This window comes from Jaculus jaculus, chromosome 19 (assembly GCF_020740685.1).
Source record: "Jaculus jaculus isolate mJacJac1 chromosome 19, mJacJac1.mat.Y.cur, whole genome shotgun sequence".
Classification (NCBI taxonomy): domain Eukaryota; kingdom Metazoa; phylum Chordata; class Mammalia; order Rodentia; family Dipodidae; genus Jaculus; species Jaculus jaculus.
The window spans coordinates 53,474,431-53,535,378 of record NC_059120.1 but is presented as its reverse complement, the minus strand read 5'-3'; the positions used below and the strand labels follow the sequence as shown (position 1 = coordinate 53,535,378).

General features: G+C 50.6%; 3 protein-coding genes and 1 non-coding gene across 7 annotated transcripts; 3 read left to right on the top strand and 1 right to left on the bottom strand.

The window, feature by feature from the left end:
• The first annotated feature begins 215 nt into the window (after window positions 1–215).
• On the top strand, window positions 216–321 carry LOC123456117. Its single transcript, XR_006634337.1, has one exon. It is a non-coding gene; the product is annotated as a U6 spliceosomal RNA (small nuclear RNA).
• A 1,640-nt stretch (window positions 322–1,961) lies between these two features.
• Window positions 1,962–33,932, top strand: Ankrd35 (ankyrin repeat domain 35). The gene is made up of 14 exons (XM_045138577.1): window positions 1,962–2,077; window positions 13,387–13,517; window positions 16,708–16,796; window positions 17,098–17,162; window positions 18,832–18,889; window positions 19,124–19,194; window positions 19,637–19,743; window positions 21,672–21,856; window positions 23,813–23,850; window positions 24,196–26,076; window positions 31,236–31,325; window positions 31,562–31,627; window positions 33,362–33,464; window positions 33,899–33,932. Exons 1-13 carry the CDS (start codon window positions 2,039–2,041, stop codon window positions 33,419–33,421), a joined length of 2,880 nt encoding a protein of 959 aa, XP_044994512.1. The 5' UTR covers window positions 1,962–2,038; the 3' UTR covers window positions 33,422–33,464; window positions 33,899–33,932.
• A 9,692-nt stretch (window positions 33,933–43,624) lies between these two features.
• Window positions 43,625–56,679, top strand: Pias3 (protein inhibitor of activated STAT 3). Of its 2 annotated transcripts, none has more exons than XM_045138150.1 (14): window positions 43,625–43,686; window positions 47,896–48,313; window positions 48,435–48,519; window positions 49,383–49,433; window positions 49,653–49,743; window positions 50,813–50,947; window positions 51,140–51,245; window positions 52,032–52,105; window positions 52,223–52,383; window positions 53,888–54,021; window positions 54,101–54,269; window positions 54,433–54,566; window positions 54,876–54,913; window positions 55,378–56,679. In XM_045138150.1, the coding sequence occupies exons 2-14, from the start codon at window positions 47,899–47,901 to the stop codon at window positions 55,642–55,644; spliced, it is 1,860 nt and encodes a 619-aa protein (XP_044994085.1). In that variant the 5' UTR covers window positions 43,625–43,686; window positions 47,896–47,898; the 3' UTR covers window positions 55,645–56,679. The 2 variants fall into 2 exon arrangements, with proteins under 2 accessions (XP_044994085.1, XP_044994084.1); XM_045138149.1 differs by lacking the exon at window positions 43,625–43,686 and adding an exon at window positions 44,359–44,472.
• On the bottom strand, window positions 56,604–59,238 carry Nudt17 (nudix hydrolase 17). Of its 3 annotated transcripts, XM_045138153.1 has the most exons (8): window positions 59,041–59,238; window positions 58,702–58,885; window positions 58,536–58,561; window positions 58,298–58,390; window positions 57,952–58,050; window positions 57,640–57,782; window positions 56,899–57,051; window positions 56,604–56,788 (listed from the first exon to the last, which is right to left on the bottom strand). In XM_045138153.1, exons 1-8 carry the CDS (start codon window positions 59,236–59,238, stop codon window positions 56,785–56,787), a joined length of 900 nt encoding a protein of 299 aa, XP_044994088.1. In that variant the 3' UTR covers window positions 56,604–56,784. The 3 variants fall into 3 exon arrangements, with proteins under 3 accessions (XP_044994088.1, XP_044994086.1, XP_044994087.1); XM_045138151.1 differs by having other exon boundaries at window positions 56,604–57,051; XM_045138152.1 differs by lacking the exon at window positions 58,298–58,390 and having other exon boundaries at window positions 56,604–57,051.
• Between the last annotated feature and the right edge of the window lie 1,710 nt (window positions 59,239–60,948).

The following is a 60,948-nucleotide window of genomic DNA, read 5'->3' as shown; positions in this document are numbered from 1 at the left end:
ATCACTGAGAACCTGGACTTAAAGGGCAGCAAAAACAGGAGAGATGGTTGGTTGGTTTGCTTGTTTATTTTTGGTCTTTAAGGGCAGTAAAAATAGGGGAGATGGGTGGTTTGTTTATTTGTTTTTGGTCCTTTTTTTGTTTTCAGAGAGAAACATACAGGAAAAATTCTCTTTTTGCCCCTTTCGAAAATATGCATTAAGAAGTTGGGTCTGAGGCTCATTTTGGCAGCACATATACTATACATTGGAACTATACAGAAAAGATTAGCATGGCACCTATGCAAGGATGACACGCAAATTTGTGAAACGTTCCATATTCAAAATAAAAAAGGGGGCTGGAGAGATGGCTTAGCAGTTAAGCGCTTGCCTGTGAAGCCTAAAGATCTCGGTTCTGCTGGGGAGGGAGGGAATTACCATGGGATATATTTTATAATCATGGAAAATGTTAATAAAAATTAAAAAAAAAAAAAAAAAGATCTCGGTTCTGAGGCTCAATGCCCCAGGACCCACGTCAGCCAGATGCACAAGGGGGCGCACGCGTCTGGAGTTCGTTTGCAGTGGCTGGAAGCCCTGGCGCGCCTATTCTTTCTTTCTCTCTCTCTGCCTCTTTCTCTCTGTCTGTTGCTCTCAAATAAACAAACAAACAAAATAAAAAAGGGGGGCTGGAGAGATGGCTTCGTGGTTAAGGCACTTGTCTGCAAAGCCAAAGGACCCAGGTTCAATTCCCCAGGACCTATGTAAGCCAGATGTACAAGGAGGCACATGCATCTGAAGTTCGTTTTCGGTGGTTGGAGGCCCTGGTGCACCCATTTCTCTCTCTATCTCTCTCTCTCAAATAAATAAAAATTTTAAGAAAAGAAAAGAAAAAAAGGCCTGGAGAAATGGCTTAGCGGTTAAGTGCTTGCCTGTGAAGCCTAACGACCCCGGTTCGAGGATTGATTCCCCAGGACCCACGTTAGCCAGATGCACAAGGGGGCGCACGCGTCTGGAGTTCGTTTGCAGTGGCTGGAGGCCCTGGCGCGCCCATTCTCTCTCTCTCTGTCTGCCACTTTCAAATAAATAAATAATTTTTTTTAAGAGGTTGGATCTGAGCTGGTGCAGTGACGCACACCTTTAATCTCAGTACTCGGGTGACCGAGGTAGGAGGGTCGCCGTGTGTTCCAGGCCAGCCCGAGACTACATAGTGAAATCCAGGTCAGCCTGAGCTACAGTGAGACCCTACCTCGAAAACAAACAAACAGGGTTGGAGAGATGGGGCTCAGCAGTTAAGGCGCTTGCTTGCAGAGCCTAACAACTAGAGTTCGATTCCCCAGTATCCACAGAAAAGCCAGATGCACAAGGTGGCGCATGCATCCGTATAGTTCGTTTGCAGTGGCTGGAGGCCCTGGCGCGCCCATGCTCTCTGTCACTCTGCTAGCAAATAAATAAATTAAAAACAAAACCCAAAACAGAGGTTGGGTCTGATCCTTTTCTCTCGGGTCCTGTCCCCAGCTTGCTGCCCATCCTCGCTCAGTCCTGGGCTTGGCACTGCCAACCGCCCTCCCGTTTCCCCACTGTGGCCGTTCTGCGCGGTGCACGGGGCTCCGGGGTGGAATGCAGCGTCGCAGCGGTTGGAGGAGACGGTTGGCTGCGGCCGGGGCGTGGGCGTGGCCGGGCCGTGGCCTCAGCCCTGGACCGAGGAGAGGCCGGGCCGGGCCGGGCCTGGGGGGGAGCTTCCTACTGGGTTCGGGGCAGCTGGGCTGGGAGAGCCGAGGTAGCGACTCAGCCGGGGGGCGGCCCGGGGACGGCGGCGGGCTGCGAGCTCACTGCGGACCGGGGCGGGCAGGGCCGGGGGGGCGTGGTCTTGCAGCCCAGCCTCCGGGGTCCAGCTCTCTGATTGGGCGAGGTGGCATTTGGGGGGCGGGGCAGGGGGCGGGGCCGGCTCCGGCCCTTTTTGACAGCTGTCTCTCGCCCGGCAGCATCCAGAGTCCCGTGGGTTTGGGAACCGGTGTCCCGGCTCTCTGCACGTCCCCGTCCCCCCGTGGCCCTAGCCCCAGCCATGAAGCGCATCTTCTCCTGCTCCAGCTCACAAGTAGCGGTAAGGTGCCAAGATGGATGGGAGAAGGGCTGAGGCTGGGGTCCAAGCGCTGTGCGAACACAAGCCCCCCACCCAACCCACCCACCCCCCATTCAGCCCCGGTTTGCACGCACGCAGCCCGGAGACCTTCGTGCGCACTCTCCCCAGGGCTGCTCCTGCAGGGCCCGCGCCCGCTCGACTCGCTGGTGCCGTGCAAAAAAAACCTGTCCCTCCGCCTCCGGCTTGCCCTCCTAACTTCTTCCCCTTGGCCCATTTCTTGTCCTCCAACTTTCACCCCAGCTTCGAGGGTGCTTGCTGAAGACCTGTCCCTTTCCGCAAATCCTGTTGTCCACTTCCGCTCTGGCTCGCAGTACCAAATCGCACCCACCCCCTCCCCCAAGCATCTACGCAGCCCCTGTCTGATCCTTGGCTCCATTACACTGTCACCCCTTCCTTTTCCAGCCTTGCCTTGTCCCCACAAGTCCCCATCCTGGCTGCTTCCTCTCAGTCCAGCAACTCTCCCACTACTGGATCTTCCCCAGACCTTCCTCCCAGGGTCCTCTGGTTGCGCCTTCATCCCACACCAGGTCACTTCCACTGAACCTCGGGCGTCACTCCAAACCTCTCTCAAACGGTTGTCCCCGTACATCAGCCTCTGTTCTCCCCTTACTCTCTGCCTGACTTCCTCGGTCATTCAATTCCACTCCCCACCCCACCCCCCTTTTGCCTGGACCTCCTTCTGCCTGCACACTATGGGTTAATCTTGCCATCTAAGGCTAGCCTGCCAGGCATGGCCAGAGGCCACACAGTAGCCTGGCTGCTCCCCAAGGGACTGGGTGAGCTGCCTGCAGAATCCACCCTTCCCAGTTCACTGCAGCATGTCTGGTCATCACACTGGTTCTTGGGACCCGTGAGTGTTTCTTCCTGTTTCTCCTTCATCCCGAAGGCTCACGGATGGTTTAGGACTTGTGTTCTCTGCTTTCTTTGGGCACGTGACGGTGAGCGGGTGAGCAGGTAGTGTGGTCTCTCCCCGTTCCCAGCAGAAATCACTCTATTCTCGTGTTCCCCCAAAACAAAACACAGAAGGAAAATAGCAGAAGGTGGTGGCTCAGGGAAGGTAGGGGTTCCCCTTTCTCCAAAGGTGTTACTGAGTTACTTCCTGTCTGGGACTGGGATTCTCTGTGGGCATTGGGATTCTGGCTAATCTAGAAGTGGACTGGCCAGCTGCTTATAGCAGTATTGCTTAGCTAACTTGACTTGTTATAAGAAGCAAATGTGAGAAATGCTCAGTTATCTCCCTGTGCACGGGCAGAAACCCGAAGGCACCTATGAGGCAAGAGCGGCAGGAACTCTGTTGAGACCTGTCTTTGTCCCATTTACATTTGCTTCTCTACATAGTTTCTACACATTGACCAACCAGTCACAAAGGTATTTGCTCTTACAGGAAACATAAACCCAAACATCCCCTGTTGTCTTAATTCATAGCTATGTTCTTATTCATGGGAACTCTTTTTTTATTTAATTTTTGTTTTTTCAGGCAGGGTCTTGCTCTAGCCCAGGCTGACCTGGAATTCACTATGTAGTCTCAGGGTGGCCTGGAACTCACGGCGATCCTCCTACCTCTGCCTCTCGAGTGCTGGGATTAAAGGTGTACGCCACCATGCCTGGCTTGGACTCTTTCTAAATAATAAAATTCCCGGCACTATATCTCCCTTTCAGGCTTGTGGAATAAGCTTTCTCCTTAAGGATAGGAATCTAGTTCATTCCATTGGATTCTCTAGTCCTGGGGCAGTGCCTTATTTCCAAGGTGCTGGAAAATGGGCAGGATGTTAGAATTTGAAACTGTCCCTTTGTCCTTTTTGACTCAAGCACTCCAGATATTTGGATATTTGACTGTGAGCAAAGTCCACCCATCCTAAACTACTCTCCTCCTTCTTTTTGGTTTTTCGAGGTAGGGTCTCGCTCTAGCCCAGGCTGACCTTGAATTCATTGTGTAGTCTCAGGGTGGCCTCGAACTCACAGCGATGCTCCTACCTCTGCCTCCCGAGTGTAAACTCTTGTTAATATCACAAGATCTTGGTATAGCAAGAGAGTAGGAAGTAAAGACTGGGTTTAGAACTATGTAGCTGGAAAGAAACCTTTTTCTCCCCCTTAGATCAGTGTTGTAGAAGACTTAAAAGCAAGTTGCATTCAGCTGCAAATTGTTTCCTCATGAAACTGTCCACAATTCCCATGATAATTTCCTCCACTCCTTTGAGTGACTAGCCAGGCTGGACCCACTTGTCAGAGAAGCATCATGACAGCCTTTTTGGACACCCCCAAGCCCAATCGTATCAGCAGATCTCTCCCAACCCATCTCCACTCACATCCCCATCTGAAGCAGAGATCAATGAGCATTTAAAAATGAATCTACAGGGATGGAGAGATGGCTTAGCGGTTAAGACACTTGCCTGCGAAACCTAAGGACCCAGGTTCAATTCCCCAGGCCCCATGTAAGCCAGATGCACAAGGTAGTGCATGTGTCTGGAGTTCGTTTGCAGTGGCTGGAGGCCCTGGCGTGCCTCTTGTCTCTCAAGATCAATAAATAAATAAATAAGAATCTACACTGGAGTTGGGGGATGTAGTTCAGTAGAGTGCTCACTTAACATACATGAAGTCCTGGGTTTGATTCCCAATGCCACATAAATTGGGCATGGTGGCACACACCTATAATGCCAGCACTTTGGAGGTGGAGGAGGAAGGTCAGAAGTTCAGGGTCATCCTGGCTACTTAGGGAGTTCACAGCCAGCCTAGGATACATAATCTGCTGTCTAGTAAGATCAATACCAGCTCCTATAATCTCACTGTATTTTACTCAAAGTAGAGGATTCCTTCATATGAGTGTCTTATATCTGACAAAGAAATGGACCTCAGGTAGTGGTTAAGGCACCTGCTTGTCTGTGAAGTCTAAGGACCCAGGTTCAATTCCCCAGTACCTATGTAACACAAATGCACAAGGTGGTGCATGCATTTGGAGTTTGTTTGCAGTGACTGGAGGCCCTAGCACATCCATTCTCTCTCATAAATAAATAAATAAATAAATAAATAAATAAATAAATAAATAAATAAATAATTTTCTTTTAAGAAATGGGCCTGGGAATCCTTTTAAGTCACTGGAACTACTTCAGCATAGAGGAATTTCTTTTGCCTTTGAAATGCGAGGGCCAGGTCCCAGTCCTCTGGGCAGCTTTCCACTTCCTCTCACTGGTCCTCAGTGGCAGCCACTCTCTCCCTCAGTACCCAGAGGTGTGCTTTCATCTTGATAGGAAGCTTGTGGGTTGATGGGCAGAGATAGGAGAGGGCACAATTACTTCTCAATGGCCCCTAATCTCAGCTGCGGAAACGACAACAAAGCTTGTCCTTGTTACTGAGTCTTCTGCTGGTTAATTTGATGATTGCTCCCCTGGGGCAGCGATGGTAATCCAGTGTCTCCTTTCCAAAGCGCCAAGGTGAGCAATGCACCGACTTGACATTTGGAAGCATCCCTCCTGTCTTCTTCTCCTCCTTCTTCTTCTTCTTCTAATTTTTGAGGGGTTTCGTTCTAGTCCAGGCTGACCTGGAGTTCACTATGTAGTCTCGGGGTGGCCTCGATCTCTCGGTGATCCTCCTACCTCTGCCTCTGAGTGCTGGGATTAAAGGCGTGCGCCACCACGCCCGGCTCTCCTGTCTCCTTTACTACAGCTCTGCTCAGGTTTGCTCATGAAAGCTACCCACCTATTTAAAACACTTCTTGGGGGCTGGAGGGATGGCTTAGCAGTTGAGGCACTTGCCTGCGAAGCCTAAGGACCCAGGTTTGATTCCCCAGGACCCACGTAAGCCAGATGCACAATGTGCAACATGCTTCTGGAGTTCATTTGCAGTGACTAGAGGCCCTGGTGCACCCATTCTCTCTGTGTGTCTCTCTTCTATCTGTCTGTCTGTCTGTCTTTGAAAATCAGTAAATAAATATAAAATTCTTCTTGGTATAATGAGGCTATAGGAAGTCAAGTGTGTGGATTTAGATCTATATAGCTGGAAAGAATGTATCTAAGATGCCACCTGTGTGGCCCAGCTGCAATTCACTGGCTTATGTAAAAGCAAGATACCTTCCTTCCACTCATTTGCCTAGTGGAGATTTCAAAGCCAGGAGTATCCAGTGCAGCCAGCAAAGCCTGGAAGGACGGAGGTGGAAACTGTCCTTTGTTGTGTATTTCATAAGTGACAGACACAAAGCTAAGGGCTTTATATACTGTAGTGCTAGAAAAGTGAGGTTCAAAGTAGCTTTGACACGTCTAACATTCACAGAGACAGAGCGTTAGAATCAGGGCGCTAGAGCTGGGTATGGTGGCACCCAAGAAGCAGGAGGATTGTGAATTACATACAGTCCAGCCTAGGAAATTTAGAGAGAACTTTTCACAGGAAATGGGGAGAGGAGGAGGAGGGGAGAGGCTGAACCAGAAAACTGAGGTTTCAGGTTAAGGTCAGCTGATGGCAGTAGTGTGTGGTGCTGGCCTGATTCCCACAGGAATGGAAGATGGGTCCGTTCGTGTCAGGGCCTGTCAGTGTGTGGAGGAGTCATTTTGCTTATTTTGTTCTTTGACAATGAACCTGTTTGGAGGCTCTTCTCCATTCGGGGAGCAGCGTCTGAGGGGAAGTAGCTTTGCCCTGGAGTCATTCTCAAGCTCTTCCTGGAACTAAGCAGGTCTTCCTCCATGGCCGTGTACTATGCATTATGATGGTAAAAATTAGGACCGGGCCCCAAATACCTAGATTCTAATTCCAATTTAGTCACTCTTTTATTTTTGCGGTACGGTCTCACTCTAGCCCAGGCTGGCCTGGAATTCCCTATGTGGTCTCAGGCTGGCCTTGAACTCATGGCCATCCTTCCACTTCTTTCTCCCGAGTGCTGGGATTAAAGGTGTGCACCATCACGCCCGCCCGGCACAATTTAGTCACTCTTGTGTGATGTTGGACAATCATCTAACCTCTGTGTGCTTTAGGATAATATCATCTCTATTTTCCAAGGATATTAAGAGGTTAACTGAAATAGCACTTAAAGGGACCATGAGGTGTTGTAAATGCTGCAAGTGGGAGTATTATCTCAGTTCCCATCTCTCCTAGGAAAAGTTTATGGTTTAGAGCTTTAAGTCTTTCCTGTGCTGACGATTAATAATTAATAATTTTGGCTATATAAACAGTATTTGAAAATGAGTTGTTGAGCTTCCAAATCCCCTATTTTTCCTCGCCTCTTCCTTTACCCTCTTGCGTGTTGAGATTATGCCTCATAAAAGTGCACGGTGCCACCACCAATTTCTTCTACTTCCTGTTTAGTTACAAGGATGTCATACACTTATATCACTCTTAAAGTTTTACAAGAGACCTTTATAGCCATTCTGCTTAATGCAACACGACGAAGTAGTGATTATCACCCACATTTTGTAGACGAGGAAATGAGCTAGAGGTGTTTAGTGGCTTGCGCGAGGTCACGTAGTTGAGAATGTCATTGAACCAGGCTCCAAGTTCAGCCCAGCAGGACGAATACTCACCCAGGCCCTGGCTCATCACACCAGAGACCATTGCATTCACCCTTCTTTATTCCTTTCCCCTCTCTGGGCCAAACCAGGCTTTTGTGGGCTTTCAGTTTTAGGTGCTTTTCCGTGGCTGTCTCTTTCACATCCAGTAATACGACAATTATTGTAATTACTCCTCCACCCTCAAAACCCAAGCTGGGACGATCGAACAATGCATGCTGGGGTGTGGCTGTTGTCTGGGACAGCTGCTCCCTGCTAAAGAAGGGAGGAAGGGATTTCCTCTTCTGCCTCCTCAAGCATAACTGGAGACCTGTCTGCCTTTTGCCTTTGTTTCCATGGAAGGGAGGGGAATAGAGAGTAACTGAATGGCACAAGTAAACATGATACAAGAAACAGAAACTCTGTGATTTCCTTCCCAATTTGGGGGCCCACCATCAATGGGTAGAGATATGGTTTGATAACTGAGCTCCTAGCTGTGACATGAAGCTCAGGGCTTTGTTTACTTCTCAAATAACTAAGGACTGGACTGGAGAGACGGTTCAGGGGTTAAAGGTGCTTGTTTGCAAAGCCGGATGGCTTGGGTTCAGTTTCCAAGTACCTACATAAAGCCAGATGTACAAAGTGGCAATGCATTTGCAGTTCGTCTGCAATGGTAAAGGGTCCTGGCATGCCCCTACCCAATCTCTCTCTGCTTCTTTCTGTCCCTCTCTCAAATAAATAAATTAGGTGAATGTCTGTAATCCCAGCACTCAGGAGGTAGAGGTAGTAGGGTCACCATGAGCTTGAGGCCACCCTGAGACTACATAGTGAATTCCAGGCCAGCCTGGGCTAGAGCATGACCCAACTCAAAAAACCAAAATAAATAAAATATATTTTTAAAAATAACTAAGGATGGGGCTGGAGAGATGGCTTAGCAGTTAAGGCACTTGCCTACAAAGCCAAAGGACCCAGGTTTGATTCCCCAAGACCCATGTTAGCCCGATGCACAAGGTGGCACATGTGTCTGGAGTTCATTTGCGGCAGCTAGATGCCCTGGAGCACCCATTCTCTCTCTCTCTTCCTCTCTCTGCCTCTTTCTGTCTTTCAAATAAGTAAAATAAAGTAAAATAACTAAGGACAAGAAGAGCAGTTGGGAGAGGTGAGAGGCAATGTAAACGAAATCAGGAGTGGTCAGTTTGGTTTCCTTGGCTCCAGCAAGACCTAGAGAACAAGAGCGATAGGCATTCTAGAATGGCCCTGGAGCTGGACATCTTACAATAGTTATTATGACAATTAAAAACATTCTTGGGCTGGAGAGATGGCTTAGCGGTTAAGCGCTTGCCTGTGAAGCCTAAGGACCCCGGTTTGAGGCTCGGTTCCCCAGGTCCCACGTTAGCCAGATACACATGAGGGCACACGCACCTGGAGTTCGTTTGCAGAGGCTGGAAGCCCTGGCGCGCCCATTCTCTCTCTCCCTCTATCTGTCTTTCTCTCTGTGTCTGTCGCTCTCACATAAATAAATAAATAAAAAATAAAAAACTAAAAAAACATTCTTGAGGCCGGGCGTGGTAGTGCACACCTTTAATCCCAGCACTCGGGAGACAGAGGTAGGAGTGAGTTCAAGGCCACCCTGAGACTAAAGAGTGATTCCCATGTCAGCCTGGGCTAGAGTGAGACCCAACCATGAAAACAACAATTAAAAAAATAAAGGATGCCTGAGGGCTGGAGCGATGGCTTAGCAGTTAAGGTGCTTGCATGCAAAGCCTGACAACCCTGGTTCGATTCCCCAGTACCCATTTAAAGACAGATGCAGAAAGTGGCACATATATCTGGAGAGCATTTGCAATGGCAGGAGGCCCTGATGTACCCATATTCTCATTCTCTCTTTCCCCTTGCAAATAAATAAATAAAATATGTTTTTAAAAAAGATGCTTGAAGGGCTAGACATTGGGCACTTAGAATTTTTCTTTTTAAAAAACTTTATTTTTATTTATTTGAGAGAGAGAAAGAGGAAGAGAGAGGGAGAGAATAGGGGCGCCAGTGCCTCCAGGCACTGTGAACGAACTCCAAATGTGTGCGCCCCCTTGTACATCTGGCTTATGTGGGTCCTGGGGAATTGAACCAAGGTCCTTTGGCTTTGCAGGCAAATGCCTTAACTGCTAAGCCATCTCTCCAGCCCCACTTAGAATTTTTTTTAAATTTTTTTTTGTTCATTTTGTATTTATTTATTTGAGAGAGACAGACACAGAGAGAAAGACAGATAGAGGGAGAGAGAGAATGGGCGCGCCAGGGCTTCCAGCCTCTGCAAACGAACTCCAGACACGTGCGCCCCCTTGTGCATCTGGCTAATGTGGGTCCTGGGGAACCGAGCCTTGAACCGGGGTCCTTAGGCTTCACAGGCAAGCACTTAACCGCTAAGCCATCTCTCCAGCCCCCCACTTAGAATTTTTTTTTAATTTTTATTTATTTCTTTGAGAGCTACAGACACAGAGAGAAAGACAGATAGAGGGAGAGAGAGAAAATGGGCGCGCCAGGGCTTCCAGCCTCTGCAAACGAACTCCAGACGCGTGCGCCCCCTTGTGCATCTGGCTAACGTGGGACCTGGGGAACCGAGCCTCGAACCGGGGTCCTTAGGCTTCACAGGCAAGCGCTTAACCGCCAAGCCATCTCTCCAGCCCCCACTTAGAATTTTTTAAGGGTTCACTTATAATGGCAGCACTTAGGCTGAAGCTAAAAGGATCTTGAGTTTGAGGTCAGTCTGAGCTATAGAGTGTGACTCCCACTAAATAATATATAAAGTATATATATATATATATATATATATATATATATATATATATATATATATATCCTGGGGAATTGAACCTGGGTCCTTTGGCTTTGCAGGCATATGCCTTAAGGGCTAAGCCATCTCTCCAGCCCCCTCCTCTGTTCACTTTCTTTGGTCCCCTAGTCCTTTTCCTCTGAACCCCTTTAATTCCCAACTAGTCCTATTTGGATGTATTCTTTTTTCCCTCCTTCACCATCCATGACAACATGGGCTCAGTATTGTATAGGTCTCCTGCAGGTAAGGAAAATGGTTGTTGGGGTTGGAGACATGGCTTAGTGATTAAGCGCTTGCCTGTGAAGCCTAAGGACCCTGGTTCGAGGCTCGATTCCCCAGGACCCACGTTAGCCAGATGCACAAGGTGGCACATGCGTCTGGAATTCGTTTGCAGTGGCTGGAGGCCCTGGTGCATCCATTCTCTCTCTCGCTCTCGCTCTCAAATAAATTATAAATAAACAAAATTTTAAAAAAGTTTATGACCACCTGTTATGTGGTCAGGCATCTAATGATCACCTTGTGTCTGGAAAACAGTATTCCAAAGCTCTCCTCCCCAACCTTTGTTTCTTTATATTCTTCCCGCCACCTCTTCCACAATGTTCCCTGAGCCTTGGGGGTGTGATAGAGAAATCTCATTTAATGCTGAACACTCAACTGTCACTTCTCAGCACTTTGTCTAGTTTTGAGCCTCTCCAGTAGTCACCACCATCTGCAAAATGAAGCTTCTCTGATCAAAAGCAAGAGCAGTGCTGGAGAGATGGCGTATCTAACCGGTGCCTGCCTGTGAAGCCTAAGGACCCAGGTTCAATTCCCCAGCACCCTTGTAAGCCAGATGCACAAGGTGGCACATGTATCTGGAGCTTTTTTGCAGTGGCTGGAGGCTCTGGCGTGCCCATTCTCTACTCTTTTCATCTCTTTCTCTCTCTCTTAAATAATAAGTAAATAAAATATTTTAAAAGTTTTTACAAAGTGAGAGCAGCACTAACCTATTGACATAAAATTAATATGTAGGGGCCAATTTGATGGGCATAACCTATCCATTTAGCCAAATAATAATAGTAGCTTCCCCCAGGGCCTATGATCACCCCAGCCACAGGGTTTTGATTAGATTTTTGTTAATATATTTTTAAAATTTTGTTTATTTTATTTTTTGGTTTTTCAAGGTAGGGTCTCACTCTAGTCCAGGCTTTGCACTCACGGTGATCCTCCTACCTCTGCCTCCCAAGTACTGGGATTAAAGGCATGCACCATCATGCCGGGCGGTTATTGTTTATTTGAAAGAGAAAGAGAGAATGGGCACGCCAGGGCATCTAGCCACTGCAAACAAACTCCAGATGCATGTGCCACCTTGTGCATGTGGCTTCATATAGGTCCTAGGGAATCGAACCTGGCTCCTTTGGCTTTGTAGACAAGTGCCTTAACCACTAAGCCATCTCTCTGGCCTGTCGTTTTTCAGTAGATTTTTGGTGCCTTAAATCCAATCAGAGATCAGTTGCTTGTCCCTATAACTGACAGGCCCTTACGGTTCCAGCGGTGACATTTGCCCGGCTGTGCAGCTCTCAGGGTCTACTGCTCATTGAGACTTGATGACGTCTTCCCCCAGCAGCCTGACGAGCACTTTCCAACACTGTGACAGCTGGCTGGTAAGGAAGACGCTTCCAGCTGATCTCTCGTCCTGTCCCCTAAGCATGTGGTTTCTTCAGCGATGAGGTCTTACTGTCTAGTTCTGGGGGCCAGCCAAGAGCCCTGGGAATGGCCTGCATTGCTTTGGGATCTCGGGGCCTCCCTGACCAACAACTTGCTGGGAGGTAACCCACCCCTGGCACTGGGATTCTTTTTTTTTTTTTTTTTGAGACAAACTCTCATGTACACTAGGCAGGCCTCAAAGCTTGGTATATTGCTGAGGCTAGCTTTAAACTCCCAATTTCCCCGCATCCATCACACTGTAAGCCCAGACTGACCACAGTACTGATTAGGACTACAGGTGCATAAAAGCCACCACACCCAGATGAATCATTTTTTGGTTTTGTTTTGTTTTTCAAGGTAGGGTCTCACTAACTAACTAAGGCAGTTACTAGCTATACTTCTTTTTTTCCCCCAAGGTAGGGTCTGGAAAGAGGCAGATATATATACAGAGAGAATGGACACACAAAGGCCTCCAGCCATTGCAAACGAGCTCCAGACACATGTGCCACCTTGTGCATTTGGCTTACGTGGGTCCTGGAGAATAGAAACTTGGGTCCTGCTTTGCAGCAAAGCACCTTAACTGCTAAGCAATCTCTACAGACCAATAGCTGTATGTTGTCTTCTTTTTCTTAGCTATACTTCTTTTCTTTCAACCTCTTTCCTTTCTCCCTGCCTGCTCTCTCTCTCTCTCTTTCTCTTTTAGAGAGAGAATAGGCACACCAGGGCCTTCAGCCGCTGCAAACTCCAGATGCAGATGCATGTGTCCCCTTGTGCATTGGGTTTACGTGGGTCCTGGGGAATCTAACTTGGATCCTTTGACTTTGCAGGCAAATGCCTTAACCACAAAGCCATCTCTCCAGCCCTTAGCTAGACTTTCTTTTTTTTTAAATTTTTTAAATTTATTTATTAGAGACAGAGAATGGGCACACCAGGGCCTCCAGCCACTGCAAATGACCTCCATCTGCATGTGCCACCATGTGCATCTGGCTTACGTGGGACCTGGAGAATCAAACTTGGGTCCTTAGGCTTCGCAGGCATGCGCCTTAACCGCTAATCCACCTCTCCAACACCCCTTAGCTATACTTCTTGATGACACATTACATAGTTGATATCTAGCTGGCCCACCTAATATAGACCGAATGATAAATGATGGAGGGCGAGTGACCCGTGAAGCAGTAGGAAGACTTCTAGCATGTTCCTCGGCCCTTGCCTGGCATCCAACCATCTGCCGCTCTTGTGTCTCCACACCATCACCCTCCCCAATCCTCACCCAATTTTTAACTCTGGGCCAGGTGGAGAGATGGAACCGTCGTGATCAGAAGCTTCTTGAGGCGGTGCAGCGGGGGGACGTGGGACGTGTGGCTGCCTTGGCCTCCAGGAAGTCGGCCCGCCCCACCAAGCTCAACTCCAATGGCCAGTCCCCGTAAGTCCTCTTGACCCTTCTCTGGCTTGTGGTTCCTCATTTATTTTATTTTATTTTATATTTTATTTTTTTTTATTTTATTTTATTTTATTTTATTTTATTTTATTTTATTTTATTTTATTTTATTTTATTTTATTTTATTTTATTTTGTGTTTTTTGTTTGTTGGTTTGGTTTTTCAAGGTACTGTCTCACTCTAGCCCAGGCTGACCTGGAATTCACCATGTAGTCTCAGGGTGGCCTTGAACTCACAGTGATCCTCCTACCTCTGCCTCCCGAGTGCTGGGATTAACCATGTGCACCACCACACCAGACCCATATGGTTCCTTTTGAAACCCTCAAACTTCAGAGTGAGCAGAGAATTCCTGGGGCTCCAGAACCCGTTTTGTTGATTGCATTGGCAAGCAGTGAACTTTTGCCACGTATCAAGCATCACACACAGGGACGAGTTTTTGTCATCCCCAAGCCCTATCCAGCACACAGCCCACATTCCCACAGTGACAACGCTGACTTACAAAAGATGGAGTGCGGGACTGGAGAGATGGCTTAGCGGTTTAGGCCTTTGCCTGCAAAGCCGAAAGATCCTGGTTCGATTCTCCAGGACCTATATAAACCAGATGCGCAAGGGGGTGCACGCATCTGGAGGCCCTGGTACGCCCATTCTCTCTTTCTCTCTCTCTGCCTCTTTCTCAAATAAAATAAATAAAATATAGAAAAATGTAGCACATGACATTGAAACAACCAGGCCAGGTGCACGCCTTTAATCCCAGCATTTGGGAGACCGAGGTAGGAGGATCACCTTGAACTCAAGGCCACTGAGACTACACATTGAATTCCAGGTCAACCTGGGCTACAGTGAGATCCTACCTTAACAAACAAAAGATGTAAAGCTCATTAAACCAACAAAGGATGAATGTGCCAAGCATAGTTTCTTCACCACCCAAGAAGAAGGGTGTGTATGCGTGAGAAATTAGAAATGAAGTCATAAACTATGGGAGTCACAGAAGGAGTGACTAGGACATAGGAAATCCCCACTGTCACTCTCTTGCTGTGTGCTGACTGACTCTCTGTGACACCTCGGCTCTGCTAAGGGCTCTTTGCTCACAGACAGGGAGCCTTGGGTGCCCTGGGTGCCCTGCCACGGTCTGAAATCCCTTGAGATGTGCCAGCCCTTGTTTCTAGCTTTTCCAGTAATTTCCTTTGACCTCATGACTGTAGGTCATGGAAGAGGCTTCTCTTCTGAGGAAGCCAGACCGGGGAGCTGCTTTCTCTGCTTTTTGGGGGATTGAACATAACCAGCAGCGTTTATGTAACCTCTCCCTCCCAGGGAGAGTCCCACGTGGCTGTGATCATAGGCTGAGGCCAGGAGGACTGGGAGATCAGGTTCAGTGAGAGTAAGATCCTATATCTAAATAAATAAAAGCTAAGATAAAAATTCTGGATTTAGGGCTGGAGAGATGGCTTAGCGGTTAAAGTGTTTGCCTGCAAAGCCAAAGGACCCAGGTTCTATTCCCCATGACCCACGTAAGCCAGATGCACAAGGCGGTGCATGCGTCTAGAGTTCACTGGCAGTGGCTGGAGGCCCTGATGCACCCATTCTTTCTCTTTCTCTCTGTCTGTCTCTCCCTCTCAAATAAATAAATAAAAATAAAAATAGTTTTTAAAATTCTGGATTTAGCCAAATATCATGGTACACACCTTTAATCCCAGTATTTGGGAAGCAGAGGTAGGAGGATTGCCGTGAGTTCAAGGCCACCCTGAGACTACATAGTGAATTCCAGGTCAGCCTAGGCCAGAGCAAAAACCCTACCTCGAAAAACAAACCAACTGGATTTAACCCGGCATGGTGGTGTACGTCTTTAATCTCAGTACTTGGGTAGAAGGCAGTGGTAGGAGGATTACTGGGAATTTGGGGCCAGCCTGAGACTACAGAGTGAGTTCTGGGCTAGAGTGAGACCTTACCTGGAAAAAAAAAATTCTGGATGTGCACCAATCAGAATAACTTGGGGTCTCATATGTGGATCCTAGCTACAGATGATTGGGCTTCTGCGTGAGAAGGAAAATACTTAGTAGCAGAGGCCAGTAAGTTAAAAAGGAGACATAAAGGGAAGAGAAAGGAAGGGAGGAGGGTACTTAATAGGTTGATATTGTATATATGTGATTACAATGATTGAGATGGGGAGGTAATATGATGGAGAATGGAATTTCAAAGGAGAAAGTGTCAGCGGGGAGGGAGGGAATTACCATGGGATATATTTTTATAATCATGGAAAATGTTAATAAAAATTTAAAATTTAAAAAAGAAAACTTGGGGTGGACTGGAGAGATGGCTTAGCAGTTAAGGTGCTTGTTTGCATAAGCCAAAGGACTCAGGTTCGACTCCCCAGGACCCAGTAAGCCAGATGCACAAGGAGGCACACACATCTAGAATTTGTTTGCAGTGGCTGGAGGCCCTGGCAGGCCCATTCTCTCTCTCTCTCTCTCTACGTGCCTATTTCTATATTACTCTCTCTCTCTCTCTCTCTTTCAAATAAACAAATAAATAAATAAAGTATTTAAAAATAACTTGGGGTATTAAACATGCTCAAAACAATAAATAAGACTCTCAGTGAGGTCCAGGTCAGCATGGGCTAGAGTGCAAGCCTACCTCAAAAAAATAAATAAATAAATAATAAAAATAAACCAGGCGTGGTGGGACATGCCTTTAATCCCAGCACTTGGGAGGCAGACTTAGGAAGATCACCATGAGTTCAAGGCCACCCTGAGATTACAGAGTGAATTCCAGGTCAACTTGGACTAGAGCGAGACCCTACCTTAAAAAACAAAGAAAAAGAAAGGAAGGAAGGAGAGAGGGAGAAAGGGAGGGAAAGAAAAAGAGAAGGAGAAAGGAAAGGAAGAAGGAAAGGGAAGGGAAGGGAAGGGAAGGGAAGGGAAGGGAAGGGAAGGGAAGGGAAGGGAAGGGAAGGGAAGGGAAGGGAAGGGAAGGGAAGGGAAGGGAAGGGAAGGGAAGGGAAGGGAAGGGAAGGGAAGGGAAGGGAAGGGAAGGGAAGGGAAGGGAAGGAAAGGAAAGGAAAGGAAAGGAAAGGAAAGGAAAGGAAAGGAAAGGAAAGGAAAGGAAAGGAAAGGAAAGGACTCTACTTGTTATTTGTTCCCTAATCCTTTTGTTTTGCCTCGTGGCTTTGACACTGGCAGGTTTCATCTGGCGGCTTCCAAAGGCCTGACCGAGTGTCTGACAATACTGCTTGCAAACGGGGCTGACATCAACAGCAAGAACGAGGATGGTGAGTTGGACGGCATTATACTACACGGCTGGGGTTCCCACTGAGCACCCTTGCGCCCTTCCCCAGCAAGTCCCGACCAGCGTCCCTCCGTGGATTCTCCTCCCTGGAAACTGGGCACACCTCGCCCCCTTTCTCAGCTCTATCACAGGTGCCAGCTGCTTGGAGAACAGGACTTTCCAGCCCTGTGGGGCTGAGAGCTTCTCTCTGTAATCTCCCTCTGATTATCTGTGCGTCTCTTGCCTTCCCTCCCCGTGAGTCACCCACGTCCACGGGGCCACCCGCTTGCTTTCTTTCTTTCCAGGAAGTACCGCCCTGCATTTGGCCACCATCTCCTGCCAGCCACAGTGTGTAAAAGTCTTGCTTCAGGTAAAAGCAATCCCCTGATAGTCCGTCCACCTGTGCCAAGAATCTCCTAACTTTTTTGTTTTTATTTATTTATTTGAGAGCAACAGACACAGAGAGAAAGACAGAGGGAGAGAGAGAGAATGGGCGCGCCAGGGCTTCCAGCCTCTGCAAACGAACTCCAGACACGTGCGCCCCCTTGTGCATCTGGTTAACGTGAGTCCTGGAGAATCGAGCCTCGAACCCGGGTCCTTAGGCTTCACAGGCAAGCGCTTAACTGCTAAGCCATCTCTCCAGCCCAAGAATCTCCTAACTTTGTTTAGTTAGAAGTCAGTTGTACTCATCCCCAGTGAGAGAGCTGATAACGATTCATTTTTCCCTCCACAAACAGTTAACACCTATACTTGATACTGCACTTGAAGGCTGTTCAAAAATTAGCGTAGATGGGCTGAAGAGATGGCTTAGCGGTTAAGCGCTTGCCTGTGAAGCCTAAGGACCCCAGTTCGAGGCTCGGTTCCCCAGGACCCACATTAGCCAGATGCACAAGGGGGCGCATGAGTCTGGAGTTCATTTTCAGTGGCTGGAGGCCCTGGCTTGCCCATTCTGTCTCTCTCTCTCTGCCTCTTTCTGTCTCTGTCTGTCTCTTTCAAATAAATAAACAAACAAAAAATTTAAAAATTAGTGTAGATGCCAGGTGTGGTGGCGCACACCTTTAATCCCAGCACTCGGGAGGCAGAGGTGGGGGGATCACAATGAGTTCGAGGCCACCCTGAGACAACATAGTGAATTCCAGGTCAGCCCTGGGCTAGAGTGAGACCCTACCTCGAGAAACCAAGAAAAAAAAAAAAATTAAGAGTAGCTAGCGACTATGACGATGGGCAGGTGGAAGGAAGGCGGAGGTGTCTAAATGAAAATGCTTGAGGGAGTTTGTAGTCAATAACATAAGAAGGCTTGGGCATGGTGGATGCACGCCTTTAGTCCTAATTCTCAGGAGGTAGGAGGATTGTTGTGAGTTTGAGGCCAGCCTGGAACTACAGGGTGAGTTCCAGGTCAGCCTGGGCTAGAGTGAGACCCTACCTCAAAAGCAAGAGAAAGAGAGAGGGAGAGAGAGAGAGAAGACTGGGGAGATGGCTTATCAGTTAAGGCGCTTGCCTGCAAAGCCACAGGGCCAAGTTTGATTCCCCATTACCCACATAAGCCAAATGCATAAGGTGGCACATGCCTCTGGAGTTCCTTTGTAGTGGCTAGAGGCCCTGGTGTACCCATTCTCTCTCTCTCTCTCCCTCTCTCCCTCTCTCCCTCTTTCTCTCTTTCAAATAAATTAATAAATATGTTTTTTTAAATAATGGACTGGGGGCTGGAGGGATGGCTTAGCAGTTAAGGCATTTGTCTGAAAAGCCAAAGAACCCAGGTTCGATTCCCCAGGACCCACATTAGCCAGATGCACAAGGGCGCACACGTGTCTGGAGTTTCTTTGCGGTGGCTGGAGGCCCTGGCGTGCCCGTTCTTTCTCTTTCTCTGTCAAACAAATAAATTAAATATGTTTAAAAAAAAAAAAAAAGTTCTGGGCTTGTCTAGCGGTTGGCCTCCCTCTACCTCTTGCTCCTCCCCATATTACCATGGGAGCTGGTGACCCACAGTGGGTGTCGCATGAGATACCAGCGTCCAGCGCCATTGCCGTTTCCCTTTGCAGCACGGTGCTAACGAAGATGCGGTGGATGCAGAAAATCGAAGTCCACTGCACTGGGCAGGTGGGTGGCCAGGAGTCCATGGCAGTGGGCAGGCGGGTGGCCAGAGAGTGGAGGGAGCAAATCTGCAGAATGGGGACAGAAAGGGAGGGTACACACTGAAGGTGAGTGTGTGTGTGTGCGTGTGTGTGTGTGTGTGTGTGTGTGTGTTGGGGGGTGAGTCATAGCCTCAGTAGGTGTCCTTCATAGTTCCCCTTGACTAACCCTCCTTCACACCCCCCCCTCACTGGCTTCCAGCCTCCTCTGGCTGTGCATCGAGTGTGCTCCTGCTGTGTGACCACGAAGCTTTCCTAGATGTGCTGGACAGTGTGAGTATCACCTGGACAAATGGTTTTATACGGGGAGGCTGCTTCCCTCTGAACTTGACTGGCCAAGTGGTGGCGCACGCCTTTAATCCCAGCACTTCGGGAGGCAGTTGTAGGAGGGTTTGCTGTGGGTTCGAGGCCAACCTGAGACTACATAGTGTATTCCAGGTCAGCCTGGGCTAGAGCGAGACGCTACCTCGAACCCCCCCCACACACACACCCAAAATTCTGGGACTGTCCTTTCATTCCTCCTCCACTTCCTTACAGAGAAGCAAAGCCTTACTTTGTAGAGGGCTTCGACCCCTATTTATTTCGTACTTAACAGTATGAACTGGGCTTTTTAATTTTTTTTTTTTTTTCTGAAGAGGAGGGAAGTGGCAGGGTTGTGCCAAGCCAGGTTCCTCCTGGCCCCTCACGATCCCCCACTTTCCCACAATCTGTGCAGGATGGACGTACACCCCTGATGATTGCGTCACTGGGTGGTCACGCAGCTATCTGCTCACAGCTGCTGCAGAGAGGTGCCCGAGTTAATGTCACAGACAAGGATAACAAGTGAGCCATTCCTGTCCTCCTATTGCAATGTCCAGAGCTTTACCACTCTTGAAAGGATCCAGTGAGCACTCTCTGTGTGTGTGTGTGTGTGTGTGTGTGTGTGTGTGTGTGTGTGTGTATGCATGTGCTAAAGAAGGGAGTAGGTTGTCTCTGTCCCACCCCCCTTTTTAAAATTTGTTTATTTGCAAGCAAAGAGATACAGACACAGAGGAAGGAGAGAAAATGGGTGCACCAGGGCCTCCAGCCCCTGCAAACTCCAGATGCATGTACCGCCCTGTGCATCTGGCTTATGTGGGTGTTGGAGAATTGAACTCAGGCCATTCAGGCTTGGCAGGCAAGCTCCTTAACCCCTGAGCCATCTCTCTAGCCTGTTCTTTTTTTCCCCAAGCTGACCTGGAATTCACTATGTAGGCTCAGGGTGGTCTTGAACTCACAGTGATCCTCCTACCTCTGCATTCCTAAGTGCTGGGATTAAAGGCATGCGCCACTACGCCCGGCTCCTGTTCTTTATTGGTAAAAACTATTTTAATTATTTGAGAGAGAGAGAGAGAGGGAATGTGTGCATCAAACCCTCTAGCCCCTGCAAATGAACTTCAGACACATGTGCCACCTGGTGCATCTGGCTTTATGTGCGTACTGGGGAGTTGAACCTGGATCCTTTAGCTTTGCAGGCAAGTGCCTTAACCATTAAGCCACCTCTCTGACCCTTGTCTCTGTTCTTGGAAGCCCTCTGTCTGTCTTCCCAGTGATGTTCAGAAGAATTCTGCCTGCTACCATGGCCATCTTCCAAGCATAGATGGTCTCAGAAGTAGAAAGGGTACCACTGGAAACAGTGGGTTAGCTTACTGTTTTTTATGGTATCTTCTAAACAATGGGATCCTTTTTTGTTGTTGTTGTTGTTCAATAACAAATTTTATGCAGAAGTTGGGTATGGTGGTATGTACCTGTAATCCCAGCATTTAGGAGGTTGAGGCATAAGGACTATGAGTTGGAGGCCAAGCAGGACTACACACACAGAGAGAGAAACATATTTAGAGAAAAACATTTAGGGCTGGAGAGATAGCTTAGTGGTTAAGGCACTTGCCTGCAAAGCCAAAGGACCCAGGTTCAATTCCCCAGGACCCATGTAAGCCCTTTTATCTATCTAACTACCTATCTGTCATCTATCTATATGTGTATATGCCTCTCTCTCTCTCAAATAAATAAAATGAATTTAAAAATATGTAAGAAAAATTCAGAACTTGGGCGTGGTGACACAAGCCTTTAATCCTAGCATGGGCACAGATAATATGATCTCTCTGTGAGTTAGAGGCTAACCTGAGATGACATAGTGAATTCCAGGTCAGCCTGGGCTAGAGCGAGATCGTACCTTGAAAAGCCACACACACACACAAATTATTTATTTTAGTACTAAAGCAGCTAAAAATGGAGCCCTAGCCAGGTGTGGTAGCGCACGCCTTTAATCCCAGCAATTGGGAGGCAGAGGTAGGAGGATCACTGTGAATTGGAGGCCTCCCTGAGACTACATAGTGAACTCCAGGTCAGTCTGGGCTACACTGAAACCCTACCTCAAAGAAGGAAAAAAAAAAAAAAAAGAAGAAGAAGAAGAAGAAGAAGAAGGAGCCCAACTGTAATTTGACAGAGAAGGAGGGGGAGAGAGAGAAAGAGAGAATGGGTACCCCAGGGCCTCCAGTCACTGCAAAGGAACTCCAGATGCATGTGCCACCTTGTGCATCTGGCTAACATAGGTCCTTTAGCTTCGTAGGCAAACACCTTAACCACCAAGCCATCCCTCCAGCCCAGCTCCTGCTTTGTCATTGGCTGCTGTGGGTCTGTCATTCTGACACACTGGCAGCTTTCATTTCGGGAAGCACAGCTCCTGGATCCCCTGGGGGAAAGGGAGTACTCACAGGGGTCTGCACCCACAGGTCAGCTCTGATCCTGGCCTGTGAGAAAGGCAGTGCTGAGGTGGCTGAACTGCTGCTGAGCCACGGAGCGGACGCGGGTGCAGTGGACAGCCTGGGGCACGACGCCCTGCATTACGCCCTGCGCACCCAAGACAACGTCCTGTGGGAGCTGCTCCACCGGGCCCTGAACCGGCGGCGGAGAGGCGGTAAGATCTTTTGTCCCTTCAAGGTTTTCCTCGATAGCCAAAGCATGAAAAAAGGTTCTTAGGGGCTGGAGGGATGGTCTAGTGGTTAATGTGCCAGAGGACCCAGGTTTGATTTCCCCTAGTACGCACATCTGGGGTTCATTTGCAGTGGCAAGAGCCAGTCCCTGGTGTACCCATTCTCTCTCTCTTTCTAAAATAAAAATAAAATGAAGCTGGGGGTGGTGGCACACACCTTTAATCCCAGCACTGGGGAGGCAGAGGTAGGAGGATCGCAGTGAGTTTGAGGCCAGCCTGAGACTACATGGTGAATTCCAGATCAGCCTGAGCTAGAGTGAGACCCTACCTTGAAACCTCCCCTCCCAATATATATACACACACATATATATATTAAAGCTTCTTCGCCCCCATAGCCCTTGCAAGTACAAGTGATTGTTTATTGCTGCTACAATAGCAGCGTAGATGACCCCAGTTCCAAAAGCATGGCCACCAGATCCCTAACGCAGCCTTGAATCACTGAGGGCATCTCCAGTTGTGCTATGGGCAGCATTCGTGAACGTGTGTGGTCAGTCCCTCTACTAGACTGAAAGGCCTCAGATGACAGGTCATTTCTGTTTACCCCACCCTTGAGGTCCCAGGGCCTATAATATACCTGACATAGTGAGCAATTTAAAAACAGAGAGGGGGGGGGCCTGGATGGACGGCTTAGTGGTTAAGCTGTTTGCCGACAAATCCAAAGGACCCAGGTTCTATTCCCCAGGACCCATGTCAGCCAGATGCTACAAGGGGACACATGCGTCTGGAGTTGGTTTGCAGTGACTAGAGGCCCTGGCGTGCCCATTCTTTCTGTTTTTCCCTCTTTCTCACTGTCAAAGAAATAAATAAAATTAATTAAAAAAAAAAGGAATACAATAAGATAGGAAATCAGTTTTTGGATAGTTAGGGGCCATTGTTGGAACATGGGTGATCCCTGAGACCAGGAAGACTATGCACAGGGTTATCACACTGACGTGTCATTTTTCTCCAAAGAATTCTTTTTAAAAAAAAATTTATTTATTTATTTATTTGAGAGTGACAGACACAGAGAGAAAGACAGATAGAGGGAGAGAGAGAGAGAGAGAATGGGCGCGCCAGGGCTTCCAGCCACTGCAAACGAACTCCAGACGCGTGCGCCCCCTTGTGCATCTGGCTAACGTGGGTCCTGGGGAACCGAGCCTTGAACCAGGGTCCTTAGGCTTCACAGGCAAGTGCTTAACCGCTAAGCCATCTCTCCAGCCCCAAAGAATTCTTTTACATACTGATTATTTGAAACCAGGCCTGGTGGTGCACACCTTTAGTCTCAACATCTGGGAGGCAGAGGTAGGAGGAATGCCCTGAGCCCAAGGCCACACTGAAAGTACATAGTGAATTCCAGGTTAGCCTGGATTAGAGTGAAACCCTACTTTGAAAAACGAACCAAAAAAAAAAAAAATTGGGCTGGAGAGATGGCCTAGCGGTTAAGCGCTTGCCTGTGAAGCCTAAGGACCCCGGTTCGAGGCTCGGTTCCCCAGGTCCCACGTTAGCCAGATGCACAAGGGGGCGCACGCGTCTGGAGTTTGTTTGCAGTGGCTGGAAGCCCTGGCGCGCCCATTCCCTCTCTCTCCCTCTATCTGTCTTTCTCTCTGTGTCTGTCGCTCTCAAATAAATAAATAAATAAATAATTAAAAAAATTATTTAGAGTGATTGAGAGAGAACATGGCATGCCAGGGCCCCCAGCCACTGTGAACAAACTCCATCTGTGGATCCGGCTTGCATAGCTCCTGGGGAATGGAACCTGGGTCCTTTCGGCTTTGCAGGCAAGCACCTTAATGGCCAAGCCATCTCTCCAGCCCTCGCCCAGCAAATTCTAAAGACCAGGAATAGACTAGGAGCCGTGAGGACTGATTTCACTCTCATTTGCCCTGTGTTTTTTTCTTATAGGTCAAGGCCTGATTCAGCACCCAGATCATATACCCCAGGTATGACCCCAAGTGTCTCTCCTCTTTCTTTTCCTTTTTTAAAAAAAATTTTTGTTTTTGTTTCTTTTTTGTTTTTTTTTTTTCGAGGTAGTGTCTCACTCTAGCTGACGTGGAATCCACTATGTAGTCTTAGGCTGGCCTCCAACTCACGGTGATCCTCCTACCTCTGCCTCCCGAGTGCTGGGATTAAAGGCGTGTGCCAGGCTCTCTCCTGTTCATTTCTGATCCACTCCAGTCTGTCAATCTATTCAGTGGCCCTGTGGGGACTGGGGGTCATCAAGGCATTCACCCAGAAGGCATGCCCTGGGCCTGCATGGCCTAGCCTCACATCTGTTTCTGACCTAGGCATCTCCATCTGAGCCCCAGGTGGGTTCCCCATGTAAAAGCCCCCAAGGAGCAAAGCCTGAAGAGAAGCAGGAAGAGGAAGAGGAGGAGAAGGATTCGCGTGGGGAAGAGTGGAAGCGGAAGTGCGAAGAGGAGCAGAGGAAAGTGTCGGACTTGGAGCTGGAGCTGGAGCGGACACGGGAGGAGAGTGAGGCCCAGGCGGCCGCCTACCTGGCCTTGGAGAGCCAGATTCGAGAGCAAGTGCGAGAGCTGGGCTTCCTCTTGACCCAACACCCTGGAGGTCCTGGAGGGCAGGCCGCTGACCACCGGCCTGGAGGAGATGGCATGGAGCAGGGTTGTCCCCTGAACCTGCTGGCCAGGCACATCCAAGAACTAAAGCAGCAGCGGGGCGCTGCCAGGGTGACCCCAAACACGGCTCCCAGCAGGGCCGAGGCGTCAGCCCCAGCAGAGGTCCCCCGCGAAGCTCATGGACCACCCCAGAGCCCAAGATCCGAGGACATCAGGATGGCCACAGGAGAGCAAGTGACCGCCACCCATGGGGGACAGACCCCCAGCACAGAGGCGGAACCAGTGGGCGCAGCGAGCATGCACCAACTCCTGCTGCAGCTCAGGGAGGAGCTGGCGGCCGTGTGGCGAGAGAAGGATGCCGCCAAAGGGGCTTTGTCAAGACCAGTCCTGGAAGGAGCCCTGGGCACTCCCCGGGCAGAGGCTGCAGCAGCTGCCTGGGAGAAGATGGAGGCCCGGCTGGAGAGGGTGCTGGTGAGGCTGGATCGGGCCAAGGCCGGACTGCAGGCGAAACCTGAGAGCCCAAGCCACGGAGAATCGAGAGCTGGAGCCCCGCGGGCCGGCCCGGGGTGCGCCCGGGAGCGCGAAGAAAAGAAGAGAGCCGCCGGGGCCAGGGGAGAGCCTCTAGGGGCCCCTGGCGAGCAGGCCCCGGGAGGATGCCCGGCCAAGGGACCCTTGGAAAAGGGGGTGTCCGCGTTGAGGCTGAACAACAGTAACTTGCTGGAGGAGCTGGGGGAGTTGGGGCGGCAGCGGCAGCTGCTGCAAGAGGAGCTGCAGGCCCTCAACCAGCGGCTCCAGCGGGAGTTCATGCCCAAGCCCGGGGAACAGGACCAGCTGCAGCAGTTGCAGCGGAGCGTGGGGCTGCTGACCCTGGAACTGGCCACGGAGAAGAACGCCACGGAGAAGCTGCGCCGGCGCCTGGCCTTCCAGAGCAGCGGCCTCCGAGGCCTGTGGGACTGCTTGCCGCCGGACCTGGTGGGCCACGGGAAGGCCCCGAGCGCCGACGAGCCCCTGGACGAGCTGCGGGCATGCATCAGCACCCTGGTGGACGGGCACCGCGAGGCCCAGCAGGCGCTGGCTGGGCTGCGGAAGGAAAACGAGCAGCTGAGGGCATCGGTGCCCTCCTGCGCCTGCGGGGAGCCTCGGGACGCCCCCAGCGCGGGGGCCTCCAGCACCGCCCCCCAGGTGGCTGCCCTGGAGCACGATCTGGGGCAGCTGGAGGAGGAGCTGCGGGCGGTGCAGGCCACGATGAGCGGGAAGAGCCAGGAGATCGCGAAGCTCAGGCAGCTGCTGTACCAGGCCACCGAGGAGGTGGCCGAGCTCAGGAGCCGGGAGGCGGCCAGCCTGCGGCAGCAGGAGAAGGCCCGAGGCTCCCTGGCGGCCCAGGCGCAGGCTTGGGGCCAGGAGCTGCAGGTGGTGCTGGACAAGTACAACTCGGCGTGCCGGGAAGCGAGCCGGCTGCGGGAGGCGCTGGCCGAGCAGGAGCGCCTGGCGGACGAGGCGCGCGCGCGCTGCCGGCGGTTCGAGAACTGCACGGAGCTGCTGAGAGAGAGGACCGAGCACCTGGCCGGCGCGTGCCGGGACAAGGAGGGCAAGGTGAGCGGCCCCGGGGCAGCTCGGCGCCAGGCTCCCGTGGGCATGGGAGGATGCCACCGCAATCTTCGGTGGTCAGGTTGATGGCCCCAGACAAGGCCAGTCATCCAGGGGACGCCCTATGTGACCCCGGAGCTTGAGGTTGGGAACGGCTGGGGCGATGGCTTGCAAGGCCAAAGGACACAGGTTCGATTCCCCAGGACCCACGTAAGCCAGATGCACAAAGGTGGCGCGTGCATCTGCATCTGGAGTCTGTTTGCAGTGGCGCTAACCCTCGGCACTCCCTTCCTCTCTCTGTCTTTCTCTCTCATTCTCTTTCTCATAAATAAATACTTAAACGGCTCTGGGCTGGAGTGATGGCTTAGCGGTCAAGGCGTTGGCGTGCAAGGCTAAAGGACCCAGGTTCGATTCCCCAGAACCCACGTAAGCCAGAAACACAATGTGACACGTGCATCTGCATCTGGAATTTGTTTAACATGGCCAAAAGCAGTGGCGCTAACCCTCGGCACTCCCTTCCTCTCTCTATCTTTCTCTCTCATTCTCTTTCTCTCTCATAAACAAATACTTAAACCGTTCTGGGCTGGAGAAACGGCTTAGCAGTTAAGGAGCTTGCCTACAAAGCCAAAGGACCCAGGCTTGATTCCCCGGGACCCATGTAAGCCAGCTGCACAAGGTGGCATCTGCAGTGGCTGGGGCCCCTGGCAGTTGCCCATTTTTTCTATCTGTCTGCCTCTCTCTCTCTCTCTCTCTCTCTCTCTTGCAAAATGCAGAGGGAAGCGGTCATAAATTGTAGAAGTGGTGCCCTTGGGGCAACCACCTAAGAGCACCGTGGTTTATTGGCATTTTTTAATTTAATCCTGTATTAGCCCAGAAATGGGTCTAAGTGGCTAACGAGTTTCCTGTGGTTTTCAGAGGTGCTGTGGTGACTCAGCGTCTGATGGGCTAAAGTAGATTCAGCTAAAGCTACGCGTCCCTCCTGCTTCTGAATGGGCCCTGCACGCGCTTTCCAGTGGCAAACAGGGCAATGGTTGAAGCCAAGAGAAACAGTTGAAGTCGAGTGTGGTAGAGGAAGGAGGACTGGGAAGTTCATGGTCACACTAGGCTACATGATACCATGTCTCAAAACCAAACCAAAACAAGTGTGAATCTACATTTTTTTTTTCTGCTTAAAAAAATATCTTTGTGTGCAATGTGTGCATGTGTGAGTGATGATTCCTGTGTGCCCTGGTGCCAGTGGGTGATCAGAAGACACTTAGTGTAGGTCCTCACCTTCCAGGTGGTTTGAGGCAGGGTCTTTGCCCACTCTGTCGGGCAGGCTGGCCGGCCCCAGCATTAGGGGAGTTGTAATTACACATGCACTCTACCGTGCCACCATGCGCATCTGGCTTACACGGGTCCCGGGGAATCGAACCTGGGTCTTTAGGCTTCCCAGGCAAGCACCTTGACCACTAAGCCATCTCTGCAGCCCTCTTTCCCTTTTAAAAACTTTCTCTGCAAGGCCAAAGGATCCAGGTTTGATTCCCCAGGACCCATGTAAACCAGATGCACAAGGTAGTGCAGAGGCTGGAGGTCCTGGCGTGCCCATTCTCTCTCTCTCTCTCTCTCCCTTCCCCTCTCTCTTTCTCTCTATCTCTGCCTCTTTCTCTCTGTCAAATAAATAGATAAAAATAAAATATTTTTTAAAAAAATAATCCCAGCACTCAGGAGGCAGAGACAGGAGGATCTCAAGGCAGAGGTAGGAGGATCGCTGTGAGTCTGAGGCTACCCTGAGATTGCATAGTAAATTCCAGGTCACCCTGGGCTACAGTGAGACCCTATCTCGAAAGACTTCTTTTATTTATTTATTTAGGTAGGGTCTCCCTCTCTAGTCTAGGTTGCCGGGCGTGGTGGCACACACCTTTAATGCCAGCACTTGGGAAGGAGAGGTGGGAGGGTCACAGGTCAGCCTGTGTTAGAGTGAGATAATACCACAGAAAAATAAATAAATAGATAAATAAATAAAATAGAAAAGCAACGAAGTCTTAATTTTTCAAGTAGTTGTTTGTTTTTGTCATTTTATAAAATAGGGTCTTGCTCTAGCCCAGGCTGACCTACTGACCTGGATTCACTCTGTAGTCTCCGGGTGGCCTTAAACTCAGAGCCATCCTCTTACCTCTGCCTCCCAAGTGCTGAGATTAAAGGTGTGTGCCAAAGCATCTGGCTGTTTTTGGTAAAAACTTGTATACATAGGCTGTGGAGATAGCATAGCAGTTAAAGGCACATGCTTGCAAAGACTGCTGGCCCAGGCTCCGTTTCCCGGGGCCCATGTAAAGCCAGATGCACAAAGAGACCCATGTGTGTGAAGTGCCTTCTCAGCAGTTAGAGGTCCTGTTATGCCCACACTCTCTCACACTCAAAAATAAATTATTCAAAAAATATTTGTATGCATGATCAAATGTAGAATTATTATGATTATTGTTTTTTTTTTTGGTTTTTCGAGGTAGGGTCTCGCTCTAGCCCAGGCTGACCTGGAATTCACTATGGAGCCTCAGGGTGGCCTCGAACTCACGGGGATCCTCCTACCTCTGCCTCCCGAGTGCTGGGACTGAAGGCGTGCGCCACCACACCCGGCCTTAAATGTAGAATTATTAAGGAATACAAACAGCATACATTTTAATCTAGTAGAACATAAAAGCAGAAGAAAGGGTATCCAAGTCAGGAATCAGCATGCAGTGGGGTTAATTAAATGAAAGGCAGCCAAGCCGGGCGTGGTGGCGCACGCCTTTAAATCCCAGCATTCGGGAGGCAGAGGTAGGAGGATCGGTGTGAATTTGAAGCCACCACATAGTGAATTGCAGGTCAGCCTGAGCCAGAGAGAGACCCTACCTCGAAAAACCAAAATAAAACAATTACATAAATAAAAATACAAGAAAGGCAGAATTTTGCCTCCTTTTAAAGTTGAAAGTAGCAAAAGAAAATGCACTGCCGCAAGTGAGGGTGCTGTCTCTGCAGTGAGACCGTCTGGATTTGAATTTTAGTTTCAGGCTTGGCTTGGAAGCTGGGCATGATTCCGCATGCCTATAATCCTAGCACAAAAAGATGAAATTAAAACGAGACAACACAAAAGCTTCGGCTGCATATCTAGCTCAGTGCTAAAGCGCTCGCCTGTCATGCATGAAATCCAGCATTGCAAACAAAACGACATCAAAACTTACTGGCAGCCGGGCGTGGTGGCGCACGCCTTTAATGCCAGCACTTTGGAGGCAGAGGTTGGAGGATCGCTGAGTTCAAGGCCAGCCTGGGACTTCAGAATGAGTACCAGGCCAGCCTGGGCTAGAGTGAGATCCTACCTTGAAAACAACAACAACAAATTATTATTTGGTTAAAACTCACTAGCTGTTAAAGGTACTTGCTTGCAAAACTAACGAGTTGACTGATCTTGGGCAATTTTTTAAGTATCTCTAAGCCCCAGTGTTCTAGCCTGTAAATGAAGTTAGTATTAAGGTAGATGTGTTTCGTTTGATAAGATGTTAAGTTTATGTAAAATACTCAGTAATTTTTAGTACATGATAAATACTCTGAGAGAAGTTACTTACTGGTATTCCCATCAGGTCATTCCTATAACTGCTGATTTCCATTTACTGGACTTGAGCCTCTGCCTCGGAAGACAAAAGACTTATGTCCACTTTTCTTTTCTTTTTTAATTTTAATTTTAATTTTTAGAGAGAGACAATTGGCACACCAGGGCGTCAGCCACTGCAATCGAACTCCAGATGCTTGCACCACATAGTGAGCATGTGCAACCTTATGTTTGCCTCACTTTTGTGCGTCTGGCTAACATGGAATTTGGAGAGTCAAACATGGGTCCTTAGGCTTTGCAAGCAAGCGAGTGCCTTAACTGCTAAGCCATCTCTCCAACCCCATTTTTATTTTTCTGGTTTTTCAAAGGAGGTTCTCATTTTAGCTCAGGCTGACCTGGAATTCACTATGTAGTCTCAGGGTTGAACCCATAGCGATCCTCCTACCTCTGCCTCACGAGTGCTGGGATTAAAGGCGTGCACCACCATGCCCAGCTTGCTTGCCTTCTTTCTTTCTTCTTTTAAAATACGTTTTATGGGCTGGAGAGATGGCTTAGTGGTTAAGCGCTTGCCTGTGAAGCCTGAGGACCCCAGTTCGAAGCTCGATTCCCCAGGACCCACATTAGCCAGATGCACAAGGGGCCGCACGTGTCTGGAGTTCGTTTGCAGTAGCTGGAGGCCCTGGCGCACCCATTCTCTCTCTCTCTCTGTCTCTGCCTCTTTCTCCCTCTGTTTGTCCCTCTCAAATAAATAAATAAAAATAAACAATTTATTTAATAAATAAAATACATTTTATTTATTTGAGAGCCTATTTCTGTTTTTCTATGTGGTCAACCACCAGAAGTGAGGATCTTGTATTGAATTAAAAACGTGGCTGTAAGGGCTGGAGAGATGGTTCAGCAGTTAAGGCACAAGTTTTGTTGTTTGTTTGTTTGTTTTCGTTTTGTTTTTCAAGGTAGGTTCTCACTGCAGTCCAGGCTGACCTGGAATTCACTATGCAGTCTTAGGGTGGTCTTGAACTACCTCTCTCCTACCTCTGCCTCCAGAGTGCTGGGATTAAAGACGTGCACCACCCCACCTGGCAAAAAATGTTTTACGAAAAGAACATGGTTACGGGGCTGGAGGAGCAGCTCAGTGGTTAAGGAACTTGCCTGCAAAGCATAATAACCTAGGTTTGACTCTCCATTACCTATATGAAGCCAGACAAAGTGGTGCACGCATCTGGAGTTTGTTTGCAACAGCTGGAGGCCCTGGAGCACCCATTCTGTCTGTCTGTCTTTTCTCCCTGCTTGCAAATAAATAAATGAATAAGGCTGTGGTGTCAAAGAGATCTAGGTTCAAATCATGATTTCTCTTAATTATTAGCTGCATGATTTTGACAAATTACTAAACCCGGGCCTCCTCCTCACAAGACGTGGATGCTAGCGCTTCCCTTAGGGAAGCATCGTTCTTCTCTGAAGAAAGGCTGGCTTGGGTGTCGCATGAGACGATGGGTGTAAAATACGTGGCATGTACGGAATACCCAATAAAAGGAAACTGACCCGGAGCCTGGGGGCCGCTTGGGGGGAAATGCAATTCAGTTTCCTTTTTAACTTCTGGTGTCAGATCAAAGAATTACTAAAGAAGCTGGAGCAGCTTTCGGAGGAAGTCCTCGCAGTTCAGGGGGAGAACGCTCACCTCACCCTAAAGCTGCAGGTAGGCGTGGTCCTCAGGGCAACGGACCCCGACAGAGAGAAGAGAGTGGGCGGTGGAAGCGATGGGTATGTGGGAGACATTCTGGGCGCTTCGGTGGCCTGGCCAGGCGGTGGCCCAAGCCGAGCCAGTGATGTGTCCAGGGGGCTCATCAGCTCACCATGCTGGGCCTCGTGAGTGGTGAGGGCGGGAAGGAAGGGTATATAGATAGACCCATGACATCCCGCTCGTGCTCCCAGGATTCCCAGAAGAACCATGAAGACATCATCTCCACCTACAGGAACCATCTGCTGAATGCTGCTCGGGTAAGGAACGGTGTGTCTGTAGTTCCCCACTGGTCATCCTCAGAACACTGCCCCAGCGCCAGGTCTCTGGCTCTCATTAGGTAGATGAAGACCAGCCGAGCATGAATATGAAGGGAGGACAGAGTGAAGCGTTGTCATTTCCCTAGTCCACTATAAGGCCTGTCCCTGTCTCCTGTCCCTGTCTCCTGTCCCCCTGTCAGTTTCCTCCTGGGGTGACTTAGACTTAATGAAGGAAGGAAGGATAGGTGCCCTGCTCTTTCATTAGGGATAATAACTGCAAAAATGGACCACCAATGATGTTCTGGGTGTTTGCATCATAGTTTTAGTGTCATATATATAAAATTTATTTGAGAGAGAGAGAGAGAGAGGAAGAGGCAGATAGAGAGAAAGGGCACGCCAGGGCCTCCAGCCTCTGCAAATGAACTCCGGATGCATGCACCCTCTTGTGCATCAGGCTTACATGGGTCCTGGGGAATTGAACTGGGATCCTTAGCTTAGCAGGCAAACGCCTTAACCATTAAGCCATTTCTCCAACCCTTAGTTGTATTTTTGAGGGCGGGGGAGAGAGAGAGAGAGAGGGAGAGAGAGAAAATTGATGCATGAGGGCCTCGCCACCTAGTGGGCATGTGCGGCCTTGCGCTCTCCTCACCTTTGTGTACCTGGCTTCCATGGGATCTGGAGAGTCGAACATGGGTCCTTAGGTCTTCCCAGGCAAGCGCCTTAACGGCTAAGCCATCTCTCCAGCCCCATAGTTTTACTTTTACCCCTCGCAGTAATCCTGAAAGGTAGACATTCCCTTTCCTATGAAGATAGGCAAGCAGCCATGCACAGTACTTGAAGTCCCAGGTGAAGGTTGGGAATGTAGCTCAGAGGTAGAGCACTTGCTCCACTCTATTCAGTGAAGCCCTATTCAGTCCCCAGCACCTGGAACAAAAAAGAAAAAGAGGGCTGGAGAGATGGCCTAGAGGTTAAGCGCTTGCCTGTGAAGCCTAAGGACCCCGGTTTGAGGCTCAATCCCCCAGGAACCACGTTAGCCAGATGCACAAGGGGGCACATGCGTCTGGAGTTTGTTTGCAGTGGCTGGAAGCCCTGGTACGCCCATTCTCTCTCTCTCTTTCTATCTGCCTCTTTCTCTCTGTCTGTTGCTGTCAAATAAATAAAAATGAACAAAAAAAAATTAAAAAAAACAAAGAAAAAGAGAGAGACACAAGCAAAATCTGCTAAAGTTACATGTGTGGCTATGTAGTGGGCAGTATCCACAGCCGCTCTCCCTCACCTGCCTCTCCTCTGTTATCTGTTCTTCATTGTCTTTTTTTTTCCCCTGAGGTAGTGTCTTTCTCTGGTCCAGGCTGACCTGGAATTCACTCTGTAGTCTCAGGGTGGCCTTGAACTCATGGAGACCCTCTTACCTCTGCCACCCAAGTGCGGGGATTAAAGACATGCACCACGGCTCACAGCCTTGGCTAGCATTTAAAATTTTTTTAAAAGATTTATTCATTCATTAGAGACAGAGAAAGAGAGAGAGAGAGAGAGTGTGCGAAATGGGCATGTCAGGGCCTCTAACCACTGCAAACAAACTCCAGGCGCATGCGCCACCATGCGCATCTGGCTTACGTGGGATTTGGAGAATTGAACCAGAGTCCTTAGGCTTTGCTGGTATGCACCTTAACCGCTAAGCCATCTATCTCTGCAGCCCCTTCATTGTCTTTGATACATCTTTCTGGCTGCCTACAGGGCTACATGGAGCAGGACGTGTACAATATCCTACTTCGAATCCTCAGCATGAAAGAATGAAGCGACATCTCCTTGCCCTTGGAGATACCGGCATTTCTCTGTTGTGAGTCGTGTGCGTTGAGAGTAATGGGAGATGGGGCTTGGGAGAAAGGGCTTGGGGAAGGAAGTTTGTGGAAGGCGGTGGGCATCTCTTTTCACCCCTATGCTGGCTGACACTGGGGGTCCTGTGGGGAGGCGTACAGCACTTGACACTGTATGAGGAGGAACGAGGTGGAGGCAGGAATCTGAGCCGGTAGAGGGATGACCGATGGGAGAGAGGCTGAGGAGATGGCCGAGGGGCTTCGGGGGTCCGGGGTGGACAGCACAAGATGAAGGGCGGCGGATCGTGGTGCAGTATTCCCAGGGCAGGACTCCACAAGCCCCAGAAGTCCCTTTTCCCTCCTGCACCGTTCATTCCCCCGTGGCATGTTGACATGGGCAGCAGGAGACTGAGGACATGGGAATGGGCGAATTTCATCCGTGGATTTCTTCTTTCAGGGAATGAGAGCATGCCTGGTTTACAGAGACTCCATCAAACTGTGGTGGGAGGGTGGGCGGGCGGGTGGGGGCTCCAACCCTAGGAGTGGTGAGGTGGGGCTGCAGCCGACCTGAGAACCTGGACCCTGGAATCAGCACGGATGAGGCCAGAGGTGCGGGTGGAAACCAGCTCCACGGAAAATAAAGCAGATGGCAGGATGCTCCTGGGTGTCGTCACTGTGTTCTTTGTTAAAGGTGGTGGGATGGGGAAGAAATCCTGAAACAGTTTTAACAATGAGCTGGGTGTGGGGACACATGTCTGTAATCTCAGAAACTGGGAGATAGAGGCAGAGGAATCAAGAGTTCAAGGTCAAGGGGACCTGGAGAGATGGCTTAGCGGCTAAATGTCTGACTGTGAAGCCAAAGGACCCAGTTCGAGGCTCGATTCCCCAGGATCCACGTTAGCCAGATGCACAAGGGGCCGCAGGCGTCTGGAGTTCCTTTGCAGTGGCTGGAGGCTCTGGCGCGCCCATTCTCTCTCTCTCCCTCTCTCTGACCTTTTCTCTGTCACTCTCAACCAAATAAATAAAAATGAACAACAACAAAAAAAGAGTTCAAGGTCAGGACTGGAGAGATAGCTTAACAGTTAAAGTGCTTGCCTGCAAAGCTAAAGGACCCAGGTTCAATTCTCCAGGACCCACATAAGCTAGATGCACAAGGTGGTGCATGTGTCTGGAGTTCATTTACAGTGGCTGGAGGCCCTGGTGCACCCATTCTCTCTCTTTATCTACTTCTCTCTCTCAAATATATATATATTTATATATTTGGGGGGGTCGAAGTAGGGTCTCACTCTAGCTCAGGCACCTGGAATTCACTATGTAGTCTCAGGGTGGCCTTGAACTCACAGCTGCCTCCCCAGTGCTGGAGTTAAAAGTATGTGCCACCATGCCTGGCTTGAACTCATTTTTATTTTATTTATTTATTTATTTATTTATTTTGAGGTAGAGTTTCACTCTAGTCTAGGCTGACCTGGAATTCACTATGTAGACTCAGGGTGGTCTTGAGTTCATGGCGATCCTCCTACCTCTGCCTCCCAAGTGCTGGGATTAAAGGTGTGTGCCACTATGCCTGACTTGAACTCATTTTTTATATTTATTTATTTATTACTATTAGTTTTGTTTTTTGAGGTAGGGTCTCCCTCTAGCCCAGGCTGACCTGGAATTCACTCTGTATTCTCAGGGTGGCCTTGAACTCACAGCAATCCTCCTACCTCTGCCTCCCGAGTGTTGGGATTAAAGGCGTGTGCCACCACGCCCAGCTGAACTCGTTTTTTTTAAAAAAATATTTTATTGAGTAGGGGAGAAAAAATGGGTACACCAGGGCCTCTAGCCACTGCAAACAAACTCCAGACACATATGCTACCTTGTGTATCTGACTTATGTGGGGACTGGGGAAATCAAACCTGGGTCCTTAGGCTCCACAGGCAAGTACCTTAACTGCTAAGCCATCTCTCCAGCTCTCCCTCTCTCTCTCTCTCTTTTTTGAGGCAGTATCTCCTTCTAGCCCAGGCTGATCTGGAACTCAGTACTCCAGGCTGGCCTTGAGCCCATAGTAGTTCTTCTATCCCAACCTCTTAGGTGCTGGGATGAAAAGCATGAACCACCATGCCCAGATTTGGGTTTGAATTTATTTAATTTGCGAGGGGTATTTTTTTTTTTCTGAGGTAGGGTCTCACTCTGGTCCGGGCTGACCTGGAATTCACCATATAGTCTCAGGGTGGCCTTGAGCTCACAGCGATCCTCCTACCTCTGCCTACTGAGTACTGGGATTAAAGGTGTGCACCACCACGCCCGGCTTGTTTGTTTTTTCTTTGAGGTAGGGTCTAGCTCTAGCCCAGGCTGATCTGGAATTCACTATGTAGTCTCAGGGTGGCCTCCAACTCATTGGGATCCTCCTACCTTTGCCTCCCGAGTGCTGGGACTAGAGAAGTGCACCTCCTCGCCTGGCTTGAACTCTTTTTTTTATTTTATAATAAATTTTAAATTATATCTTATTTATTTGCAAGCAGAGAGCGGGGGGGGGAGACAGAGATAACTCAGATGCATGTGTCACTTAAAAATTTTTTTATTTATTTGAGAGACAGCGAGAGAGTGAGCAAGCTTCAGAGACTCCAACCACTGCAAACAAAACTCCAGATGCATTCACCACCTAGTGTATCTGGCTCACATGGGTTCTGGGCAATTGAACCTGGGTCTTTAGGCTTTGCAAGCACATGCCTTAACCACTAAGCAACCTCTCTAGCCCACATGTGCCACTTTATGCATCTGGTTTGGTCTTGAACCCTTGAATCCTCCTGCTTTAGTCTCCTAAGTGCTGGGATTAAAGGTGTGAGCCAGCATGCCCAGCTTTGGGCTTGAACTCCAGATCCTTCTGCCTCAGCCTCCTGGGATTACAGCCATGCTTCCCCACATCCCATTCTCTTTCTTTCCCTTTATTATTATTGTCATTTATCACAAACAGTCCGAGGGCTGGAGACATGGCTCAGCCGTTACAGGCGCTTGCTTAAACATTCCTGAGTATCAGGAGCTTTCAAACTTCAGTTTGATTCGTAGTAAATATATTTTACATCTGGCATGTACATACCTGAAGCAATATTTCTCCTCTAGTGGCCACAGTTATACTCCACGGATAAGTCACAATCCATTCCCAAGCCTATACTTTGAAAAAGAGCCCCTTGGTGGAAACAGTTTGACACTCCAGCCTTCCTCAAGTAGGTTCCTTGCCAAAACAGATCTAGTCTACGTATACTCCCTTGTCTCCAGCTCTCTTTAAATTTTTTTTTTTGGTGGGCTGGAGAGATGGCTCAGCGGTTAAGGCTCTTTTTTTTTTTTTTTTAAGTAGGGGTTGCATCATGTATGTAGTATGTATGTATGTATGTGATATAATTGTATATGTCGTTTTTTTCTTTTTTTGTTGTTTTTATTTATTTATTTATTTTGGTTTTTTTGAGGTAGGGTCTCACTCTAGCTGAGGCTGGCCTGGAATTCACTATGTAGTCTCAGGGTGGCCTCGAACTCACCGAGTGCTGGAAGCAAAGGTGTGTGCCACCATGCCCGGCTTAATTATTTATTTATTTGAGAGCGATAGAGAAAGAAAGAGGCAGAGAGAGAGAGAGAGAGCATGGGCACGCCAGGGCCTCCAGCCACTGCAAACAAACTCTAGACACGTGCGCCCCCTTGTGCATCTGGCTAACGTGGGTCCTGGGGAATTGAGCCTCGAACCGGGGTCCTCAGGCTTCACAGGCAAGCACTTAACCGCTAAGCCATCTCTCCAGCCCAGGTTAAGGCTCTTGTCTGCAAATCCTAAGTACCCAGGTTCCATTCCCCAGTACCCACGTAAGCCAGATGCACAAGGTGGCGTATGCGTCTGGAATTTGTTTGCAGTGGTTGGAGGCCCTGGTGTGCCCATTCTGTGTCTCTATCTGCCTTTTCCTTTCTCTCTCTTAAATAAATAATTTAGGGCTGGAGAGATGGCTTAGCAGTTAATCGCTTGCCTGTGAAGCCTAAGGACCCCAGTTCGGGGCTTGAATCCCCAGGACCCACGTTAACCAGATGCAGAAGGGGGTGCATGCTTCTGGAGTTTGTTCGCAGTGGCTGGAGGCCCTGGAGCGCCCATTCTCTCTCTCTCTCTGTCTCCCTCTGCCTCTTTCTCTTGCTGTCTGTTGCTCTCAAATCAATAAAACAAAAATAAATCTAAAAAATTAATTTTAAAATATTTCTTGCCAGGCGTGGTGGCGCACGCCTTTAATCCCAGCACTCGGGAGGCAGAAGTAGGAGGATCGCCAAGACTTCGAGGCCACCCTGAGAATACATAGTGAATTCCAGGTCAGCCTGAGCTACAGTGAGACCCTACCTTAGAAAAACAAATAAAAATAAATAAAATTAAAAAATATTTCTTTTCTCAGGCTGGAGGAATGGCTTAGCAGTTAAGGTGTTTGCCTGCAAAGCCAAAGGACTCAGGTTCAATTTCCCCAGGACCCACGTTAGCCAGATGCACAAGCGGGCACATGGAGTTCGCCTGCAGTGGCTGAGGGCCCTGGCACGCCCATTCTCTCTCTCTCTCCCCGCTTTCTCTGTCAAACAAATAAATAAATAAAAATTTAAAAATATTTCTTTTATTTTGAGAGACAGAGGATGGGTGCACAAGGGCCTCTTGTTTGGTCAACTGAGTCCAGGGCCAGAAGGCTTTGCAAGCAAGGGTCTTTAAATGCTGAGCCAGCTTCCTAGACCATATTCCAACTCTTGAATCCATGATCTTTTCAGAGGGACATTGAGAGATGTGGATGGTCAATGTGAAACACCCTACGTTGTTAAACAGTGTGTCCAGATTTGGCACACAGGTCTCCCATACCATGAGATTCTGGATCTTGAGGAAAGGAAACGCTCCCTTTGCTCCTCTCTGGGACTGACAGATCCATCCTAGTTTTTTTTTTTTTTAATTTTTATTCAATTTAATTATTGCAAACAGAGAGAGAAAGAGAGGAGACAGAGAGAAAATGGGCACACCAGGGCCTCCAGGCACTGCCACATGCGCCCCCTTGTGCATCAGGCTTATGTACTGGGGAATCGAACCTGGATTCTTTGGCTTTGCAGGCAAGCGCCTTAACCGCTAAGCCATCTCCCCAGCCCGATCCATCCTACTTTTCAGCCACTCTGCCTGCCATGCCCCTTCAAGCCCCTCCGCCAGCCTGGCTATTCCATGAGAGTGAGCCCCTCAAAACCTGGTTGGGTGCCCCGCATGGGGCTCCTGGGGTCAGCCAGGACCTTGGGCAGCGGTACAGTGAGGAGGGGAACACCTGGTTACCTAAGTGCAGAGAGCCTGACTGAGGGAGAAAGAGCATCCTCCATCTGTGGTCCAGATCCCAGGGAAGGGGCAGACCAGCCTTGAGGACTGAGAGAAGCTGGGGAGGCACCGGACTGCTCTGGAGCTGTGAAAATGAGAGGCAGGAACGATGGGGAAGGGGAAAGGGGGTGACATTGCCAAAGCAAGGTGCTGCAGTCAGGTGCGCATCGCTGCCAGAAAACACCCGACAAAGAGCAGCTTGTGGGAAAAAAGGGGTTTATTTTGGCTTACAGATTCGATAGGAAAGCTCCATGATGGCAGGGAAAATGATGGCATGAGCAGAGGGAGGACACCCATCTCCGGGCCAACATCAGATGGACAACAGCAACAGAACAGTGTGCCAAGCACTGGCAAGAGGAAGCTTATACCCCCATAAGCCCACCCCCAACAATACACTGTCTGCAGGAGGCATAAATTTCCAAATTGCCATCAGCTGGGAACCTAGCATTCAGAACACGCAAGGTTATGGGGGACACCCAAATCCAACCGCCACACAAGGGCATTGATGGGGGTCACTCATTTCTATCAAGAGGAACACAACCGGGCTGGAGACAAGGCTCAGCAGTTAAGGTACTTGCTTGCAATGCCTAGCGACCAACCGAGTTCAATTCCCCAGTACCCACACAAAGCCAGATGCACAGAAAACAAGAAACAAAACAAAAAGAATTTATTCAAGAGCAAGCATGGGTACACCAGGACCTCTAACCACTGCAAATGAAACCCAGACACTTGTGCCACCTTGTGTACCTGGCTTTGCCTGGGTAGTGGGGAATCAAACCTGAGTCCTTCAGCTTTGCAGGCAACTGTCTTAACTGCTAAGCCATCTCTCCAGCCCTGTCCTCACTTTAAATTTCTTTTATTTTAAAAATTTTTGTTTATTTTTATTTATTCATTTGAGAGTGACAGAGAAAGAGGCAGAAAGAGAGAGAGAGAAAGAGAATGGGGCATGCCAGGGCCTCCAGCCACTGCAAACGAACTCCAGATGTGTGCTCCCCCTTGTGCATCTGGCTTACGTGGGTCCTGGGGAATCGAGCCTCTAACAGGGTCCTTAGGCTTCACAGACAAGCGCTTAACCGCTAAGCCATCTCTCCAGCCCCTCACTTTAAGTTTCTTAATTAGTCAGCTGCTACTTGAACTTTTTACCTATAACCTTAATAGCAAACAAGATGTGCTTTCCATAATCAAAGGTGAGCTCCCCTCTCTGCTGTGCACTGTGAGGTCATTTAGTTACAAACTACATTTGAGATCATATTTTTGTGCCACTGTCCCATAAATCACTCCTGAGTAAATGCTCTTGTACAGGAAACTAATACTCCAATATATCCAGGCTCAAAGAAATTTTGGGGTGAAAAAGGATCTCGAATTTAAGAGAGTAATTTAAGAAGCCCTGATCTACTGAACAGAAAACAAAAACATCTTTCTACCAGATGAATAAAATAAAATATTTAATTTAAAAAAAAAAAACTGCTGGGTGTGGTGGCGCACGCCTTTAATCCCAGCACTCAGGAGGCAGAGGTAGGAGGATCGCCATAAGTTCAAGGCCATCCTGAGAGTCCATAGTGAATTCCAGGTCAGCCTGGGCTACAGCGAGACCCTACCTCAAAAAACCAAAACAACAAAAAAATAAAAAAACAACAACAATGAACTCAGAGGTCTGTAGCTGTCACTTTCTGAGTGGCAGAGCACTTGCCTAGTATGCCCAAGGCCTTTGGTTGACCAATCTTTGCCCTGGAAAAACACACACACACACACACACACACACACACACACACACACACACCCCTCCCCTCAGTATGATGAAGACTCAGATGTTGGAACAAACAGATGGTATTAAAACCAAATGCGGGCTGGAGAGATGGCTTAGCGGCTAAGCACTTGCCTGTGAGGCCTAAGGACCCCCAGTTCGAAGCTCGACTCCCCAGGACCCCCGTTTAGCCAGATGCACAAGGGGGCGCACGTGTCTGGAGTTTGTTCGCAGTGGCTGGAGGCCCTGGCGCGCCCATTCTCTATCTATCTGATTTTCTCTCTCTCTCTGTCTGTCACTCTCAAATAAATAAATAAACAAATAAAACAAAATGCTTAGCCTAATTGTGGCTTGGGGCCAGGCTTCAGTTCAGGTAGCAAAACAAGTGAGGAAAAGTTCTCTTCTCCCCCAGTGTTAAGGAAAGGCCATCTCCCAAGGAACAAAACCCACAATATAGTTGTGTCCAGATCAATGGGTGCCTTAATAATATTGTTAGCACCTCCAGGCCTGCAGCCCGGGTTGGAGAAGCTCATGGGCAGGATTACACTGAAGGCTTAAGCTGAATGGGGGATCATTCCTAGCATTGATTAAGCTTTTTGTTTTTGTGCTTGCTCATTACAGGTTTAAACCCTTGTCTCTGTAGCTAGGCTACAAGCTTGTCAAAGGCTTTATGAACTCAGCACCCAATAATCCCTGATCAGGGCTCCAATATTTATCCTCTCCTCTCTTCTCCTTTCAGATATTTATTGAAATGTCATTATCACATAGGTTCCAGGTGGTTTGAATTAGAAGTCCTCAATAAGCTCATGTATTATTATTATTATTATTATTATTTTTTTTTTTTTGGTTTTTCGAGGTAGGGTCTCACTCTAGCCCAGGCTGGCCTGGAATTCACTATGTAGTCTCAGGGTGGTCTCAAATTCACAGTGATCCTCCTACCTCTGCCTCCCGAGGGCTGGGATTAAAGGCGTGCGCCACCACGCCCGGCAAGCTCATGTATTTTGAATGTTTGGCTCCCAGCTGATGGCCATTTGGGAAGTAGACCCTCGCAAAAGGAGGTGTATTGCCGCAGGTGGGCTTAGGGGTGTCAGAGCTCCTGTTTGCTAGAGCTGCACTCGCTCTTTCAACTGCTGTTTTCACCTGCATGGCAGAGGTGATGTCCAGCCTCTGCTCATGCTATGTCTTCTACAATCATGGAGCTCCACCCCCCCCAAGGCTATAAACCAAAATAAACAACTTTTGTCAGGGCGTGGTGGTGCAGGCCTTGAGTCCCAGCACTCTGGAGGCAGAGGTAGGAGGATTGCTATGAGTTCGAGGCTAGCCTAGAAGTACACAGTGAATTCCAGGTTAGCTTGGGCTAGAGTGAGACTCTATCGTAATAGTAAAAAATAACATTTCATGCTGGACACTCAGTTCAGCTATAGTTATTTGAGAGATTACAACCGTTGAGACTGGGTCAACCACTCTGCATTGGGGCAGCAGAAAGAATGCTGACTCTTGAAAGTAGAAGAGTTTTCCTGCTCTTTGAAGTCAACTTCGTTGCCTCCTAGATTAACAAATTTGTTATTTTACCTGGTATTATGGGAGCATAACAAATTCATCGAAGAAAGGGGTCATTGAACCGGGCATGGTGGCATGCGCCCTTAATCCCAGCATTCAGGAGGCAGAGATAGGAGGATCACAGTGAATTCAAGGCCACCCTGAGACTACATAGTTAATTCCAGATCAGCCTGGGCTAGAGTGAGACCCTACCTCGAAAAACCAAACCCAATCAAACCAAACCAACCAACCAAACAAAAGGGTCATTGGATCTGCAACATCATGGTTTGTTTTTCGGAAATGTCCACTGTGAAATGTGAAGCAGATGGTTGGAATACTCGTGTGGACACCCGATGGAGTCCTGAGAATGAACTGTGGGTTGCAGTGGAGATGCCAGGAGGTTCCAGGACTATGGGATGGTTGCCAAGGAGACCTGCAGGCTTGAGATGGATTGTTCCCCTGGCTGGTATCTTAATGGATGTAGAAATGGATTTACTGGGCTGGAGAGATGGCTTAGCGGTTAAACGCTTGCCTGTGAAGCCTCAGCACCGGGTTCGAGGCTTGATTCCCCAGGACCCACGTTAGCCAGATGCACAAGGGGGCCCTGGCATGCCCATTCTCTCTCCCTCTTTCTCTGTCGCTCTCAAATAAATAATATAAATAAATAAATAAAATGGATTTACTCACACCAACGTGGTTGAGTTGGCTTCTGGAGGGTCCCAGAAGAACACTAGGCAGTTCACAGGTTTCTTTTTTTCCCCAAGGTAGGGTCTCTAGCTCAGGCTGACCTGGAATTCACTATGTCGTCTCAGAGTGGACTTGAACTCATGTCGATCCTCCTACCTCTGCCTCCCCGATGGTGGGATTAAAGGCGTGGGCCACCACAGAAAGAATTCTTTCTTTTTTTTTCCTTCTCCTTCTTGTTTTTCACAAGCAGAGAGAAGACAGACAGACAGAATGGGCCCACCAGGGTCTCCAAGCCGCTGCAAATGAACTCCAGACGCATGTTCCACTTTGTGCGTCTGGCTTTACGTGGGAAGTGCGGAATTCAATCTTGGTCCTCAGACGTCGCAGGCAAGCTGCCTTAACCGCTGAGCCATCTCTCCAGCCCCAGAGAAAGATTTCTGATGGACCAGGAAACCTTTCGTATGCTCACTTTGAGTTGCACCCAAGATGGGAGTCTCTAGTAAGTTTATAAGTACTTGAGGGATGCAGGGTCACCTACAGGGCTTGGGTTAAGTAATCTGTATGTATGGGGGGGGGGCGCAGTGCTCACCCAGAATCTGTTCAAACGGTCAGATTCCGGGTCCACGTGGGTCTAATCCCCCCGAAGAGGTGACCGTTTATTATTAATGAGCATGCGAGGGCCGAGAGCCCAGTCTCCCCACGCACGCCCAGGAGGAGTTTTCTCCGGGCGCCGGGCTCCGCCCCATCCCCTCGGGTCCCGGCGGGCTCACCCTGGAGGGGGCGGCCCTGCAGCCGCGCCGCGCCGGGCCGGGCGGAGTCGAGCCCGGGACGGGAGGAGCTGCGGCCACGGCGGCGCGTCCAGCGGCCGGATGGAGCCCGCCGTGCAGACGCGGGCCGGCCGGGCCCGCGCCTCCTCCGGGGCCCCGCATCCCTGCCGGTAAGTCCGTCCGTCTTGCCCGTTGCAAACTTTTTTCTTTTTTTTTGGGGGCTGCTGTCAAGTTTGAGTCCTGCGGACCGGGGCTGGGCTTTTGACGGCGGCGTCCAGTACTGTGGTCCCCAGGCTGCTCCCAACACCCCCCCCCACCCCGACCACCACGTCCACCTCCAGCCCCAGCCCGGCGGATGGGCGCCCCATTCCCCCGAGAGGGCGGAACCCGCGGATGTGGAGACCCCGGGCAACCTCCCCCGCACCCCGACTCCGCCGCCCCTCCCCCACCGCCGAGCCCGAGCAGTTCCGGATACTTTTCCCTCCATCTTTCCAGGGTCTGGACCAGCGCATCCATCCCTGCGCTGGCGTGGCGCCCCCCCCCCCGCCCCACACCCTCCCTCTCCCGCTCATCCGCTCCCCGCGCTCGGCACGCCTCCTCTCCGCCCTCCTCCGGGACCCCACGATCTCCGATTCCCCCCCACCCCCCCGTCCTCCCCCCCAAGGACGTGCCGTGGGTCCCGGTCCAGCCGGGGCGGGGTGGGGGGGGAGGGGGAGGAGGGGCCGAGGCTAGGGCTGGTCGGGTGCCGGCGGGCGGGGCCGGGAAGGGGGTGGTGTAAGGGCCGGACGGGGCGGAGCAGAACCCAGGCGGCAGGCAAGCGGGGCGGGCGGGCGGGCGGGCAGGCCTTTGCGGCCGGCGCCGGGGTGAGGAGTTGCGCGCCGGTCCCTGGGCCTGAGCTCCGGCTCGGGCTGGGGCGCCTGCGATGTCTCAAGATGGCGGAGCTGGGCGAGTTAAAGGTAGCGGCCCCTCCCCCACGCCGTCCGGGATCCGCGCCGGGCGCCGCCGGGGAAGCTGCGGGGGCTCCGGGGTGGACGCGGGGACGTGGCGCCATTGGTGGTGGTGGTGGTGGGTGGGTGGGTGTGTGTGTGTGTGGGGGGGGATCGGGACGAGGGGCTAGGGAGGAGGGAGCTGCCAGCCGGGCGCCGGGGGGGCGGGGCTGCGGGGCAGATGCAGGGGTGGGGCCGCGGGGAGCCGGGGGTTCCCGGGCGCGGCGTGGGGGGGGGGATGCAGGGAGGTTTAGGGGGGGCGGAGACCCGGCTGAGGGCGCGTCTGATCGCCGGGGTCAGCGGTGCTGGGGAGCGGGACAGGCTGCTGCTGTAGAGACGTAGCGCGAGCCCATCAGGCCCGGAGGGGCGACAGCCAGGGGCCGACGTAGGGATGGCCCTGGAGCCGGGGAGAGGCGGAGGGCTGGGAGGCCCGCGGGTGGGAATGCCGCGGGAGGGTGGAGGCTCGGGGCGGGGGCATCTGAGCCCCGGGAAGGACCAGTGGGAGGCTGAGACATCGGGGCGGGGCTGTGCATCCTGGAGAGAGAGAGAGAGAGAGAGAGAGAGGGAGAGGGAGAGGGAGAGGGGTGGAGGAGTATGAAACTGGATGGGATGGAAAGAAGTTATAGGCCAAGCCAATGCAGAAATAAAACCCAAGTCCATAGAGACGAGGATGGAGGTTGGGGCGGAGGAAGGTGTTGGACAAGTCTTTTTTTTTTTTTAATCACTTTCCTCAAAAGTGGTGATGGGGGTGTCCAAGAATACCGGGCACAGTGGTGCACGCACGCCTTTGATCCCAGCACGCTGACACTGGAGGAATGCCATGAGTTCAAGCCTAGCCTGGATTCATGAAAGGAGGGTGGTGACGGCCAAGTGTGGGAAGAACGCTGGAGGGCTAGCCAGGCCGCTTGTGGCTAGGTCTTGTAGCGATTGACAGAAGGGAGTCCTTTTAGAGAGAGCTTTTTTTTCCCAACTACCACAGTCTTGAGGTAACCACACCCACCCCATAGCAGAGTCCTACTTTAGCCTAGGCTGACCTGGAACTCACTCCGTAGCCCAGGCTGGCTTTGAATTCTTGGTGATCGATTCTCCTACCTCAGCCTCCTGAGGATTGGGTTTATAGGCATATGCCACCACGCCTGGTTTGAGGTAAACCACATCAGAGAACATCTTACAGAGACTTAAACCACCACCATCATCCCCCCTGCCTCCTGGCTTTGTTCCATCCTTTGAATTGGAGCCTTGTCCTGGGCAAGCTTGAGTTGTGGCTGCTGGACCTGTCCTCCCTTAGAGGACCTTGCGTCATCTATGGACCCTGCCCTTGTTTTCCCAGGGTTTCTGTTGAGAAGTTGTCTCTCCTCTTTCTTCCCTGTGGGTGGTGTGAGGGGATGGAGGGGGCTAGAATCACTAATTTTCTCCGTGTGGGAGCGAAGCAGGGTATTTGTTCCTGTTCCTGGTAGATGGAGTGAACAGGTGATCAGGCCAGTTACCTGGACTTGTGCATTCACTGTTGACCATTCCTCCCACACAAGTTTGTTCCCGTTTCCCTTTCATTAAAACAGGACTAAGGGAGGGTGGTTATGTAAATGATGGTTTTAAGAAAAGAGACTTAGCCGGGCGCCATGGCGCACGCCTTTAATCCCAGCAGAGGTAGGAGGATCACCGAGAGTTCGAAGCCACCCTGAGATTACATAGTGAATTCCAGGTCAGCTTGAGCTAGAGACCCTGCCTTAGAAAACCAAAAACAAAGCAAAACAAAAAAAAGGGGACTTAGAGGGCTGGAGAGATGGCTTAGCAGTTAAGGCGCTTGTCTGCGAAGACTAAGGACCCAGGTTCAATTCGCCAGCATCCACGTAAGCCAGATGCACAAGTTGGCATATGGGTGTGGAGTTTGTTTGCGGTGGCTAGAGGCCCGGGCATGCCTGTTCTCTCCTGTCTCTCTAATAAATAAATAAAAATAAAGGAAGAAAAGAAAAAAGATTTAGGGGCTGGAGAGATGGCTTAGCAGTTATAGGCACTTGCTTGCAAAGCCTTAAGCCTAGGTTTAATTCTCCAATGTCCATGTAAAGCCAGATACAAAGTGGTACATGTATCTGGAGTTTGTAGTGGCAAGAGGTCCTTGTGTCCACACACACTCTTTTCTCTGCTTACACATAAGTCAATAGATATTTAAAAAATAAAAAAGGGGCTGGAGGGCTGGAGAGATGGCTTAGCGGTTAAGCGCTTGCCTGTGAAGCCTAAGGACCCCTGTTCGAGGCTCGGTTCCCCAGGACCCACGTTAGCCAGATGCACAAGGGGGTGCATGCGTCTGGAGTTTGTTTGCAGTGGCTGGAGGCCCTGGTGTACTCATTCTCTCTCTATCTGCCTCTTTCTCTCTCTGTCTGTTGTTCTCAAATCAATAAATAAAAATAAACAAAAATTTTAAAAAGGGGGGGTCTGGACATGGCAACACACACCTTTAACCCTAGCACTGCCGTCAGAGGTAGGAGGATCGCTGTGTGTTCAAGGCCAGCCTGGAACTACAGAGTGAGTTCCAGGTCAGCCTGGGCTAGAATGAGACCCTACCTTGAAAAACTGAAAAATATAAATAAATAAATAAATAAATGATTTGTGGGAGTTACTGACCATTGAACTCCCTCTCTTTCTTTAGGGAGAGAGAGAATAGGCACACTAGGGTCTCAGTCACTGAAATTGAACTCCAGACACTGGCATCACCTACTGGGCATTGTGACCTTTCGCTTGCCTCACCTTTTTGCATCTGGCTAACTTGGGATCTGGAGAGTTGAACCTGGGTCCTTAGGCTTTGCAGGCAAGCACCTTAACTGCTAAGCAATCTCTCCAGCCCTGAACTCTTTTTAAAAACATATTTTATTTTTATTACTTGAAAAAGAGAGAGAGGGAGAGGCAGATAGAGAAAGCGAGAATGCACACACCAGGGCCTTGAGCTGCTGCAAAGGAACTCCAGATGCATGTGCCACCTTGTGCATCTGGCTCTACGTGGGTCCTGGGGAATCGAACCTGGGTCCTTTGGCTTTGCAGGCAAGCGCCTTGACTCCTAACCAAAAACATTGGCCATAAAAGCTGTGGCGGTGTGAAGAAAGTAGAGGTAGATTGAGGGAGCTGTGAACTGTCAGTATAATCACATTGGCCAACTCCAGGTATGGGGAGACACGGTTGCCCCGGGAGGTGGTGTGAGGCTGACTAGAGGGTCGCCGCAGTGGGTCTGTGGTGTCCCTTTGGCCAGGTCAGTTGGCTGGCAGTAACACACGAGTTGGAAAACCCCAGTGCTAATCAGCTCTGGAGGGAAAGCCGCCTGTTCACGTAGCTCAGCCTTGAGGCATGGGCAGGATCGGTCTGTGTGAAGCGGGGCCGCCATCTCTCTGCTCTTCTCCCCAGCACATGGTGATGAGTTTCCGGGTGTCTGAGCTCCAGGTGCTCCTTGGCTTTGCTGGCCGGAACAAGAGTGGACGAAAGCACGAGCTCCTGGCCAAGGCTTTGCACCTCCTCAAGTCCAGCTGCGCCCCCAGCGTCCAGATGAAGATCAAAGAGCTCTACCGCCGGCGCTTCCCCCGGAAGACCCTGGGGCCCTCCGATCTCTCCTTGCTCTCTCTGCCCCCTGGGGCCTCACCTGTGGGCTCCCCTGGTCCTCTAGCTCCCATTCCTTCCACCCTTCTGGCCCCAGGCACCTTGCTTGGCCCCAAGCGTGAGGTGGACATGCACCCCCCTCTGCCCCAGCCTGTGCACCCTGATGTCACCATGAAACCGTTGCCCTTCTACGAAGTCTACGCGGAGCTCATCCGACCCACCACCCTCGGTATGGCTCCAGTTCAGGCAGATCTTTGGTCTTCACCCTGTGGGACCAGCAGCCTGGGATGGGGACAACTCCTGTGGCTGTCCCTGCCCAGGTGCCTCTAACCGGGTCCTTGTGTTCTCAGCGTCCACGTCCAGCCAGCGGTTTGAGGAAGCGCACTTCACTTTCGCCCTCACTCCCCAGCAGGTGCAGCAGGTGCTCACGTCCAGGTACGCGTCAGGCCTCCGTCCGCCCCGTCGCCTCCCCTGGACTGGCCACACCAGCCTTTCCTTCTGATGAACCCTCCTGCCTGCTGTCTCTGGAATTCACTATGTGTTCTCAGGGTGGCCTCAAACTCACAGCAATCCTCCTACCTCTGCCTCCTGAGTGCTGGGATTAAAGGCGTGCGCCACCACGCCTGGCTGCTGTTTTTTGGTTTTCTTTTCTTTTTAAATTTATTTCAACCAGAGAGGACAGAGAGAGACAGAATGAATATGGGTGTGCCAGGGCCTCCAGTCATTGCAAATGAACTCCAGATGCATGCATCACCTTGTGCATCTGGCTTTATGTAGGTATTTGGGAATCGAACCTGGGTCCTTAGGCTTTGCAGGCAAATGCCATAATTGCTAAGCCGTCTCTCCAGCCCTGTTTTTTTTTTTTTTAAATAGTTTATTTATTTATTTGAGATAGAGAAAGAGGCAGATAGAGATGGGCACGCCAGCCATCTCTCTAGCCTCTGTTTCTCATTCTTTTAAAAAAAAACCTTGTAAATTTTTATTTCTGTGTGTGTGTGTGTGTGTGAGAGAGAGAGAGAGATATGAATGAGTGAGTATGGGTGCTCTGTGGCCTCTTGCTGCTATAAATGAACTCCAGGCTCAAGTGTCACTGTGTATCTGGGTATTATGTGCATACTGGGGAACCGGACTCCAGCCATCAGGCTTTGCGAGCAAGTGCCTTTAACTGCAGAGCCTTTTCCCCAGCCGTGTCTCTTTCTTCTGCATGTCTCTGCTCTGGCCCCTGGACATCTTTGTCTCTGTACACCCACCCCAGCTGTCTGAGGGTCCTAGGCTGACATTCCCCCTTCCTGTTACAGAGAGGCTCTGCCGGGCGCAAAATGCGAGTACGCCATCCAAGTGCAGCTTCGGTGAGCCCGCTCTCTCTGCAGCCCTGCACTTCCCCCGGAGGTGGACGGGTGTAGAACGGGGGTGAAGGGTACCCTTCTTCCTGCCCTGCCCTGCCCACCCCAGCCCTGTTGCTGTGAATGGATGTTGAGGGTGCTGGATACCTATGGCTGATTTTGGGGGGGAGTGGGGACGGGGGCTCCTGCCTGCTGTGTTCAGCTCAGGAAATCATCTCTCACCAGGTTCTGTCTCTGTGAGACCAGCTGCCCCCAGGAGGATTATTTCCCCCCAAACCTCTTTGTCAAGGTCAATGGGAAACTGTGTCCTCTACCGGTAGGTACATGTTCTTTCCTCTGGTGGTTGTTCCTTCATATTTCAGCTTGTGACTGTTAAGTCACATCCCATTATGTAAAGACGTGCCTAGCCCAGGGCCTGCTGCACGTACAGTAGATGCTCAGTCAACTGACTAACTCACTGTAATAACCTAGAAAGTATTAAAAGAGGGCTAGCTGGGCGTGGTGGGTCAAGCCTTTAATCCCATCACTTGGGAGGCAGAGGTAGGAGGATCACTGTGAGTTTGTGAGTTCGAGGCTACCCTGAGACTACATAGTGAATTTCACCTCAGCCTGAGCTAGACCCTACCTCGAAAAACCAAAACAAAAGGGGAGGGCTAAAGAGGGTGTCTGTCAGAACCCAGAGGAGGAACAATAGTTTTATCCAAGGTTTTAGAAGACTTCTGAGGAGTTACAATGTAAGAACCAAAAGTTGGAAGTGAGGTAGGTGTCCTTGTCCACGTCACGGCCCCTTGAGTGGGTTTCTATTTCCTTTTCTTCCCAGAAATGGACCTCTCACACAACCCTATGTAGTGTTGTACTTTCTTTTCTTTTCTTTTTTAAAAGCTTCTATTTTACTTATTTATTTGCTTTTTTGAGGTAAGGTCTTTCTCTGGCCCACATTTACCTGGAATTGACTGTGTAGTTTCAGGGTGGCCTCAAACTCACAGGGATCCTCCTCCCTCTGCCCCACCCCCAGTGCTGGAATTAAAGACTTGCTGCACCACATCTGGCTTATTTTATTTTATTTGAGAGAGAGAACGAGATAGAGCGAGAGTGGGTATAGCCACTGCAGATGAACAGACACATGCACCACCTTGTGCATCTGGCTTATGTGGGTCCTGGGGAATCGAACCTGGGTCCTTTGGCTTTGTAGGCAAGTGCCTTAACCACTAAACCATCTCTCCAGCCCTAGTTCCTAGTTTTGTGTCAGTAAGTGGGTCTGCATCCTCTGGGTCACTAGTGAGCCAGCCTTACCTCCAGGGAGTAACCCGAGACAAGCTTTGTTGTTTGAGCAGAACCCCTTCCCGGTCCCTCTCCACAGACCAGGTCCTCCCTCCTTTCCTCAGGGTTACCTGCCCCCCACCAAGAATGGGGCTGAGCCAAAGAGGCCCAGCCGCCCCATCAACATCACGCCCCTGGCTCGACTGTCCGCCACTGTTCCTAACACCATCGTGGTCAACTGGTCATCGGAGTTTGGACGGGTGAGCATGGATCAAGCAGGGCTCCTGGAAGGGCTGCAGGGAGTGGAGGTGGCGTCCGGCCCGGCTCGGGGAACCCCCTTGCTTGCTATGGGTCTGTGTTTGAAGCCCCAGGCCTGATTTTTCTGGAAAAAATAGTGGGGAGGTGCTATGAGAAGCAGGGGCTAATTCTCCGTTGCACCCCTCCCCAAGTAGAATTACTCCTTGTCTGTGTACCTGGTGAGGCAGTTGACTGCAGGGACCCTTCTTCAAAAACTGCGAGCCAAGGGAATCCGGAACCCAGACCATTCGCGGGCTCTGAGTGAGTGGCACTACTCTGTTCTCTTTCTGGGTGCTAGGTTTCCTGGTGCCCCAGCCTTCATCACAAAACCCACATCCTTCTTGTGACAATCTCTCCTATCGTATGGTCCTTCCACGTCTTCGCGGTTGAGGACCTGGAGCATTCCCAGGAGTGGGTAATAACTACATTCCCAGTCATACCTGTGCTCCGTACTTGCTTGGGTACAGTTCTCTGTACTGCAAAATCCCATGGATCTCTCTCACCCCACAGGATGCTGAAAGTTCCTTCTAGACCGTCTCTAACATAGCCAAAGTACTGTCCCCTTGACTTTAAGCATCTTCAGGAATGGAGGCAATCTCTTCCCCCATGCCAAGTCTTTTTTAAAATTTATTTATTTGAGATAAAAAGGCAGATATAAAGAGAGAGAATGGTTGTGCCAGGGCCTCCAGCCTCTGCAAATGAACTTCAGATGCATGTGCCTCCTTGTGCATGTGGCTTAGGTGGGTCCTGCGTCTTAACTGCTAAGCCATCTCTCCAGCCCCCAAGTCTCTCTCTTTAAAAAAAAATTTTTTTTTTATGTAGGGTCTCACTCTATCTAGCTCAAGCTGACCTGTAATTCACTGTGTAGTCTCAGGGTGGCCTCGAACTCACGGCACTCCTCCTACCTCTGCCTCCCGAGTGCTGAGACTAAAGGTGTGCGCCACCACACCTCTTATCCAGTTCGTTCCCATGCCATCCCCTGGGCTCCAAAGACTCAGGCTGCCTCTCAGCCAAGGCCTCTGCTTCTGAGCTTCATTCTCGTTTCAGTCAAGGAGAAGCTGACTGCTGACCCTGACAGTGAGGTGGCCACAACGAGTCTCCGGGTGTCACTCATGTGCCCGGTGAGAATGAGGAGAGAAGGGAAGGGGAAGGATGGTTGGATTAAACCTCTTGACTGTGAGGCGAGGTTCTTTAGAATGAATCCTGGCAGGGACTCTAAGCAGAGACTCTCTTCTCAGCTAGGGAAGATGCGCCTGACTGTCCCGTGTCGAGCTCTCACCTGCGCCCACCTGCAGAGCTTTGATGCCGCCCTTTATCTACAAATGAACGAGAAGAAGCCCACGTGGACGTGTCCTGTGTGTGACAAAAAGGCTCCCTACGAATCGCTTATCATTGACGGGTAGGGTTATTTTGCTATTTTTTTCTAGGACAGCCACCAAGACCCCTTTAAATGTTTATGACTGACTTTTCCTTAGATCTCACCCTACTTACTGCTTCTAGCTACACACACACACACACACACACATATGCATATATGAACACATGCACATGTGTGACATTAGGGACTCCATATATGCGCAAGGTTTCACGCTCAGTACTTTGCATGCAGTAGCTCATCGAGTCTTCCTAACAGTCATATGAACAAGGTGCCATCATCACAGGAGAGAACACAGGTGGGAGTCTTGCTCAAGGTCATCCTGTCAAGAAGTGGCAGAGCAATTCATTTACTGTTCCAAAGTTCCTTTTTCTTTTTTTAAAATATTTTATTTTTATTTATTTGAGAGAGAGAGAGGGAGAGAGAGTGAACGGGCACTCTAGGGCCTCCAGCTGCTGTAAACGATCTCCAGGCATGCACCACCTTGTGCATCTGCCTTATGCAGGTACTGGGGAATCAAACCTGGGTCCTGTGGCTTTGCAGGCAAGTGCCTTAACCACAAAGCCATCACTCCAGCCCTTTTTTTCTTTTCCTTCTTACCTACCTTTCTTCCTTCCTTCCTTCCTTTCTTTTTTTAAATTAAGTAGAAAGTTACACGGAGGACTGGAAAGATGGCTTAGAAGTTAAGGCACTTGCCTGAAAAGCCACAGGACCCAGGTTCAATTCCCCAGTACCCACGTAAGCCAAATCCACAAGGTGGTGCATGCATTTGGAGTTCATTTGCAGTGGCTGGATGACCTGGAGTGCCCATTCTCTCTGTTTCTCTCTCATTCACCACACACATACACAAAATAAATAAATAGGAAGAAGAAGCTGGGTGTGTTGGTGCACATCTTTAATCCCAGCACTCAGGAGGCCGAGGTACAAGGATTGTCATGAGTTCAAGGCCACTCTGAGACTACATAGTAAATTCCAGGTCAGCCTGGTATAGAGCGAGACCCTACCTTGAAAAACCAAACCAAAACAAAACAAAATTTTGTCTTCCAGGCTGGGGAGATGACTCAGTGGTTCAGGCACTTGCCTGCAAAACCTAACCAGCTGGATTCGATTTCCCAATGCCCAAATAAAGCCAGATGGGCAAGGTGGACATTTGGAGCTTGTTTGCAGAGGCTGGAGGCCATGGAATTACCATTCTCCCTGCTTGCAAATAAATAAAAATATTTTATTTATTTTTTTTCATTTTTATTTATTTGAGAGTGACAGAGAGGCAGAGAGAGAGAGAGAGGCAGATAGAGAGAATGGGCGTGCCAGGGCTTCCAGCCACTGCAAACGAACTCCAGATGCATGCACCCCCTTGTGCATCTGACTAACATGGGTCCTGGGGAATCGAGCCTCGAACTGGGGTCCTTAGGCTTCACAGGCAAGCACTCAACCGCTAAGCCATCTCTCCAGCCCCAAATAAAAATATTTTTAAAATTTTTGTCTTCTCTTCCAACCTAATGAATTTCCATCTTTTTCCCTCCCCTAGTTTATTCATGGAAATTCTTAATTCCTGTTCGGATTGTGATGAGATCCAGTTCATGGAAGATGGATCCTGGTGTCCAATGAAACCCAAGAAGGAGGCATCTGAGGTTTGCCCCCCGCCAGGGTATGGGCTGGATGGTGAGTGACCCCCGTCCCCTAGCTGAGCTAAATCTGGGGTAGCCCTTTTTCTCAGACACAGGCTTCTTAACACCCACAGGCCTCCAGTATAGTCCAGTCCAAGAGGGAGCTACATCAGAGAGTAAGAAGAAGGTTGAGGTCATTGACTTGACGATCGAAAGCTCGTCAGATGAGGAAGATTTGCCCCCACCCAAGAAACACTGTCCTGTCACCTCAGCTGCCATGGTGGCCCTGCCTGCAGGCAAAGGGTAGGAGACAGTGGCTCAGTCAGTCCACTGCTGCGGGACCGAGGACGAGGCCGGGAGTGCTTGCTGGTCACTGGGCAAGCCTTGGCAGGGAAAGGTGGAGGGACAGCAGAGCCGGCCAGGGCGTCTGGGGCTCGCCGGCTGCCCAGCTCCTTCTCACTCACAGAGTCCTGACGTCCGGTCACCAGCCATCGTCGGTACTGCGGAGCCCTGCAATGGGCGCTCTGGGCAGTGACTTCCTGACCAGTCTTCCCCTCCACGAGTGCCCACCTGCCTTCCCGCTGGGGGCTGACATCCAAGGTATAACGCTGATCCTAAGGGGGTGCCCTGTACCACAGTGCCTCCCCAGACCTGTTCCTTTTCAAAGCTGCTTGGAATGGGAATTTTTTTTTTTCTTTGAGGTAGGGTCTCGCTCTAGCCCAGGCTGACGTGGATTTCACTATGTAGTCTCAGGCTGGCCTCGAACTCACAGCAGTCCTACATCAGCCTCCCAAGTGCTGGGATTAAAGGCGTGAACCACCATGCCTGGCTTGGCATAGGAATTTTGTTTTCTGGTGGTGAAAGGGTTAAACTGAGGCTGATTGTGATTTTTCTTTTCCTTTCTTCCAGGGTTAGATTTGTTTTCGTTCCTTCAGACTGAAAGTCAGGTAAGTACCTTCCTCTTTGCAGGAAGACCTGAGCTCTCAGAGCCTCCTTGCCAAGCACCAATGGTGTCCTGTCCCCTTTCCCTATCTCCTGAGGACCTGAAACTGCCTCTCTCAGGGGAGGAAGGATGTGGCAGCTTCTCTCCCTCCTCAGCCCGCTGGTGCTTCCCACCCTCACCTCTCTCCTTCGCTGCCTTGTCTGTTGTCAGGAGTTTTCAGTGTGGCTTTGCCCGCCCTACTCAGCCCATGCTGCTCTCAGAGCCCTTGCCCAGCCCCAGCCGGGCATTCCACAAGTTTTAGACACCCCTAAGGCCAAGAACCTGGCGCTGGAGGGCGAAGGGGAGGGGTGTGGCGGAGCAGGGCAGAGTCAGAGAGGTGCTGCTTCTAGACCGTTCCTCAGAACAGGCAGGGAGCTTTGAGGCACTGGGAGGTGGGTACAACCCTAACTGTGCCCTTGGTTCCTCCAGCACTATGGCCCTTCTGTCATCACTTCCCTGGATGAACAGGATGCCCTTGGCCACTTCTTCCAGTACCGGGGGACCCCTTCCCACTTTCTGGGCCCACTGGCCCCCACGTTAGGAAGCTCTCACCGCAGCTCCACTCCAGCGCCCCCTCCTGGCCGTGTCAGCAGTATTGTGGCTCCTGGGGGTGCCTTGAGGGAGGGTCATGGAGGACCCCTGTCTTCAGGTCCCTCTTTGACTGGCTGTCGGTCAGACGTCATTTCCTTGGACTGAGTTAACACTAAGCAAATATGCCATGGAGTCCCATCCCCTGGCCATGCGGATCCCTCAGAGGTCTTTGGTCAAAAAGGTCAGCGGGGCACGGCGGCACACGCCTTTCATCCCAGCACTCGGGAGGCAGAGGCAGAGGTAGGAGGATCACTGAGTTTGAGGCCACCCTGAGACTACAGAGTGAATTAATTCCAGGCCAGCCTGAGCTAGAGTGAGACCTTACCTCTAAAAACAAAAAAAAACAAACAAACAAGGTCAGACCTTTATGAACACCTACTTTTGGCTTCATCTCTGCCTAACATAGCCAGCACCCAAAAGGTTAACATTTAATCTCCTTTTAAGGACACTGGGTTTGGTTTTGGAAATGTTCTTTGATGGTGGCACATTCCTTGGCATATGTTAACCTAGGCAGTGGGAGACAAATGGGTGAAGAGGGTTGGGGAAGGCAGAGCCCTTTCTCATCCCTTACCAGATCTGCAGCCTTTGGGGAAAGGGCCCTTTTCTGGCTCACTAGATGCCCTTTCTTCCCTAACTGAAACAGCTGTTTCTGTTCACGTCCCTTTGGCCATGCACACGGCGGCAAAACCGAGACAGGCAGCTTCAGTGACGGACAAAGAACTCTATTTTCGGTTGCAGATTTTTTTTTTGTACATAAACAAATAAAAAAAAAAAACCAAAATACTCCAAAGATGACTTCCCTTGCCTTTTACTTCCCAGTGTGACTGAGGAGACAGGGCCTTAGTTGTAATCGCCAGGGGTTTGGGAGCAGGGAGGGGCCGGCCTGTAGCCGAGCCCCTCTATTTATATATTTAAGTTCACCGTGTTTCTTATGCAGGCCTACGCTTCTAGAGGCTGTGGCCCTGTGAGCAGGCCTGGACCATTCTGCACCTTTCCTGGGAGGTGGGTGGACCCTTGGGCTCTCCTTCCCAACCTTTTTTCCAGGCGCCCCCAGGGCCCAAGGATTTATGTTGTGATTTCACTTTTTATTCCCAAAGTTGTAACAAAGTCTTCACCCACAATAAAAGATTGTGAATGTTCTGCCAGTGTCATGGAGGTGGGCTAAGAGGGATTATGCACTTTATGGGGGAGAAGGTCTGTGTTCTATCCGTCCTTCCGGGTCCAGGGTCCGTGTGACGGTCACATTCACCTAGGGTGGAGGCAGATGTCACACTGAGCATTTCTTCCTGTCCTCTGGTGCCCAGAAACAGTCCGCTGCACACCGGCGCGGCGCTGCCCTCCAGTGGTTCCTCACTGTACCTGCCGGCGCCTTGAAGCCAGAGCCCCAGGGCAAACTTGGTTCCCGTGCTGACCCTCTCTCTGTCCTCCGCCGTGGTCGGGGTGGTCTGCAGCAGCGTGGATGTGGGCAGGACCAGGGGTCGGCCTCTTCCATCGTCCTCCACTTGTATCGCACTGCATTATGACAACTCGTGTCTAGTTTGTGACTTGTAACTTACAGGGACTGTCACATGTTAGGTCATTTAATCATCCCACCTACAGTAGGAGGCAGGTGGCAGGTTCAGCGGGGTCTAAATGACCTCCTCCAAGGTGACTCGGGTTGAAGGTGCATGTTTGCAGCGCCTGCCAGCCAGTGCAGCTGGACCCAAAGCAGTGGGAGGCGGAGCTAGGAGAACCTGGACTCTCCTGGGCCAGCTAAGCTGGCCACATACAGTGAAGCAGAAGACACAGGGGACCCTGTCAGGCAGGGTGGAAGGACAGACACCCTGATGGTTCTCAGACATCTGCGCGGGTGCATGCGCACATGAGCACAGTTAAACCACTTGCTCCTTTGGGAGAGCTGGGAATCAAACCTAGGTCTTCAAAGCTAGGCAGTTAGAGCAAAAACCCTTTGGAGTTTGACTGCCAGTGTCTCCAGTGGTCTTTTAATTATCAGTAGACCGACTCTCTCCCACAACACAATATCCCACCCTGAAGAGAGGAATGAAACCGAACTTCTCAACGTGGAAACGACTCGGCGTAGTTCACGAAGTTCTTACTCACGGGACAGAAGGCGGTAGATCCCGAGCGGGAGGGGCGGGGGTTTGCGATCCGTCCTCTGCCTCTGAGGCAGCCACAGCCGCTGCCACGTCTGCTCCCAGCCACAGCAGGGCGCTCACCTCTTGCGGGTTTGCTTGGATCCGAGCCTGCAGCGAGACCAACCTCTCACGTGTGGAAGAGGCCTTTCCTCGGCCACAGTCACCATGGAGATTTGAGACACACGGGACAGGGGCAGCCTGTCGCTTGGGAGCCCCCCCACCCACCACCAGAGCGCTCTTCTACCCTGCTCTCTAAGTCCACTGCCAAGCCTCCTACCTGCAGCTGCTGCTGCGACTCCTGAGAGACGACCAGTAGGTAGAGAACGATGTGATGGTGTTTGGGAAGACCCCAGCTCAGCCTAGGAGGGTAGGCAGCCTAGGAAGAATGTCACCCAATGAGAGCTTCCTGCTTGTGAGATCCTCTTTAAAATCTCAATAAACGCAGCTTTAGGGTGAAACAAATATTGGCCCCAGACGGAGGAAGCGCTGCTAGGTCGGAGGGACAAAGCTAAGAGGACTCTGGTGGACTCTCACTCCTCCAGTTCCCCAGCGGCCCAGGCACATCAGGGTCACTCTGTAGGCTTCAGGAATTGAAGTCTCGTAGAGGGAGGCCCCTGTCTCACCTCCCATAACCCTAGAGGAATCCACGAGAACCGGCCTGGGGGCAGCTGGAGTCCACACTCTTCCCGCAGCTCTCGGAGCCCTCCATCCAGCAGCTGGATATCCACACACGGGGGTCAGCGCGGGCGAAACTCCACCAGACTCCTCCAGCCTCCCCCCCCCGCCATTGCTGCTCCCTAAGCCCACAACCAAGATGCCCCCCACCCCCAGGTCTCTAGGCTCAGGGTAGGGAGCAGGTACCTCCTCCTCCAGGGCCACGTGTCCACCTGCAACGAGAGTGGGGAAATAGGTGACCGGTGGTGGTCTTCACCTGGGCCCCACCCCTTCCCAGCAGCCTCCTCCATCCCATGCCAAGGTGGAGGGAAGGGGCAAGCTTTCCCCTGGCCTCGTCCTCGGGGACACTCACCTGGAGGCACCCAGATGTTGGGAGAAACCTGGAGGGTGCTTGTCCTTCGGGTCAACAGGACAGTCTGGTCGCTGGACTGCAAGATGATGGCCACGCCCAGCTCCACGCCTCTATCCGTGGGGAGGAGGAGCTCGGCCCCGGGCGGCTGCTGGTCCAGGGCCGCGAAGGGGCAGAAAGGGGGCCTCTGGCAAGAGCGGGCAGACCCGGGTAAGGCTCCGGGGAGGGCGCGGGACTCGCGGAGGTGGGGGCGCGGAGCGGTGGGCGCGGGGGAGAGGCGTGGGGGCGCTCCCAGCCCGGGCTCCCTCCCTCCCCTCCCCCGCGGCTGCCCGTCCTCCCGACCTGCAGCGGAAGCCTGGCCGAGGCGCCGGGGAACGGCCTGTCGGAGAGCACGAGCCGCCCTCGCTCCCAGCTGCAGTGTGTGGGCCACGGCCCGGGGCCCCGGCCCTGCCCGCCGCGCAGGCGAGCGCACACGCTGCGCGCGAAGCTCGCGGGCTCCGGGCGCCCGGACACGAGCAGGCGGACCCGGGCCGCGGCCATCGCGCCGCTCGCGCCCCCTGCTGGCCCCGCGGCGTCCGCGCACCTTGGGAGGCGGACCCAAGATAATATATATATTTTTTTTTATTAGAGAGAGGGAAAGAGAGAGAGAGAATGGGCGCGCCAGGGCCTCCAGCCTCTGCAAACGAACTCCAGACGCGTGCACCCCCTTGTGCATCTGGCTAACGTGGGTCCTGGGGAACTGAACCTGGGTCCTTTGACTTTGCAGGAAAATGCCTTAGCCACTAAGCCTACCCTCTAGCCCCCACAAATTTTTATTCTTTCTTTATACACAGGGTTTCCCTATGAAGTTCAGGCCTCCCTCAGGATCCTCTTACCTCGGTCTCTTCAGTCTTGGGATTATAGCTATGTGCCACTATGCCTACCTCAGTTGTTATGTGTGTGTGCGCACGCGCACAAGTGGAGGCCTGAGAGCTTCCTCAAACCCTCTCCACTTTTTTTTTTTTTTTTTCTGGTTTTTCGAGGTAGGGTCTCACTCTAGCCCAGGCTGACCTGGAATTCACTATGGAGTTTCAGGGTGGCCTCAAACTCACGGCGATCCTCCTACCTCTGCCTCCCGAGTGCTGGGATTAAAGGCATGCGCCACCACGCCCGGCTCCTCTCCACTTTCTAAATTTATTTTCCAGGTAAGGTCTCTCTCTAGCCCAGGCTGACCTGGAAGTCACTATGTGCTCTCAGGCTGGCAACTTCCGCTTCCCCAATGCTGGGATTAAAGGCATTCCACACCATACCTAGCCCTTTTCTTTTCTTCTTCTTTTTTTTTTTTTTTTTTTACTCCAATTTATTATTTATTTTGGTTTTCCGAGGTAGTGTTTCACTCTAGCCCAGGCTGACCTGGAATTCACTATGGAGTCTCAGGGTGGCCTTGAACTCATGTTGGTCCTCCTACCCTACCTCTGCCTCCCGAGTGCTGGGGTTAAAGGCGTGCACCACCACCTCCGGCTTCTCTCTCTCTCTTAAATAGGTTTAATTTTGCGCCACCACACCTGGTTTATTATTGTTTTTTTTAACAATATTTTATTTGAGAGAGAAACAGAGAGAGAATGCTATGCCATGGTTTCTAGCCACTGCAAACTCCAGATGTATGCACCATCTTGTGCATCTGGCTTAAGTGGATACTGGGGAATCAAACCAGGGTCCTTTGGCTTTGCCAGTAAGGGCCTTAACTGCTACGCCCTCTCTCCACTTTTTTTTTTCCCTGAGACTGGGTTTCTCGCTGAACCTGGAGCTCACCAATTCTGGCAGAACCCTTGCTGTTCCGTAGTAATGCACTATTCTCCACTAGTCTCCCTCACTTCTTTGGTCCCTCTCTCACCCCGTACACAGGACATACTCTTCCATTGCAGCTCCCCAACACTGGTACTGACCTTCACCTCTCCCTATGCCGCATATAAGTCGCGGTGTATTCATCTTTGTCTGCCTAAGGCCTGGCCCGTGCAGTGCGGAGTACACTACAGATGCTGAGTAAATCATGATGCAGTGACTCGAGGGCAAAGGTAGCCTCTTCTTAACTGGCAAGTGTTTGAAGACTTACAATGGACATTGGTAAGAGAAATGGAAGGGAATGTAAGCAATACTAACTGCTTCAAATGAACTAAGGCTACTGGAACAAGATACTGAGAGAATTTAGGCTGACATTTAAAACATTTTATTTATTTATGTGAGAGAAACAGGCAGATAGAGAAGATTGAC

Excerpts from the sequence above, each read along its gene's own strand:
- Ankrd35 (XM_045138577.1), top strand. The coding sequence starts at position 2,039 with ATGAAGCGCATCTTCTCCTGCTCCAGCTCACAAGTAGCG. Across the intron at positions 16,797-17,097 it reads CAACAGCAAGAACGAGGATG|GAAGTACCGCCCTGCATTTG; the intron begins GTGAGTTGGACG and ends CTTTCTTTCCAG. Across the intron at positions 19,744-21,671 it reads GTCACAGACAAGGATAACAA|GTCAGCTCTGATCCTGGCCT; the intron begins GTGAGCCATTCC and ends CTGCACCCACAG.
- Pias3 (XM_045138149.1), top strand. The coding sequence starts at position 44,449 with ATGGCGGAGCTGGGCGAGTTAAAG. Across the intron at positions 48,520-49,382 it reads CAGCAGGTGCTCACGTCCAG|AGAGGCTCTGCCGGGCGCAA; the intron begins GTACGCGTCAGG and ends TTCCTGTTACAG. Across the intron at positions 54,270-54,432 it reads GCCCTGCCTGCAGGCAAAGG|AGTCCTGACGTCCGGTCACC; the intron begins GTAGGAGACAGT and ends TCTCACTCACAG.
- Nudt17 (XM_045138151.1), bottom strand. The coding sequence starts at position 59,238 with ATGGCCGCGGCCCGGGTCCGCCTGCTCGTGTCCGGGCGCCCGGAGCCC. Across the intron at positions 58,562-58,701 it reads CAACATCTGGGTGCCTCCAG|GTGGACACGTGGCCCTGGAG; the intron begins GTGAGTGTCCCC and ends CTCTCGTTGCAG. Across the intron at positions 57,783-57,951 it reads AGTCGCAGCAGCAGCTGCAG|GCTCGGATCCAAGCAAACCC; the intron begins GTAGGAGGCTTG and ends GTCTCGCTGCAG.